Source organism: Urocitellus parryii, chromosome 12, assembly GCF_045843805.1.
Source record: "Urocitellus parryii isolate mUroPar1 chromosome 12, mUroPar1.hap1, whole genome shotgun sequence".
NCBI classification, from domain to species: Eukaryota; Metazoa; Chordata; class Mammalia; order Rodentia; family Sciuridae; genus Urocitellus; species Urocitellus parryii.
In genome coordinates, this window is record NC_135542.1 from 86,792,648 (window position 1) to 86,864,736 (window position 72,089).

Sequence of the window (72,089 nt, forward strand, 5' to 3'; positions counted from 1 at the left end):
TTGCTGGGAAAGGAGCACATTGGCCCAATTTGGGTCAGCTATCCACTGCTGGGTCATTCAGCTATGGCAAGGGACTAAAGTTGTGTTGTGAGAATATAACTGCTTTCTCAGCAACCATGAGGATGGCAGGGAAGAAAAACATTCTAGAAGATGATAGGTAAGCAGAAAATACAAATCCCTACAAATAAATTGGCAAATACTGACAAAATGCCTTTTTTTTTACTTGTTTTATTTATTTATTTATTTATTTATTTATTTATTTATTTATTTATGGGGGGGGGGTGTTACTAGAGATTGAACCCAGGGACATGCTTAACCACTGAGCCACATCCCTGGCCCTTTTTTATATTTTATTTTGAGAGAGTATCTCACTAAATTACTCAGAGACTCACAAAATTGTTGAGGCTGCCTTTGAACTTCCAATCATCCTGCCTCAGCCTCCTGAAATGCTGGGATGACAGGCATGCACCACTGTGCCTGGCAATACTGACAGAATTCTTGAGAAGCCCTGGATAAACTATGACATCTGACTCTTCTTTAGCTTTCATTATATTTGCACCCCCTCTCACCCTGCATATAAACTTTTATCTTCAAGTATCCAAGGCTTTCAAGCAATTCAAGCAGCAATCCAAAGCCCCTCACACTATAAGACCCTACCCAGGTGTACATCCCACCTAGATTTTTCTTTTCAATCTGTGCAGAACTTACTGAATCAAAGTCTATGTCTTACAAGATCATTAATAGTCTCATTGAAGTTTGAAAAGAGCTGGTTTAGAAATGCCCCTTTAAGTTTTGTAAATTCCCTCAGCAGTTTTACAAGCATGCAGCTATAGAGAGCACTGATAACTCAGTGTCTTGTCAGGTCCTCTAACCCCATTGATAATAGTTATCTATTCCACCTCTTGGAGACATTCATGTCTTTTTTATAATGGGCTCTCGAGAATCACAAAATTTGCATAAAGAAAATGAAGGACCAATGATGAAAAAAATAACTGTTTATTATGAGAAAGTTTTTTGGGGGGGAATAAAAGTGGTATGTTATTTATTCATTCATTCATTCATTCACTTATTTGCTTTGTTTTAAAATTGGAGTTTGTTTTTTTTTACATATGTGGAAACTGAGGCCAGAAGAGAAAAGATGCTGAGACTACCTCACTCAGCTGCTTAAAGCTTCAGTTGATGGCAGAACCCAGAAGTCCAGACATTGAGGGCTCCCTTCACTAGCAAAGCTGCCACAGGGCAAGTGCATGGTGTCTGCTGTGGTGTAGGGTCAGAGGGCACAGAGGGGGTACTTCTGAAAGTACATGTTGAGCCCCAGAGACAAATATTTGTCAAATTTTGGATGAGGGCCCAGAATCCAAGGGTCTGACACAGACGCAGTCTCTCTGGTAATGTGGATGCCACAAGACCTTCTAGAACTTTCTAAAAGGTTCACTTTTAAGGAAACAGCCAAGTACAAAAACATTGAAAACAACTGCCCCCAGCTGCTCCTGGGGTCGCTGTAGTCTGACTGCAGCTGTGGAGAATTGTTGTTGAATTCCATTCTCCATGTTGCTTTAAAAGCATTTCAAAGAGGTTCAGAGAGAGGCGGGTGCACTTTGGTAAATTGAAAACTATTTGTGACTAACCATCCATCACTATCTCTCAACATTCACCATCAGAAAGAGGTAGGGCCAAAGGGGCAGAAGGCCAGACCCAAACCGAGGCGGGGGGATGCTCACATTCCCAGATGCCCCTGTCTTTCTGGGCAACCCTAGAATAATATATGTCCCTTTGTGTTCTTAACAAGGAGGTTTTAGAAGAGGAAAAGAAAAATGAAGAAGCTGCAGACACTTCTGTTTGCCATATACCTGCTTGTCGGGAATTGTAAGCATCTGCGAAGTTAAAATAGGAAGGTCCTCCTATGGACATTCTTCCATAAATACTATTTCTGGCCACACAACTTTACTTTATACCCACCCATTGGTGCAACTGTCTCCAAATTGGAGACAGTTAAGAATCATTGCTATTCTCTATCTAAGGTTTATGCTCTGTATGTTATATGCTATACCTATATATGTTTTATGCTCTATATGTTACATGCTATTCTCATACGCTATATGTTTTCTCTTTTTTCTGTTTTATAACGTAAAAAATGTTACCACATCCTTTCTGAGATTTGCAAAATGTATTTCTTGGGAGATGGGGGTCCTGAAAGTGAGCCAGATTTTTATAACTCCTTTAATATAAAGTTCAAAAACAAGCAAGAGTGAACAATAAAGCTCAGAGATGACCACTAAGATTAAGAGCCAGCAGGTGATTTCCATAAAGCCTAGAATAGAGGTCAACTGTGGGATCCAGGGGATGCTGAAGAGGACAGTGATAAGAGAAATACAGCAGGGCGGGTGGTGGGGGAGCTTAGAGGAGCTAGTGATGTCCTACTTCTGGACCTGAGTGGTGGTTATACGAGTGTTCATTTTTTTTCCAAGCTTTGAACAATGCGATTTTGTTCTGCACACCTTTTCATTTGTGGGGTTATTTCACAGTAATTTTTTTAAAGGTCATGATGAAGGGATGTGTCTCCGCCACAAGGCCTTTATTTATATGAAACCCTGTTCGATTGTTTTCTCGATCAAGGAGTGGAGAACTCAAGGAAGGGCATGCTGGAGACAGAATTAAGGAGGACGTGGAGTATGGCCCTGACTCTTTCCTGTCCTGTAGGTTATTAGAGGGAAACTGATGGGACTTATTCTGCCACTCATTTACACCAGTTAATTTAATCACATGAAGTGTTTCTAAATACTTTTTTAAAGCAAGGAGAGCCTTCAATGGGACACTTATAGAAGGTAGCGCTATAAAACACACAAGTGGTACTATGCAGGTATAATAAGATTGCAGGCTAGGGCCCACCCTTCCTGGCTCTTCTTTGGGCTCCACAGTGGCCCCAAAGATATTTTAGGCTCTTTGGAATACAGTTTAAAATCCCAGATCTAATTAATAACCATATGTTACTACTAATAACCAAGAGGCCAGAAACATAGTCAGGAAACTGAGACATGGGACAGAAAAGTTGTCTTCATGTGAGAATTCAGATGGGGAATGCTTATGCATCAGGTGATGAGGGGCTTGGTGTGAGTCAGGGGGCAGCTGGAGTGCACTGGGTGCCACCCTGGGTGATGGGCAGCATCCTAAGTGGGACCAAGTCTTGAGCCTAAGTTGTGCAAATGAGCGTAAGAATGTGTCCAGTCAGCTGAAGTGAACACAGCTCCCTAAGGTCCCCGGGGAGTCCTGCTAATGGGTAGAGTGGCAGATACCAGAGAAGGCCTGTAGAGAAAATTTTGGGTCACGCAGACCTTTTTGTACCTTTCAAATAACAAGCAAACAACACCTGCCCCATGTCCCAGGAAAACTGAGAAAACAGAATAGCTATGATTTTTCAGTAGGGCATGTCACACAGAAGATGATCTGCCATTACAGGACAGGTCTCTCTTTCCCTCCACATTAATGAAATGAAACAGAGATTGGAAGGATGCAGCAAATTTGGTATCTGATGAGGACTTATTTCCTCTTCTCTCATGTGGCAGAAGGGACAAGCTAGCTCTTTGGGGTCTCTTATAAGGATACTAAGTCCATTTATGAGGGCTCCAGGCTCAAGACTTTATCACCTCCAGAAGGCCCCAATTCCTAATCCTGCCATTTCAGGGATTAGAATTTCAACATATGAATTGGAGTAGAAGGTCCCCAGGAAACACAATATTTTGAATGTAGAAAATTTACTAAATCTTGATCACTTGGCATTTGAAGATATTTAAAGCGCCATTCTAATAAGTAGTGTGCTGGTCTGTGTTTGCTGAGAAGCCAGTTAAGAGCTTCCCTACTGGTAACCCCCAGAATCAGCCTCAGCACCACCATGGAAAGCCACCTGCCCAGCATCTGACTCTGCTTTGCATCCTATGGGCATCCAGAGAGAAGAGACCCAGCAAAACAAGTGCTGAATCTGGAGGTTCCTAAGTTGCCCTCCAGTAGAGGAGCTGAGTGCTGGGTACCTATGGAAAAATCCTTTAAACCCCTCCAACCCAATTTCTCATTCCTGACAAATTAGTTGAGATTCACGTTGAGAGCACTTTCACCCCTTACTTGCAAAATTCACTCTCCCTCCTCCCAGGAGTACAGGGAAGCTGTGTCCCCCGCCACCAAAACCAATGGCTCTTGTGCAGACAGTGGTGCTGGGGTAACCCAGCAGTTCTCCATTCTTTTTACACTCTTAAAAATTAGGTCTCCAAGGGCTGGAGTTGTGGCTCAGCGGTAGAGGGCTCACCTTACACATGTGAGGTTATTAGAGGGTTTGATCCTCAACACCACATAAAAATCAATCAATAAAATAAAGGTATAAAAAAATTATCCAAAAAAATGAGGCCTCCAAGTAACTTTTACTTATGGATTTTTATCTACCTACCATCATTACCATATTAAAAATAAAGAATAAGAAATGCTTTAAATGATATTCGTTAATTAGTTTGAAAATAACAATAATAAATCCATTACATATTAATGTAAATTTTATTTTCATAAAGATAACTTTACTTACCAAAACAAATAGGTGAAAAGAGTGATGTTGCTTTAAATTTCATTTAAATATCTTTTTCTAGCTTAGTAGAAAATAAGTGGGTTCCCACATCTGCTTCTGCATTATCTGTTATGATCTGTTATTTTGATTAAAATATATGAAGAGATTCTGGCCACACAGAGAAAAATGTGAGGAGATGAAGAAGGAATATCCATTTTAAGTCATTTCAAATTATTATGGATATTGTTCTCTGACATTCCACCAAAAATAAACAATGCTGGTTTAATATTATACCAGAGCTTCTTCGCCAACACTAATGAAGAATCTGAAACTGCATTAATAAACTTTTCAGATTCTGTTACATTGAAGTCCATTAGTCTACCTGATGCTTTGAATGGAACTTTCATCCACATATAATTTTATAACATCATGCATTGTTTGTTTGGAAAATACGGGTTTATTGAGTTATGAGATCTTAACAAAGTTATAATTTAAAATGTAACAAGACATCACTAATCCAGTTGCTGGGACCAGATATGCATAGTTGGTTCTCACAAGCTGGTGGAAGCCAGCTTCAGCACACCACTGAGAACAAGATATAGACCCACCTCTGGTGCGAACAGTGTCAAAGAATGCGTGGCCATTTTGTTTTCGTTTCCATGGTCTGCCCTCAAGCAATATATCATTTACATTCCAGAAAAATGCAAAATACACACACCCTTTCCCAACCACCCAGGCTTATCTCATTACAGTATTGGACTTAAAGGGTCAAGGCCTACAGTCCAATCATCTGGACCAGATAAAGGTATGAATAAGGCTCCTCGTGTGACTGACAGGTGCAGTTCCAAGGAGCACAGTGTCTACTGACTTTGAAGACCTATGAACTAAAGAGACAAATGACCTGGTCCTAACATTCTCGATACACTACATGCCCAACCTACAGTGGTGGAATCTAGCTGAGGTAGCCACATAGCCATCTGCTCAGAAAGTGGGAAAGCAAGGCACATAGCAACCCCTGGTCCACTGCACTTCTGAAATCCAGCCTAGCACAAATCACCAGTTCTGTGATTAGAGCCCAGGACTACTTCTGGGAAATGATTCTTCCTGGGCCTCACTTAGTGGGCTCTTGATCTGTCTCTGAGTCATCATTTTTCCACAAGAAATGAGTTGTTCCTCTGAAAACCCCAACGAAGGCAATAATATTATCAATTTCTTAGTAAATCCTGTCTAAAATAATGTATTAGTAGGTAGGTAGATACATGCATACATACATATATAGGTAACATATGTACAGATAGATATATTTAAATTTTTTACCTAAATGAGGCCTGCTATATATATTAGTCTACCCCATTGCTCTTTATCCTTAATCATATACCTTGACGATTATTTCCCAAGAACATGTGTAAATCGAGTCCTCCTCCAACCCAGCTTATTTCGTGACTTGTCTCCACTTTAGTGGAACTTCACTGAGATTCACTTCACGTCTATCTCTCTGTTCTACACATCCACACTCCTGGTCATCTTTCTTTCAAAGTTCATCAAACTCAGTGAAGAACCGTTATCTAATGCCAGGCTTCATTTTGAGATTTTGTGTTAGTTCATTTAACTCACCCTAGAAGGCAGGTGCCACTAGGGTGTGTGACTTTCTAAAGGCCACAGAGCTAGAAATAACAGGGCTGGATTTAAATGTAGGCCCTCTGCTCCCCACCACTTTACTATGCCTCCCTGACCTACCACCTCCACCTAGCGAGTGCTCAATGTCTGTCTTTCTCACTAGAGTGTAGGGACCATGTTGACAGTCTCCACTGCCAAGTCACCTAGAAGGTGTTCAATAAATATTTGTGAATTGAATGCCAGTAATGATACCATGTGCTGATACTGCCTACTACCGGTCATTGTGCTAAGTATTTCACTCATATTATCTCTCTTAATCCAGTAACTGTAGGATGATTATCACGGCTTTCCATAAGAGAACTGGGGTGGTTGCTAGTGAACTGGACAGCCAAGTTTGAACTCAGGTCTGACTCCAATGCATGCACTTGACTTTTGTACCAGACTCACCACCCTCTCTGAGACCATTAACCTCCTCCCCTTCCCCAAGCCCTGAGCACTCTAAACCAGTTTTTGCTCCTTGCACCAAACTCGCTACACTTCCCACCATTCAAAAAGGAGATTTAGAAGGCGACTGGCTTATTGTTATTACTATTATCAGCAAAGAAGTGTCTGTCCACAGCCAGGGGTACATTAGCACTCAGTGAAGTTAAACTTCAATACATCAGAAAGCACTAAATACCATTTCAATTGTCATTGTGGGGAATTACACGAGACAGCCACATCCTTGAAAAGCAAAAAGGGTACAAGCTGGCCACTCAGTCTTAACACTTTTGATGTCATGAAATTGAGGAAGAGGAAGAAATCCTAGAAAGATATTCTTTGGGGTAAAGCTAACTAACATACATTTACTGCAAATCCAATAGACTAGTTTTCCCATCTAGCATAATTGATCTTGAAACATCACAGGTGGCCTATATTAAGCACAGCACTGGTCCTTGCCATCCGGCTCACAGAGCCACGGTCTCACACTGCCCTCTGCAGCTTGACTACAGTCTTCACAATGCTCCCCCAGCCTGTCCCAAGCGTCAGATCGTGGGACTTGCCACACATCACTGCAGTTCTTCAGGTCAAATCACTATCCACCTTTGCTCTGGAGATAAAAAAAAATTAAATGCCTTTAACTTGCTGCCTGTAAAGGGTGCATTCACAGCCATGATTTGTCCCTCCAGAGCCGATGCATTTGGAAAGGATATCTTTGGAGACCCATTCAGAACATTCTTTTCCAATAAGAGGACTATATTAGGAAGAAAACCACATTTTCCCCAGAATGGTCTGACTTGGTCACCCCAGCCTCCCCCAAGCCTATCTGCATTCCACAGTACAAAATGCAAACCCTGAAGAGAAGGTAGGTGCTGGCTGGGTCAAAAATACATAGAATAAAGAGAGAAATAATCCAAAGGAAGGCAAGACAGAGCTCTACAGGCTCAACTTATTATCTAAGAAGAAAAATTTTTAATGTCTGTGTATGCTGAAAGAAGACCAAATACCTGTCTTAAAACCCCAAATAAATATCTTCATGAAGATTAGGGAGAATATATTTGTTTTTCTGTATCTTTTTTCCTAGAATTTATATATGTGTAAACAAATGCATTCATACATATATGTATGTGTTATGTTGTGTATGCATAGTACATATGTGTTATGTGTGTCTAGAAAATTTCCGAAGTTGTTTGGAAAAGAGCTGTCCTTGTGTTTTGACATCCTAGGCTCCAAGACAGATACATCAATCCCCTTGACAAACTTCCCACCATCTTGCTAGATATTCTTAGAAATCTGCCTCCCTCCCTGTACCCCACCACCCACTGCTGACACATGCATACACACACACTCACACATGCACACACAAACACCTTGCACATGGGTGAGTTATAACAGGCCCTCCCCATGAGAGCACTTTCCTAGGAAAAGAGCTTGAGATCGCAGGCAAACAACTGATTCCACACCCTCTATGTCGAGTTCTTGGGTTATTTCGTAACTTGAGTATTTAATCCAAAATTCAAGTCAGTATTGTTGGACTACAAAGCTGGAAGAGAAATAGATGAGAGTCTGATGGGGGTTGGGGAGATCAGTATCAGAAGGAAGAGAGAAATTAACACTCAGGTTTAGAACTTTAAGGGAGGGAGGTCATGAGGGCCGGCAGGTCAAAGAGGAACAGGGCAAAATATTTAAAAGCTGGCACCCTGCTTGCTGCCTTCAGTTCAAGTCCAGGCTCCTTAAGGTACTCAAGGTCCTTAGTTCTATCTAAAACCAACCTCCCATTATCTTCAATCTCTCACTGCTGCAGGCCAGGGCTCCCCAGCTGGGTGACCCCACTCTACTTCTCTCCCCTTTCCTGCATCCACTTGCCCATTCCTGCAGCCCAGCCTGTCCTGCAAGACATAGTCAAAATCCTTTTTAGTGATGGTTTGGGTGACCACTCCAGTCAGATGTGCTCTTCCTAGGGACAGTACTCTTTCATCTTTTGCCACATCCATAGATAGAGGCCACACTTCTTAGGAGCTCCTCATAGGCACTTCCCTCGGCTCATTAAGGAGATGGGTGCATGTGGCTTGAGCCTGGGCTAGCTGGCTGCTGGGTTCCTGGGCTTACACTGCTGGGCGAGCTGCCTTATGACCACATCAGATCAGGAGGTCGGTGGAGGAGCAGCAGATCTGCTCTAAGTAGCAATCATCATGTTCAGCACGGTTCCAGGCATTTTCTGGGCACTCGATATGCTTTAATTAAATGAATGAACAAAACACTGGCAGGAAAAAAAATGGAGAGTGACTGCCTGAGGTCACATATGCTAGGAAATATGTCAATCCACTGATAAACTCCAGCTCGTCAGCAAACAGGAAAAGATACTGAGAGACCCATTTAAAATGATTTGATAGCTTTGCCCATTGCTTCTTATTGTACAATCCCAGTCATAAAAGGCTAGTCCAATTGTGTGTAATTTAAACACGCACACAATCACTCCACAAGCGGGGACAGATCTGTCTGGGATTTCTGAAACATCAGCACCTTGCCATGTTACCAGCATCTCCAAAGCCCTGAAAAGGGAGGCATTTGGGATGAGGAGAAAGAATGTTTTCTCAGGGTCAGTTAGCTCTTTTAGTATGACACCACCACCCCGCAGGGCAAGAGAGGACAGGATTTAGAATTTATCCCAATTAGTGAAGCTCGTGTTCTTCTTTTACCATAATGAAAAGTTTTCTCTGATTTTAAGGGGGATACTTCACTCTTGCCCTCTGATGATTTCCTTTTCACTCCCTGATTTAAAAATAAATAACTAGAAGTAAGAAAGGGAAATATAAGATCAGATCCGGGTTCCTTTGGAGAGTGTGGGTTTTAGATATAAGAATCTAATTGACATCAGCTCTCCAGCGTTCACCCTCCATCGTTGAAGGGAAAACAATCTCTAAGACAACAGGTGAGAGGGGTGAGGCCTTTGAAGGTTTTCCTGGGCTTCTATTTTAATTTTGTCAGAGAACACCAACAGCTTTTTATGCTCCTGAAAATTGTACTCTCTGCCTCCAGAGGTAACCACATTTCTTTAGGCAGAGTTGCAGGGGGAACGGTTCTGTCCAATTTGCCCTTTGGGTCAATCGATGTATATAGTCACTCAAGGCCTTGAATTAAAGTCACTGTGTAGGATCACTCAAACCACCTAGCACTTTGAACAGCTGTGATAAGCTACTTTTTTATGGTGTCAATAATTTAAAAGGGAAAAAAATATTTTTCTCCAAGACTCCATTGCTTCAGAATCATAAATGGAATTATACCATGTTTCAATCTGACAGCCCCACATGGCAGCAGAAGAGAACAGTGAAAACTTTTGCCGACATCCAGATTCATCATTTTATTATTAAGCTACATGGATTTGCACATCACCAAGGGGTTTCCATTCCCAGTTCCATTTGCTGTGGTCTGTATTAGTTAGCATATACCAAAAAGGGGGAGGGGGGGAACAGGTAGAGAGAAGAGGAAGGAGACAGACACAGGAAGGGAGGGAGAATTCTGAGAAGGAAATAGTAAAGAATATGTAGCTAGATTTGGGGATGTCTACATTACTGAAATAAGAACTAGAAAATCATTAGGAATCCAGGCAACAAATCTGCCCCCCACACACACCAATTTTCCTTTGTGGATCTGCAGCATTTTCTCTCCCTCCCTCCTCCTCCATCTCCTCATTAACCCCCTCTCTCCCTTTCTCTCCTTCTCATTAACAACACCAGGCTCAGTCTGTTTCAGGTATCCACAGCGGGTCCTAGTCCCATCAGACATGGCTGGGTGGATGTCATGTGATTAAACTTAAACGTAGTGATAACTTCCAGGTTGAGGCTGATTGTCCATCAAAATGTCTGCCTTTGGAGAGCAAGTAAATGGTACAGAAATTATATATTAGTCTAAAACTATATTTTACTGATGTCTAGGCCATAGCAAGTAAGAATTTATATATTATATATTGAAACATCCTACTCCATAATGGTGAAAAAAAGTTGCATTTGACATACTCATCTAAGATCTCTAACAGGCACCATCCCAGAATCAGCCTCATAAGGAGATAAAATCTGTAAGTGGGGGTATCTAAGGGAGCCTATACAGGTGGAGGGATTGGGATAATCAAGTAAGAAAGGCAAGAGAAATGTCAAAGTCAAGAGGAAAGAAAGCACCGTAACCAGGATGTAGCAGTTACAGTCTGAAAAATACCTGACCTTAAAATTGTTCTGGAGGGTCAGGGTTGTGGCTCAGTAGTAAAGTGCTTGCCTCACATGTGTGAGGCACCAGGTTCTATTCTCAGCAGCATATTATAAAAATAAATAAAGGTCCATCAACAACTAATAAAAATATTTTTCAAAAAATTCTTCTGGAAAAATATTTGATATAATGTGTCAAAAAGCCATAAGTACTCATAGCCTGGGGATTTGTCCCAGTTGATATTTCCCTAAGAAAGAAAAAAAGAATTGTGATATGAAGATACACATTGTAATGTTATGATAGTGAGAAATAACATCCAAGTTCTCAAGAATAAGAAGGCTGATATGCAAATTATGGTATATCCACTTGGAGGATTGTACATCCACTGAAATGATAATTATAAAAATTAGGTGGCACTTTAGAGAAAATGCACATGAAAAATGCTGTGTCAAAAAAAAAAAAAAAACTGTTAAGGGGCTGGGGTTGTAGCTCAGTGGTAGAGCACTTGCCTAGCATGTGTGAGGCTGGGGTTTGATTCTCAGCAATAAATAAAATAAAATAAAGGTCCATCAACAACTAAAAAAAAAATTTTTTTTTAAACTGTTAAAAATTATATGAGGGTTGGGGTTGTGGCTCAACAGTAGAGCACTCCTCTAGCACGCATGAGGCCCCGGGTTTGATCCTCAGCACCACATAAAAATAAATAAATAAATAAATGTATTGTGTCCAACTTCACCTAAAAAACAAATATTTTTTAAAAATTATATGACTATTTTAATTAAGCCCATATTAAAATAAGTTTATGGAATAAAACAAATTAAGGAATCCTTATCACTGAAAATATACTTGTATGACGGAGTCTATTTCAAAGCCTTTGTATGATGCTACTATAGTATTTATAATCTTTTTTTTTTTTTTTTAATTTACAAGCAGCAAGTTCGACTCATTTCTCATCGTCAGTGTTCACCCTTCACCTAGAATGTGTCTTTGGCTCAGAAATGTAACTTCCAGTAACAGGCCAAAAATCCTGCTTCCCAGGAAAACCCACTGAAACCCAAACTTCTGGGTCAGCAAGTCCCTCTCCCGCTCCTGGGGCTTCACTGTGTCTGAAAACAACTTGGGCCCTTCAGAAACCGAGATGGATTCCTGGAAGCTCCAAACCAACTCAAAAGGAAAAAAAAAAAAAAAAAGCCAGACACCCCCATCGGCAGATGGTTTAGTCTTACAGTTTTTATTTATTTTCTCTACCCACCAGGAGAGGTCAGCTGACCAAGGAGGAGGGCTGACCAATCCTTCTCTGCTTTAGAAAACGCATGTGTGGCAGTGGGGTGGTGTGGCATTCGCACAGGCTAAATGTCACATCTTTTGTCCCAACCTTCCAGGGGAAGCTCTACCAGGGGAGTTTTTATCAGTGTAATTAACACAAAGGCCCCCTTCTGTCTTCAAAAACCACAGGCCTCAGATCCATGGTAAGATGAACTAGACATTGTTCCTGCGCAGCACAGAAACGCCTTCCCTCCTCCCCACCCCCAACCCATTTATGGGTTTCATTAAGGCCCACGGGGGCCTCTAACTTATTTATTTAGGAAACACTGTTATTGTCTTAATGTAAACAGAACTCAAGATCAGTTGACAGTTGGAATGGTCCGGCAGAAAGGTTTTCAAAGGAACCTCCTTGGAAAGGGGTCTCTCCATTCAGCCCCCGGTTGGTTCCTGTATCAGCCTGCCAGCACTGTTCACAAAATAAACAAATGTTTGTTTTACAACATGGCAAAGGGGGCTCCCATTCAACGCTGGCCAGATATGAAAACAAACTTTCACATATAAGGGCTTTTGATACACATGACTTACTTGGATGACAAGGGGCTCGCTGGGGAGTGCTTAAAGCTTATTAATATTGCACAAAAGACTTTTGTTTATCATTTCGCCGGACTGCCTGGGAATCACAAGACTCAAGCCGCCACCCGGTTGGTGTCCTAGCATTTCAGCAGCCATAACGTGTGGAGATTGCGAAAGCGCTTTGCTGGTTTGGAGCCAAAAAACAAACTCTCTGCAGACCCAGGTGAAAGAACTCCCAAATGCAGGCCTCTGAGAATCAGGCTAGGAAAGGATGAGCCAAGGGACAAGAGCTCCCCCTACAGGTCCAATAAATAGATGCCTTGACCCTTTCTGTTGAACTGGAGAAAACATGGAACCCTTGGCCCGCCAAACCCGGGGACCTCCCCTTTTCTGTTCAAAAAGTCAGGGTCTCCAGCAACACTGGGGTATTTCCTCTTTTCAGCCGAGGAGCTCTGTTCCCAGGATGTCTTACAAAACATTAGCACTCTTAAACACTCACAATCAAAAATCAGCTCTTCATTCACTGGTTGGTTAAGCAAGGTAGGAAAGTGAGAAAATGAGATACAATCTGTGCCCTCTAGACTTACCCTGTCCAATACAGTCGCCATCAGCCACTGGTGGCTTCAGCCCCTTTAAAACAGCTAGCCCAAATGGATATGTGCCATAAAATAATATTAAACAACCTGCTGATTTGTCATACTGCTGATGTGCTCAAATGATAATATGTAATATTGGGATATATATATGTGTGTGTATGTATATATACATATACACAAACATACACACACATATACATAGTAGTCACATCAACATCCATATATATATTTATATACATAAAATATACTAAAATCAAATTCACCTATTTATTTTTTTAATGTAGTTACTAGATACTAGAAAATACAAAATGATATACACCACATACCCATATCATGTTTCTATTAGATAGGGCTGCTCTACACAGTTTGTATCTTATATAATAATAACTTAAAGCTTAAAAAAATATAATAAAATTTGGAACCTATAGTATCACTGATTTATGCCAGGTGTGTTGACTATTTTCCTTAAGTATATTTATTCCATTCATGTACCTGAATCTCTTGAAAAGACAGAGAATTTTCAAAAATACTATTGCAGGCTTCCCTGACATTTTCTGTTTGTTTTATATATAGTCTGAGCAAAATGAAAGGAAAGTCTTCAGTTTAACTTCAGCTCATATATATATCAAGAAAAATTTCAAAATAAGGACATATTTTCTCCTCACAAACTCTTCTTTCCTTGCCATATCCTTTGTGTATTTAACTACAAGTTATTATAATAGAAAGAAATTCCTTCTCCCAGAGCAGCCTTGTAAAATTGTTTTCAGGTCACTAGGCAGCAGATATTTGCTTATTCTCTGCCATGACTAGCAACCTCACCCACCTAACCAGTAAGCAATCCTTAAGATATGTGAGATAAATAGGATTATGTGAGAAATATGTGGCCCTAAATGTGGTTAGCCCACCAAACTCACCATAATATTAGACAAATGACTGAAAACTTACTTAACAGAGGTCAATACTGACACCATTAGTATTTCTTCTTCCATTGTCCCTCCTCCTTTGCATTAGGCAGCATATATTTTTTGTTGATTAAATAAGGAACACCTTCTGTATGCTCATATTTTATTCATTCATTTATTTATTTGTTTTGTACTAAGGATTGAACTTAGAAGTACTTTACCACTGAGCCACATCCCCAGTCCTTTTTATTTTTTATTTTAAGGCAGGGTCTCACTAAGTTGATGAGGGCCTTGCTAAATTGCTGAAGCTGGCCTTGAACTTGCAAACCTCCTCCCTCAATCTCCCTCAATCACTCCTGATTTGGATTCTTAGAGGTTATCTCATCTATTCTTCACAACACCCCATAATTTTATAGATGAAGAAATTGTGATTCAGAATGTTACTTTTCCAAAACACTTGAAACTTACGTTGTTCCAACTTCAGTGTCCATGCGATCTGCCTTTATTTCTGGGATTAGTTGGGAAATTAGTTAAACAAAAACAAACTCGATCAGAGATAACACTATATAAGCAATTGATTTGGATTGAAAAGAAAAATCTGTCCTGTGCTTCTAGGTTCTCATAACTTTACCCTTTCCTTCCTGCAACTTTTCATTGATTTTAAAAGTCAGGCAATGTTGGTTGTTGGCAAAAGATAGACAGTAATGTGATCAGGGTTGAAAACTGCCATTCTAATTTTTAAATTAGATTTAACTGGTACCAACAGCTGCCTTAGATAAAAACACGTGAAGATTTGGCCCAAGAGGAAGACCAGCAGAGAATAAGCAGCTTCTCCAGGTATCCTGCCTCAGATATGTCCTGTTAATTTGGGTCCCCAAAATGTGCCAAGTTATTATTACTGAAATATTAATTACTTCTGTGAAGAGACTTCAGGTTAGAGATTATGAGAATCTTTCTGAAATTTTTCCCTGGAATTTAGCCTTAACATATTGTCATAAGTGGGTGCAGCACTCCAAATCCATGGAAGAATGGTCAAGAGGACACTTCTATAATTCAGAGACAGAAAGCCAAGGAAATGCCCCATGTCCTCTGAGTCTCCTCCAGCACAGGGTATCAGCCAAATGTAGAAATGTAGATGAGATTAGCCAAGCCAACTGCAGCTACCATCTTTAATATTACAGATGAAACTGCTAATATAAAGAAACTCAAACAAACAAGGATTTCAGTTACCAGTTGGAACAAATATAGGCTCCTGCTGAATAGCTACATAGAGAAAAATTTGGAGTGGTATCCAAGACCCTCATCATTCTCCCTACAGACAGAAATGATGACTCTGGGAAAGAGAGGCTGCAATCCTACCACATGAACTGGAGACCTGGGCTCCAGTATTTGGAGGGCCCTGGAGTGGGACAGGATATTCACTGAAGATATTTACTGGTCTGATTTTCCATCTGACCTTATTATTCTGGCATGGCTGCCAGTACCTTATAATCCCAGCATTGTATTCACAAGCAATTCCTCTGCTCATTAGTAGAAGCTGAATCCAACTTTGCTCTTGTAGGGGCTTGTGAATCAGCACGGACCAACAGACGGTGTTTCCAGGAGCTAGCTACAAAGAAACAAGGAAGCTACTCACTGGAGGGAAGGCATCTGTATCAGTTAGAAATTTCATTTGATGGCTAGTAGCAGGGTCTGGAAATAAAACAGTGATTAAATACATTTGCTTCCTCCTTGTATGAAAGATGTCTATCCAAAAGTGTCCAGAATTATATGGCAGAGGCTTAGTATCAGGCTCCTTCTATCCTGATGCTCCATCATCTTTAGCATGTGTTTTCCATTTTCAGCATGGTTTCAGAAGGCTGGTGGCAGGGGCTCTATTAGTCACATCCACATTCAGGCATGCAGCAGGAAAAATGGGAAGAACAAAAGAGAGTGCATGTCAGTGATTGCTCCCTTCTCAAGGAGCTTTGCTGGAAATCTCATCAAACTCTTAATGTAATTTGCTAATTATTCTTCTAGCTATAAGAGACATTGATCACATTGTCATTCAAATAAAATCCCATTTCCAATACAAAAGAACAAGGGGAGAATAAAATGAATAGCATGTTAGTAACTACCTGATTCTTCAGAGGTAAGCAAAGACATCTCCAAAGGAGAGCTACTATGAAGCTTGGAATGTTTATGTCAGTCTTTATAACCTAAGTCACCATAAGCATCGGAACCACTGGGCCACAGTATAAGCTCATCACTTTTGCCTTCTGTTGGGTGCAGGGAGTCTTTGTTTCTTAAGATTGCTTGCAACTTGTGCTAGCTCTCCATAAAATTCCTCCATGTGAATGACGTTCCTGGGTCACGTCACAATCAAGGTCTACAGCAGTCCAAATTCCATCTGTGAACTTAATAGAAAAATGAAGTCCCATCATTAAGATTCAACTATCTCACACGTAATGTGGCTAAGGGGGGGGGGGCTGCTAAGCAACTTCTCATGTGCAAAACAAATGTGATGTGGGCAACAGCAATATCTAACTAAATAAAGTAAACCCAGATTTTCACAATTACCTGGATATATGAAATGAAAGTGACATTTGGTTTCAGGGTGCTGGAGACTAGGAAAATGCCGCATATAATCATCACTGATAACCATAAGGATGATATGTGTGGCAACAAAACACCTGGATGATAATAACTAAGATAGTAATGATGATGATGATGATGATGATGATGATGATAAGTGGAATGATAAACTACCTCTCCACTCGTGGGTACAGAATAGGGTCCCTTTGATTTCTACTTCTCTTCACAGTTTATAGGCAAACTGATTATCTTGTTTATATCCTAAAACTCAGAAGGAGGGACAGGTATCAATATCAGCATCTTAAAAGCAAGGGAATGGAAGCTTAGAAACACCCAGTGACCCTTTTAAGTTGTCCCAGTTGATAAAGAGGCAGAAAGTTGCAATCGAATCCCACCATGACTGAGATGGGACATTCATTTATACTTCTCTAGCAGAACTTTTGTGAACTTGAGATTATTTGGCCTCATTAAACCCAGAAGTGATTTCTTGACTGTTTTAAGGCCTTTTGATCGAAGGGTTATTATGTCTTATATATAGCTAAATTCACCTGTGTCTAGAACAGAACCTTGTCACACTTAGTAGGCCAGCCAGTGCCTAAGTACAGCGATGTTTAGTTTCAGTATAAGAGTGGGCTAGGAAGGAGTGGGGGTGATCCTGATACTTTCTACCAACACAAGGACACTGAATTTGGGTGGAAGAGGGTGATTGACATTTTGTCTTGTTATTTTGGGGTTGCCTTGTCTGTAACACCAGGAGATGAAACTGTGAAAACCTATATGACACTTGCTATGTCTGGAATGCTAATTCCAACTGTCCCTTGAAAGTTTCTTAGGTAAATGTAGAGATGGAAGCTTCTTTGGAACAACTAAGCCTCAGAACATCTGCTCTTCCTTCTCTCCATAAATTGCACACCAGCACCCACCTGGTTCTCTCACTGTAAGTGCAATTACACTGCAGGCAGAAGCCCTACAAAGACATGCCTCCCTGTGGCCTCTATTTCCACCTTTACCCATCATCCCAATCTCTGCCATCACTTGACACTGCAACAAAACTTTCAAAAGGCAGAGTCTTCGAAATCCAGCTCTCTATAAATCCTCGCCCCAGATCAGAGCAAATTTACTACTTCAAGTTAAACCCGATCTCTGTATTTCTCCACAAACAGAGGATAAGCAAAACTCAAGAATTCCCACAGCCTCAGGGTTAAAAATAGAGTCATATCTTTGAAAGATTCTGACCTCAGATTCCTAATTCCAGTTCTCAAATCCAACCCATTGAATCACCCATCATTTAAAATGTGAGAAAATCTTGACATAAATCTTCCATGCCTCAATCAGCAAGCCAACCCAGCGAAAGTCCCCACAGCATTCCATCCTCACAGTCATGTTTTGGCTGGTGTCCCGTGGGAATCCCCTTTTGAGGTGGGGGGGGGGAACTGTGGGAGCAGTCAACCTGATGAAATTGGACCACACTTCACACCACCCCTGGAGTAAGTCCCAGGTCCCCAGCATTCCCTCTTATTCTCTAGTCTTAGATAGCTGTACATTGTAGCTGGAGATGATGGTGATGATAATGATGATAATGACGACGATGATGACAATGATGGCCACATTTCTGACCATGACGATGACCTGCCTGAGTGATAACAATGAGCATTTTTTGAACATTACCAGCACTATTTTGAGTATTAGGAGTGCATTTTCTCATTTAATCTTTTTTCTTTTTTCTTTATTTTTTTTTTCTTTTTGGTACCAGAAATGGTTAACCACTGAGCCACATCCCCAAGCCTTTCTATTTTATTTTATTTATTTTGAGATAGGGTCTCACTAAGTTGCCGAGACTGGCCTCAAACTTGGCAATCCTCCTACCTCAGCCTCCAGAGTTACTGTGATTATAGGTGTGTGCCATCATACCCAGCTTTCTCATATAATCCTAAGGACCTTCTCCAGTAATATCCATCAGTCTCCTTATTTCACTGATGAGGGAACTAAGGTTTAGAGAAGTTGTCTAACTTTATCCATTGCTCTAAAGCCAAAACACAGGGTTCAAACCCAGATATGTATGATTCTAGATCCTTCTGCACATTAGATTGTCATGCTTCTTAGAGACAGAAGCAACAGCAACAGCAATACTGAGATACTTGAGAGGCTGGTTCAGAGCCAGGAAAGAGTGTGCAAGATTCTCAGCCATGAAAGCTACAGAAAGAGAATTACATCCGAAGCTATCCCCAAAAGGAGAAAATAAACAAGGGGGTGACATTTAGGCAGTTTTAAAATTTTATTTGTTTGTTTGTTTGTTTGTTTGTTTTGAGATGAAGTTTTACCAAGTTTTCTAGGCTGGTATTAAACTCCTGACTCAAGTGATCCTCCTGCCTCAGCCTTCCAAGTATTTGCAACTACAGGCACATGCCACCAAACCTAGCTTAGACAATTTTTATTAAACCAAATTGAACCCCAAAATGTCTGCTATCTTGGACACATCACTCTCGAGCTTTTTATAACCAAATTAAAGAATGCCATCATTTGGGGAATTTTCATAATCTGAGAATACTGAAATAGCAACAACAACAACTAAAAAAGTACAGGTTTCTTCTCATTCTTTTACCACCTGTGGACCTCATGGGGTAAGGGGCAGATGGCAAATTTGGGGGAAAGCTAGTCTATTTTGAATGCTTATTTACAGGGCTACGTTCATGCCATCCACCAAACACCATCTGCTGGGCTCTTTCTTCCATGAAACCAGAGTATTTTGTTCCATAGCAAATAAAAGTGCGACCAGAATTCTATCAGCATGCTGTGTTTGGGAGAGCACCAACACTTTTCAAAACCAGCTTTAATCCTTCTCCAAGTCCAATGCAAAGAAGGCTCCCCTAAGAACAGTAACCCAGTCAGCACATTCATTCATTCATTCGCAAACTCACTTTGAAAGAAAGCTGGCCCGAGTGGGCCAGCCAAATGTGGAAAGTTAATTTTACAACGTGAACTGTTTTCACCCTGGGCCAAGAGACAAGTATAGGCACCATATGACCTGGGTCTGATTTAGTAGTATCTCGGGACTCGGAAACATGAGGGTATTTCAGCAAGGCGCCCCCCCCTCCTCTGCCCCCTCCTCCCCTGTCCACTAAAGCTTCCAAAGAATGTCTTTCATGTTCTCAGCCTTCACTTCACAACATGCTCCTGTGCCTGTCCTTGAATTCCCGGCTCATTGCCCCTGAATCAAGGGAAGTCAAGTTGAATCTTTCAAAATGGGAGCCAGCAGTGAGTAAAAAACATCAGCATCAAGACAGGAAAATCTACCCCCAACTACTTTTTGGAGAACTCCAAAGACCTGTTTATTATTCTTAAGAGAGGGGAGGCATTGTCGTTGAGAGGGAAGAGCCTTGGATGTGAAATCAGGAGACCTCGATTTTATTTCCAGCTCTGCTGCTGACAAGTTTGTGTGGATTTGGATAAATTGTTTAATCTCTCTGGCCCCCAGGTTGCTCATCTATAAAATGAGGAGGTGGCACTATAATAAATGCCTCGCAATCCCATTGGGCCCCACAGTCATAAGGCTGCAAATTAAGAGACAAAACCTCCAGGGAGTGAGTGTGGTGGCTGGAGGGTGAATGACAAGAGGGTAGCCCTGAAACTAGATCACCTCCAAAAAGGTTCTGCTTCTTTGTGAATAGCATATGGACAATCAGAGTGAGCTTTATACAAGCACAGGGCCATGTTGCCTAGTTCCTAGTGGTGTGGCTACTTCGGTCAGGTGGGAAATTGGCTTAGGAAAGCAGTACTGCAATGGTTAAGAACCTAGTCTTTGGAGTCATTCTGAACCTGTCATTCTTCAATTCCTTTATGACCTTGGTCTGTTATTTACTTCATTAAGCCTCTTCTGTTGCATCTGCAAAATGGGACAATGATCGCTACCTATGGTGTTACACTCACAGAGGCTTGAAAGACACAATTGCTAAAATTTTCTAGAATTTGGCAAGGTAGGGTAAAATGGGCTGTGTGATGGATGATGGGAGTATTAATTATAGAAATGGACAAGTGCTACAAATCCAGACATCTCCCTCACTGCAGAGCTGGTTGTTAAACATTACCAGCACACCGCTGCCTACCTCTCAGCTTTGTTGTAAGGATTAAGTGAGGTGATGCGTGCAAAGTGTTTAACACAAGGTTATGCATGACGAGAAACAGGAGTTGTTGGTGATGTGGGACACCTTCTTGCTCGCTCTCTCTCTCTTCCTCATTTCTCGCTATTTTCACCATTCCTATCTCACCCTAGATCTTATGCCTTTTGCAGGAAACCCAGAGAATAAATCCCTTCTGTAAAAGCTCTGCCCCCCAACTTCTCTTGTTTGCTTGTGCCTCCTCATCCAGCAGACATGAATTGAATATTACTGTGGGCACCATCTGGCACCGGAACTGAGAATATGAACATGACCAAATCACACCTGGCTGTGGGTTTGAGATGCTCACAGACTCCTTAGTGGACAAGACAAAACTTAATCTGTGAAGGGCTTTTACCAGCAATGTGGAAATTGAAGGAGGACAAAATTGTTCCCAACATCACAAACCCTCCTGTCACCAGAGATCCCAAAGCCTTTGAAGCAGGAAACCTTCAGGGTAACTTTGGTGGCAAAGCTCCATCACCTTCTCTATGATGACATGATTATTAGGACTGGAGGGCCCTCGGTTCACTTTCTTGCTCTCCCTGCCCTGATGGCATTACCCCACGACTGGCAACACACTTCCCCACTGGCTACGATGGTTGCCTGTATGCCGCCTGGAAACCAGAAATGTGTAACATCAAGTCTGGCCCCTCGCCAAATTTCTACAGGGCATTAGTAACAAACTGGTGAAGCTCATTAAAAAAAAGAGAGAGAAACCTATAACCATTAAAAGTCCATTAAGCAGCCTGTCATTTTGTAGAGCTAAATAGCCCACAGTAATCAAAAGCATATGAACCCCAGCTGGGATACCCAGTGAATTGTTTCGATTTAGGGGAGAATTCATCAAGAAAGATTGTTCTTGGGATTGGGTTGATTTTTCTCCTTCAGTTCCTGGCCCCATGTTCCATTATAATTAAAGTGATTGATGCACCTCCCAGACGGAGGTGAGCAGTGACCACCAGAGCCAAAACATCTGCTCCTTCCAAGCAAACAGCTAATACAGAACTTGAGTCAGAAGGCACGTAACTTGAGGTTACCCCTCCACTGTCAATTAGATATGGCACAGTCAACTCTTTGCTGTCCGGCTGGATTACATCTGGGTTATCTGTGAAATTTCTCTTTCTGACCATAGAAGGACTTTTACTCCTATGCAGGTTATGTTTAAGAAACAAAAAAAAATAAGTTTGAGGCCAAGAAAGGATGATTCCTGTAACAAGAGGTAGAAGATCCATTTATCAAGGAATGAAATGTCCTCTCCTCTGTGGATAGACACTTGTTAATTCCAGAACAGATTCGATCATTCCAATTTGCCACAATCCCTCCACCCCTCTCTGTCATTTCTTCCCTGCTCCGTGTGGCCCTGCCATTCCCTGGCTCGTTAGCACCTCCATGGGTGGATGACCACACACTGGGGACAGAGGTGAAGCTCAAATGGGCACTTTAGGGGTGGCACATGAGCAGTTCTGGCTCAGTCACTAAAACAGTGGAGAAAGTTAATGATTCAACACAGGTTTAGAAGATACCTGTAGGAACTCTTTCTCCATGTTTATCTACTCCACCATGACACTAGATAAAAGCAAAACATTGATACAAAATGAAAGATCTTCCATGTTTTGTTAGGTGCAATGTAAAGTCTCCTGAGAACAAACACATGCTCCCTTTAGTTTTATCATTATTTATTTTAAATTTCCCCTCCCCCCCAAAAAAAACCAAGAGTTTTATTTTTAAACAAGCAAAAACAAGCCACTCAGCCTAATCAATACTCCCTCATCCAAATCTCCAAATTCCTCTAGTGATTCTGATCTAACTTCTTTCCATTGATTCTTTAAAAGCCTTGCACTGTTAAATTCCTGCTTGTGCTCACCTCCCATCACTGACCGTTTCTCGAAGGCAGGGATATCTTTCTCCCTGTTCCTCCCCATAGCATTTCCTTAGAATCCTTGCCACTGAGAGTCTCTCGCTAATATTGATGGAGTGATCTCTCAGTGTTGCCAGGCTCAGCACTCCAATCTCTCAGAAACTGCCTGGACTAAATTCACCATGCAGTTAATGAGCTCCCGTGCTGTCCACACAAACTAATTTGCCTTGGGAATGAAAACAAATCGATGCCCCTTTATGCACTGAATTTGCTTAAGCATACAATGCAGATGATACATATGTAAGGCTCCTGAACCTGGCAGAAGCCCTCTGGCCTCTCCTCAGCTTCCTGCCCACCCTACCAGGCCTGCCTGTCCCTCACTTCCATTAAGAAGCCTTCATCAAACACCCAGTCCAGCCCAGGGATCATTCATCTTCTCTCTCTTGCTCTATCTCTCCTTAAACTTTTTGTAAATTTTACTTGAAGCTTTATTTTTGCTAAGTTAAAGCTATTCTTTAACTCCTTAGGTACATGGAAGGTCTCCCCACCTGCCAGGTAAATTCTTGGAAGGTGCTATTGTCAACAAGCACACAATGAACGGCGTGAAAAATCTGAGCAGGAAAGTCAGTGGGTGACCTCAGGCATGAGTGGGCAGGGTGGGGCCCTGTGAGATTGACACCTGGAGGAGGAGTGAGACAATCTCTCAACCCAGGTCAGTGGAAGACTGCCCTCCCCCATCCCTACCTCTCAGGGAACACCCTCAGCTCGGGAACCTGGGGAGCTGAGACCTATCGCTGGACAAGGGGAGTCTCTGACCCTTAGGTTCTTTCTTCCTTGGATGTCCAATAGTGAAGGAAAAATAAACAATAAAAGGCCATAAATCCTCTTGCAAAAATAAAGAGCCCTTTTTAATGTCCAATAGCTAATGGCTTAAGTTGAATTCCAGACCCTTACAAAAAATTTGCAAGACCCCTTCCACTCCTTTGCAGCCTTGGACCCTCGTCCCTGCCAGAGTCAGGAGAGTTGATGGCTTTTTGTTGTTGTTGTTGATGAACTTCTATAAGGGATGCGTATGCTAGTAGTAATGGCAGGAAAGCAAACACACACACCTGCAAATTATTTTGGAAACTGTCCTGGGACTCAGGACCCAGTTTTTCCTCCCCAAAGCATTTTCTCTCAGTGTCTTCCAATATCTCTGCAGAAAGATGTTTTCTCACATGACTCCTTTGTTGTGCCTGCCTCACTCATGTGCCTTGTGGCACTCAGAAGACCTGTCCAAAGGGAGACTAAGACTCTTCACTGTCTGTCACTGGCGCCAGGGATCCTCAGCATCCCCCTTTGTCCATGGTCCTCACTTTCATGTGATTTTCTCTCTGAAGAGACCTCGCTGTTTGGGACAGTAAGGAAAGTACTATAACAGAGTCACCAAATGCCCTGCTCCTGGTTTCAGCTCTGTTCCTTGACGGCTAGGTGACTCCACCTTTCTGGACCTTTGGGGGATCCGTAAAATGAAGGAATTGCACTACATCTTCTAAGTCCTTCCCAGCCCTGGCTTTACCACCTTGATACTCATTTTGTTATTCTCCACCTTTAATGTTCTTGCTCTGCTCCCATCTCTATGGCAAAGCACATACCATGTCTCATCCCCTGTCACCCTCATCTCCTACCAACACCTTGGGGTTACCCTTACCCCATCTTCAGTCTCTCCCTCTCATTGACTCCATCCCCTCCAACCCTCCACATGCTCGAGTTTCTTCTAGCCTTAAAATCAAACAAAAAATTTTATCTGATCATATTATTCAGCCGGTCTCTTGAACTTCTCACCATCAATCTTGTCCACTGAATACTCTCAGCATCTCTAGTCCATTTCCTACTGTCCACTCACTCTTCAAACCTTTGCAGCCTGATATCTGCTTCCCCTATTTGAATCTCTCAAGATTGACCAGTGGGTCCTTCATCCTCAAGATGGATTTTGCAAGATCACACTATCATCAACCCAATTCCCCAGAACTCAACTTCACGATAAAGATGTGCAGGCAAGTGATCTACTAAGACAGTCCCCCAGGGAAGCAGAACAGCGCAGGGGGAGACACCAAGCAAGGTCCCATCGGGGAGCTCTAGAGTATATATTGCATCTCGGTGATGTTCTGACCTGAGGCAAGGGAGCTGGGCTTTCATGCTAACTGACTGGTAGTCACAGGCTAAGGGCGCAGATGGTGGGTAGGGAAGGTAAAGTCTCTCCAGTATCCTGAAGGCAGTGTTCATGAAAAGAGTCACAAGTATAGAAGTTGGAGCCAAAAGCACAAACAGAGGCTAGTCAAGGGACACCCAGAAATATTCAAGGAGATCCAAGAGAACCAAGTGTTGATAACAACAAGTGTCCATCTTCCTGCAAGATTTGGACAGTGTGGAACATGCACCCATTTGAAAACTTCTCACCTGGTTTTGAGAAAGGGGGTCATCCTTGTTTGCTATTCTTCTATTAACTCTTTTACGAGTCCTCTGGCCCCTCACAGCTGCTCCATATACCCCTCCAGTCCTGGGGATTAAGCCTCTTGGTGCTCTATCACTGAGCTACATTCCCCAGCCCTTTTTATTTTTTTATCATGAGACAGCATCTCATTGTTTCCCAGGCTGGCCTCCTACTCATGATCCTCCTGCCTCAGCCTCCCAAGTAGCTGGGATTACAAGGGTGCCCCCCAAAGCCAGGCTTATCTCTTCTTTATTTCTGTCATTCACCTTTGCAACTCCAAGGATCACATCTAAAATCACTCAACTACCATTTGCAATTCTGGCAGAAGTTTCTGCATGGATATTCACCTAAAGCTCCAAAAACCAATATCCGCCCCCAAATTGAATTATGTTTCTGTTCTTTGACTTCTCCTTTCTTTCTGACTTCCCAGAACACATTCCTGAGCTATAATCCAAGGAACAACTTTCACTCCAGTCTTTTCCTTGTCATCACGCCCAACTTGACCTGAATCCCTTCTCATCTTTCATTTCCTCTCTACTTCCATCACCACCACCTTGTTCAGGCCTTTATTGATTCCTGAGTAAATTTTCACAGCAACTTTTGAATTGGTCTCCCTGTCTCCCCCTGCTTCAGGTCATCTTTAAAAATCTTCCAAAAGCAATGTTCTGACCATGTTACTTCTCTGCCACCCCCTCCTCAACCTTCCCTGGCTCCATTCTACCTACAGACAACATGGCAAAGACTTCTAGCACTCACCTATTCTGATATTCTTCTCCAGCCCCACCCCACACCCCACACCCCACACACACCCCCGCCGTTGCGTAGGAACCACTGAAATGAGCTCTGGCCGTCAGACTGAGAATGAAAGAGAAGGGGCATCATCACTTCTGTACCAAGGCACCTGGAACCAAGAGTGATTTAGCAAGCGTGCGTTCTCTGCCCTCTCTTTTCCCTGCCACAGTGCCCCTGAAAGCCAAGAGTGGATATGGCAGGGTCACAAGAAGAAGCCCCTGAATCACTGAGTCACCATGTCCTGCTATCATCCTGGAGAACAGCCTCACCCACATCACAGGTCTTATGTTTTAGAAATAAGTCATGATTCTGAAAAGAATGAGAATAGAGTTTGTTGTTGTTGTTGTTGTGCTATTTGTTTTTGCTGCCATATAGCCAGATCTCTCCTGAGCAAAACAGTACTTTCTCCTCCCAGTAGCTTCAGGATAAAGTACAGATGACTCAGTTTAGCATCCAAGTTTCTTTAGAACTCACCCACAATTTTCTATGTTCTTCCCTCCTTAATTTTCCTAGAGATGCCTCCTACCTCACCCTTACTTAGTCATTGATCATTCGTGATTGCTCTTAACACTTCTTTGCCTCTGCCCCCCACATGCCTCCATACCCATGCACACACACACACACACACACACACACACACACACACACACAGATACGCTCCCACATTGAACATCTTTCCTCCTTGCAAGGTCTATAACAGGGGTTGACAAGCTATGGCCCATAGGCAAAATCTGGCCCAGCACCTGTTTTTGTAAATAAAAATTTTATTGGAACACAGCCACACTACAATCACAGAGTTGAGTAGCTGCAATTGAGACCATCTGGCCCACAAAGCCTAAAATCTTTTGTATATGGCCCTTTATAGAAAAAATTTTCCAACCTCTGTCTAGAATATCATTTCTCCTCCCCAGCCCTGCACCTTCTCTGCAGGCCACTGCTCAGAAGTGATTCTGTCTTCATCTGCATTCCCCCGGTGTCTATCTGTGCCTCTCTGGAATGTCAGGCAGTCTGTGTCCCCATCTCATCTTTCCCTACTACACTGCAAACACCAGAAATAGCAGGGAACATTTCTGATTTCTTCTTGGATTCTCAGTGTCTAGCACCTCGTCTCACAATAATAACTGTTTCATGGATGTTAGTTGAAATGACAGACTGAACTCTCGAGACCTTCAATAAATTAATGAGAAGAGAATGGGCAAGGAAAACTCTATTACAGTGCTACAGTTAAAACACAGGGACTTCTTAGTTCAAATTCGACGAAGTCTCTTATATAAGTTAAAGTTGATATTTACATGATTACTGCTGGCCACTAAGTTGTCACAAAAATACATGTTCACCTTTAACTTGTATAGTTTTGTATTTCAATGTGATTTGAAAAATATGTAAATGACCTCTTAAAGAACGGTACTAAAGTGCCAGAATCCACTCACAATTTTAAATAGTTTCTTTTAATTTCAGATCCTGGGTCAAACTAAAAATAGCCATCAGCTAGGAGGTGAATGGTACCCTATAGCTTACTAATATAATTAAGCCTCATAGTATCAGAAAAGAAACTTCAATGTGATTTTAAATGCCATTTTACAGATTGTTCCCATCATCCCTACAAGCTACATTATTAAGTTTTAAAATTCTAACGTTTATAAAGTACACAGAGCCTTATAAATGTTCCATTTTATGAATCACTTCCATATGTAAGAGGACCCAGCTCACTTTTACCTTTTTTCCCCCCAAAAGCCATGCCCTTGCCAGGCAAGGTGACTTCATCTCTGTGCCCTGGCTTTGATTAATCAAGACAAGGGCTCTGGCCACCCTGGGAATGACACCCAGGAGGGAAGATTGTTTTGATAACTAAGCTACTCCCTTCATGTGAGTTAAACATGTAGAAGCTTGGGCTAAAAATATTGGACCTTGAGACAAAAATGTCCATTGTCCAAAAACCCATCTAGAGATTGCCTACCACTTACCTATTAGAGACATCACCAGGAAACGTGCATTATAAGGAACAGCCTAGCCACAGCTTCCTCCCATAAACCCTCCCAGCTGTAAAAAGGTAAGACCCAAGTTCATGGGAGCCCATCAGTCCCAAAGTGTGGACTGATATAACTTTTGCACATACTATTAGATGCTAGGAGAAGATAAGTGAAGAAAGTGAGAGCATTTAGAAACATGAATAGCATTTTGACATTACCAGAACATCCAAGAATATCATTTTTAATTTTATGAATTATCAATCTGCAGTGGGTTGGAATATTTTTTCCATGCTCCTTTACCACAAATAGCTGGGAAAGCACTATACTGGAGGGAAGAGTGTATAATGTATTACACCCTCCATACACACAAGGTAGTAAAGACGGTTCCCACTGGGTCAAGTTGGGACTTGTTGTTTTCTGACCTTCCTTCTGTCTACAGAAAGATCATACAGTGAAACAAGGTATGAATAGGACTAAAGGCTCAAACCCACTCCCCACCCCATCATCCAATTTCATTGCCCCAAGGGGAAGTTAAGAGAAGAAAGTATGACCTTTCTACTGGCTTTTGCAAAAGCAAGGTTGGGGGAAAAAATGGGAAACTATGAGATTTCCCAGGAAGGCCCCATCCACACAGGCACATATTGGATGTAGGGTAGGTCCATCACGTGCTCTTCAAATAGAAATGTCTGGTCCTTTCTAGCACATGTCATGTCCCCTCAGTGGACATAAATGCTGCCTCAAACCTATGATAATTTCAACCTATTTACATCTTTTCTCCAGAGTAAAGGCTTTCATGACTCAAAGAGGATTTTTCTCCAGGACTTTTTTCACCTAATTCATTGCAAGACCAAACTATTCCAGAATACCTTCATCTTTCAGAGTGAAAACAAAAATGGTCTTAAAAATATGTATTCATCTACAGACTACATAAAAAAATAATCCTGGGAAAGAGGAGCCATTAGCGAAGAGGTATCTAACTGATTAATAAGTCTTTCCTATCATGAGAAAAATGAAAAAAAAAGGCATGAATTTTCATAAGCCCTCATCCCAAAGATAGAATAGATTGTTTAAACCAGAAAGTAGAAGTTAGCACCTGTTAATGACTCATTTGTTGGCTCACAAGCTGTTAACACTCAAACAAACTGGTCGTTAAATGTGGTCATTACTTATTTCAATGCAAAATTTATTAGAGCCCCCATTTGAAGATTTAATGGAAGGGCAACCCTCGCCCTGCACACCTGGTATACCCCAAGGAGACTGGGGGGCGGGCTTCAAGCTGCCGGGTCTGGATTTTTTTTTAAGTAATAATAATAATAATGGTCATTCTGTCGCATCAATTACCTATTTCCTTCAGCAATCAGAATGTTAGATGAGTTCTGATTCACAGCTTGATACTTAATAAGGACCACTTGAGTCTTCATTACTTTGTAGGACCATTATGGTTAAGTGGGTCTGATCTGCCTTCTTTACAAGCCTGCTGCAGACTCATTACTATTAGATAGACTTTTGATTAGACTCAGAACATTTTTTCATCTTTTCAGCCTTTTGCAGATCATAAAAATAAGAGGAGAGAAAGCTGAGGATTCACAGTGACACCAACTTAGGGAAATTGGAGTTGGTGAGCAGTGAAGAGGAGATGTGGGTGGCTTTATTTGTTTCAGGTTATCCCCACCCAGTATGATAGGGGAAAAGGTAGCCACCTAGAACCTGAAAAGCCAGAAATTCCCAAAGAATCTTTTTCATTGCACCTACATCTACTTTCATTGGTGAATTATGCACAAATAATGTCAGTGGTGGGGAAAATTAAATCTCAGGAGAATTAGCTAACTCATTAGTAATTTATGTTTTATATTGAGGGAAAAGTTAGACAGAAGAATACTATGAACATCTCAGAGGGTGAGAGAAACCAGGTGCCTGAAGGTGTTTGCCTCTTTACCTCACATGCCTAAATCATTATGGAACTGGGGTTGCCAGATCCAGCAAATCAAAATACAGAACATCCAATTAAATTTCAGATAAATGATGAATACATTTTAGCATAAGTATATCTCAAATATCACATAGAATATACTTAAGCTAAAGAGGTATTCATCAGTCATCTGGAATTCAAATATAACTGGACATCCAGTATTTTATCAAGCAATCTCACGTGGGACACATGGCTATTGGAGAAAAGGAAATACTCTGGGGTCTATAGCTCCCCAAACTGGTGAATCACATAAATCACTCACAGAGAGTAAAGATGACCAAATTTCCCTGAAGATTGCAACCATGGAATTTGTTAAAGGTGGAAGTCTGAAGTCTTTGAAGATGATCACAAAGATGATGCTAACAATGAATTTTTGTGACTCCTAAAATTAAAGAGAAAATGGGAAGTAAATTGGTAGACTAAGAGCTGACAAAAGTTGGCCTCACCAGTCTCAACAATCTTTAATTTGAAATAGATCCCAATCTCCCACCATGAGCAGGAATGTGTTGGACCCCTGCCCTTGAGAAGTCAAAATCCAGTAGAGGGATAAAAACAGAGGTTAGAGGAGGACAGACATTATAGGGTGTCTTCTGTGTGCCTGGCACCTCACCAAAATTCCCCATCCACTCTCTCATTTAGTCCTTGCTACAGTCTGTCTATGTAGGTGCTACCATCTCACTTCTGCTGATGAGGACACTGAGGTTACAGAAGCCCAATGTGACCAAGATGGCAGCGTTGGCCAGTGCCAGAGAACACATTCACACCCAGGTTGGTCTGGCTCCAAACACTTGTTATTTGTACTAAAAGCCCATTTCCAAAACTCACCATGTAAGTGGAACAAATTAAGTGTGGGAGACTTGTAATTGGGTTCAAGTGTCACTCTGGCACTTCCTAGCTCTGGAACCTTCAGGAAATTACTTACCTCTGTGTTTCCAAAGGTGCTGCTGTTCTACAACTACTACAATTGCCACTTACAGATAATCAAGAAAAATATACATGTTAGGATAAAAAAGAAGAAAGGAGGAGAAGGAGGAGGAGGAGGAGGAGGAGAAGAAGTTCACATAATTAAAATATCACAGAGGTCAAAACAAAAGGCAGTCAACAGAGGAAACCTTTCCTCCCAAACCTGAATCAAGGATCCAGTTCCATTTTATACTTGAACTCCTCTCCTATGTGAGAATGAATAGCAGAGTCTCCAATTACTCCTCCCCTCCTGAAGGTATCTCCTCAGGGACAGCTATGTGTGGACATTCAGGGATGGTCCCAGAGGCTCTCCTATAACTTAGGGGAGGAAGAGTGAAAGTTTCTAGGAATTAGACCCATAGTGTTTTATGAGGCAAAGCACATCTGACTTAAGGTTTATGGACACCAGATAAGCACTTTCTAAAGTTAAACTAGCCCTCATGTCCAATATTTGTAGGCTAGCAATCATTTTCCACATCTGTAAAATCCTCAAGAGTTTCTCAGAATTAAATGAGATAATGTATTTAAAAATGCATTTGGCAATGTCTGGCTTAGAGTTAGAGCTTAATAAATGTTATCTACTACTATTATTATTATGAGTTCTCTCCTACCAGTTGTGAGCCCCTTTAGAGTGGGAATGATATTGCTCTCTGTAGGACCACCATTTGCATAGTGCCTTGCTAAGAATGAGCATCAGGTGGGTGTGTATATGTAGATGGATGCATGGAGGGAGGAAGGGAAGTAGGGAGAAGTGGTTGGCTGGATACATGGGTAGATGAATAGATAAAGGGATAGGTGAATTCAGGGATGAATCTTCTAGCAATGAGGACTGAAAGAATCTTCGGAAAGAAGAATTAAGCTAAAAGGTTAACGAAGAAACCATGTGACAATTTCCTGGCTTCCTACTTGCATAATAGTTTCATTCTTCTTCTCCTTATTTCTATAGATGACTTATAGGACACCAGCCTTTTTGGAAACTATACCATTTGCAAGGTGTAACTGATCAGTGCAATGCAAGGTATACAGTAGATACCTAATACTAATTCATCCAAAAATATTCAAAATTAATGAATTTTTCTCATTGAAAAAAATGTTGATGTGATGTAAACCACATTTAAACCCATAATATCCATTGAGATAAAATCATTTTAAAACAAGTGGCAAGAAGGCAACAGGAAAGCTGAGAGTTTTTATGTGTCTTTGGTTTGCCTGGATTTTAGAGATTAGTGTGATTTTTGGTGTGGCATCATTTAAAATAGAAAAGTCAGGCTGGTAAAATTTGAAAAGTCTATTTTCCTTTTCCCCGGTCTGGGCAAGCTCAAAGAAGAGAGATAGAAAGAGCACATGATAGGAAGAGAAACGAAGAACCTGAGTGAGAGAAAGACCAACAGACAGACAACATGAAAAAGAGCCTGGCAGAATTAGAATGATCAGGAACTAAGAGGAAAAACTAAAGAGTTCAGGAAAGTAAAGAGGATTTCAATAATAATCATTTCCAAAGGCAGTAGAAGGTGGACAACCTTTCAAGGGAAGGAACACAGAGGGATTAAAAATAAAGTGAACAGCTGCACATTCCTCTCTCAAACCCCAGCAGTGACAACCTGCCAGCTCTTGACCTTGCCCATGGAAAGGGCTACCAAAGGCACAAGCAGAGGGCTGGCTAGCCCTCAGAGGAGGGAGCTGGGCCCAGGGAACTTGAAAGATGAGCTAGCTCACTTGGGTCACGGGGATCACCAACATTCTGGGGCCACCTTATAACCTATATTCAGTGGTTTTGAAGATCAAAAACTGCACTCAGAAGAAAGGAGTTCCTAACCTGTTGCCTGATGCCTGCAATTCAGCAAATACAGATGTACTTATTTCATTCAGTTCCTGGTTCTCCGTTAAAATGAAGATCCCCTTGGCAAATAAACCTGAAATATTACCAGTTATCCATTGGCATTGTGAATAAGTATTGCGAAACATTTTCCAAAGATACTTTGCTAATAAGACAGGTTAAGAGATTTTTGAGTTCATGTTGAGGGCCACAGCCTAGTCGGGATGACGCACGGCATTTTTGCCAGAAGTAGTGGTTGAGAGGTGATGCCAATGAGCCATTAAGATGATGACTTTTGAGTTCTTGCGGAGTTCCTGCTGAGTTCTGGTTGAGCTCTCTTGGGGATTCCTAAAGAGTTCGGGTTGGTTAAAAAAAGTTCCGGTGGTGGGAGTTCCGGTTGGTGTGTGGTGTTCCTGGAGGAGCCTTGTGGGTAGCGTGGCGTTCGGGAGAGTTCCCAGGGAGCGTGTGTGGAGTGTGCTGGTGGAGTTCAGAAATAAAGTTTGTTCCTGCTTGAGTGGCTCGTGATTTGTGCCCAGCCAGACTGCGGCAAGTTCAGGAGGCCTAAAGAAGGATCCAGCCTGGCATGATGGCATATACCTATAATCTAGTGGCTTAGAAGACTGAGGCAGGAGGATCAGTGACTTCAAAACCAGTCTCAGCAAAAGCAAGGCACTAAGCAACTCAGTGAGACCGTGTCTCCCAATGAAATACAAAATAGATCTGGGATATGCCTCAATGGTAGAGTGCCCTTGAGTTCAATCCACACCCCCCCCCAAAAAAAAGGTCCAACAGGTCAAGAAAAGGGTTTATGGCACCAAAACCTGCCAGGATCTTTTGCCATTCTGCCTGGTCTCCATCTGATGCTGAGCTCTCACCTATAATAGGTTGACAAAGGCCAACCCCAGCAGGTTTTGTTGATTGTTCCCATGATTGTGCCAAATTCTCATTCCTGAAAAAGGAAAACATAACCATAATATCTTTACTGTGTATATCTGGTGGCTAAAATTCCCCTGAGCTCATCTTCCAAAAATAATTATGTATCAAGAATGACAAACGAGTGATAATTATTAGAACTTGGTAATGAATAATTAGTACCTTGAGGATCATAATATTCTCTCCATTTTTGTATACGCTTTTAAATCTCCCAATAGAGAGTGAAATAAGAGTCATTTATAACGGGGTATGTTTCCACTGAATTAATTCCACTGTTAAAATGAATGATTAAAGAATAAACAATCCAATCTCGTAGATGCTTTACCCATACCTACCCCAGCACAGAATGCATGGCTGCTTAGAAAGATTGAGTTACTTCTACTTGTGGGGCAAGTTAGCCTTCTGCCATTAGACTCAACTTTAATTTCCACTTGCAAGTGTTGGCAGCAGGTGGACACTGCATAAATTTCCACCCCTGCTCAACTGGGCTCTCCTCTTCCCCGCAAACCTTTCATGGACTGCCATTCCCATCCCTTAGATCTTCCCTTTTAGCCTGGTTCTTTATGTTTCCTTCACTGTCTGTATAGCTTTTGCCATTAGCTACTCTCCTAATCTTTCTTTTGCCTCACAGATTCCCTAATTCTGAGAAAATAAGGATGCTTCTTTTTTTCCCTCCTCACCAGTCAATGTGTTCATCCTGTGTAATTAATTAATACACTCAGTTGCTGGATCTTTGTCACATGATAGCTGGCAATAGTTAACCCTGTGCTGTCTTTGCCTTGTTAGAAGCAAAAGAAAAAAAAAAGACAGCAATCCTGATGCTTCCTGTTAGGAGAGAGAGGGAGAACTTCAAAGACATGATATATAATCAAACAGGATTCCTAAATTGGCACTCATTACTCTTTGGAGCATGTAAGGTAATATAAACATATAAGGGCATATAAACATATTTATGAAACAACTCAGAGACAACTAAAAAAAACCCTTTTATTGGGAAATCTTTATTTCTGTATTTCACTTGGAAACTTGTAGAAATAATGACTGATTTGGATTAAATATGAAATTTAAAAAATAGTAAAGACCAACAAATCTCAGTGTGTGATCAGGCAGGAAGACTGGATAGCCTTTAATAAGCAGGTGCTGGTCATAAAGGCCTGACCCAAAGAGCCAGGGTCAAGTCTGACGCATCTTAAATTTCTGCAGTGTTAACACTTGGGTTCACTCAGTGGGTCACGGAGCAAGAGAAACTACAAACCAAATGAAAGAAACCAATTCAATACTCTATCATCAGTGTTCAAAAACAAACAAACAAACAAATAAAAACTACATTGAAAGAAGCTAGCAGGTTTGCTAGACATGCTCTATAAGGGAAGATCAAAATCCCAAATGTCTCTTAAATGCAGGAAATAAAATCAATCCTCTCTAATTTTACTATCTCTATGAATTCTTTTTTCAAATCTTCCACTCATCATTATGTCTATGAGATTAATCCACATTGTTTCATGCCTATTATTTCACTTTTAATTGCTATGTCCTTTTATAATTGTATGAATAACACTACAGTGTACCATCTATTCTATTGCTGATGTACCTTTGGTTATTATAACTAAAGCTACCATGAATATTCTTCTCTCTGTGGACCACACGCTAAGGAGGGGACCCTGTCACCTGCAGTAGGTAGACACTGCTTTGAACAATATAACAATTTAGTAGACCCTTTGATTTACTATCCTGCATAATTCCTCCTCTCCTGGCTTGGACCACCTTTATTGTCCTATGGATTCCTCTTCTTCCAAGATTTTTACCTTGATTTCTTCCTTTCTTCCCCTTCCTGTGCCTTTCAGTGACCTCACACATTCTTGCATATTTAACTCTCTTTGTATTTGTTTAGCCACATCCTGACTTTATCAGCAAGCATCACATTCACATCTGGATGTTCTGTAAGTGGTGGAAACATGCTGAACCAAACCCATCTTCCTCTCCTCTCATCCTCCTCATTTCTCCCTCAGGTCCTCCTGGTCATTCAGGTAACTCCGCCATGCAGGTAACCTTGGAAGCCCAACCCCTAAAGAAGAGTGAAATCCTACCAATGGCATTGTCACAGCAGATCCCAAAGGGGGCTATAGTTCTCCTACAAAACAGTCCCAGCTGTTAGTTTTTGTATCTTCCATATTTGAAATGGCTACCAACTGAGAAATAGCAGAAAATGATTTTTATGTTTCCCATCTCTCAAATCAAAACACTCTACTACATGGCCCAGTACCTAACCACTGTCTTCAAATTCCATTTCTAAAAGGAGCATTTTTTTTTCTTTTAAGAAGGGGTGTTTGAAAAGGGAAAGGACAATTTATAGAGCATTTAAGAGCACAGCCTTGATCAAATAGACCTAAGGTTCAAGTCCTTCTCCTGCCATCTCGTAACTGTGTGACTTCAGGTAACTTGCTTTCCCCACTAAGCCTTGGTTTCTCCATCTATAACATAAGGATAACCACTACCACCTTGCCAGTGTGTTGTGAAAATTAAATGAGCTCAAGAGAGTTCATACAGCACCCAGCACGTCTCCACTCATTAACGTGGTTGGTATGGCTGTTGTTGCCAATTCTCTAAGTGGAAAAACTAGATAAATTGCAACTCTTCATTGTCCCAGAGAGGTTGCCACTGGACAAACAGCAATTTCAAAGTTCTAATTTCTTTTACTTTGCTCTCTGAATAGCTCAAAAGGGATGGCTAAGCTGTGAAAAATGTTCTCAGCCTGGTCAATTTGAGGTATTTCATTTCACGAATCTGTCTGGAAACTGCCAGCTCATTTCATTGATCAATGGCCATCCCAGTGATGGAATTTAAGTTATTACCATCCTAAACTAAAGCTGAATGAGATCCTGAGGAACAAGAAGCTCCAAAAGGCACTCTGACTCCTTCAGAGATACTGCTGCTCTAGAATCATGCTTCCATTCATCGCATGTGCAATTTGCATTTGTAGACAGACTTCTTTCTCTCACTGGAATTTTCTCCACCAGCTCGCAGATAGGTTTTTGCAGCAGCCTCAAATGATACTGTCTGTGCATGCATTTGCAGCTATTCGGTCTCACCTTCAAAGCACCCTGGTTTTTAAACCATAAGCTGGCCTAAGCAGGAACTGTGTCAATCAACTGATCAACGAAACATACATCAAATCCCTGTTTGATGTACAGTGCCAGGAATTTTAACACAGGAAAATATAAAAAAGAAAACACATTCTGTAGTCTCAAAGATTTTAAGTAACAAATTAGTGGGTGCTAATGAGGTGGCTCAAATGATTATCAAGAAATAAATAATAAAAAGGAGAACTCGCTTTTAGTTTCATGATCCCCAAAACAATGTTCACCAATTTCCTTCCTTCCCTCATCCCTTTGACAGACTTGAGGGCAGAACTGCACAAGGTGGGTGTCTCATAAATGCTGATAGATAAATGCTAAGACATGTATTATTAACATTTGTGAGTTGCCATTATATATTTCAAAAAATTTCATTGCAAGCACAAGTTTAGATGCTGATTCTTCACAAACAAGTGTGATTTAGCATCAAACACAGTGGAAAGGTTATAGGTTTGGAGGGGTGGGGTTTCTCAGATGGGGGTCAGACTCCCAGCTCAACCACCTACAGGTCATAAATCCTGAGTAACGTAGTTTACCTCTCTGAGTCTTGATGACCTCGGCTGAAAAACTCAAGTAAGTCCATCTCTTTTACAAGATTATTGTCAGAGTTAGACATATTGTAAATAAAATATACAGTGGTACATAAGAGAGCTAAATAAATTACATAGATTACCATGTCTCTGTTGAATAAATAAGGACTACTCACCCTCCTCCTCTGTTCCCTCCCATGGTGGATGGAGTTAGGATGCTGAGCTCAGAAGACATCCCCAGTTGTAAATAAAGCTCCAAATTCTCCTTTCCTCTATCTCATCTTGCCTTAACAGTAAAAAGATAAAACACAGTAATAGGAATTAAGAAACTATGGGAGGACTGGGATTGTGGCTCAGTGGTAGAGCGCTCACTTAGCACGGGCAGGACCCGGGTTTGATTCTCAGCACCACATAAAAATAAAGACATTGTGTTGTGTCCATCTACAAAAAAGATATTCTCTCTCTCTCTCTCTCTCTCTCTCTCTCTCTCTCTCTCTCATCTCTCTCTCTCTTTAAAAAAGAAACTATGGGAAACTACTCAACTTCAACCTAGGACTATCCATACAACCTTTCTGAAAGTGATTCTAAAAAGAACATAAATTAATATTGAGGAATTATACTGTCCCACTGATAATTGTTCACCAAGACCATTTACACCAGGAATCAGTGGAATCCATAGATTCTATCATCAGGAGAAACCACATCTCTTCCATTCATTCGTTCATTCATTCATGTCACTCATACCAAGATGGTACATCTCCATGTTTTTTTCAGTTCCAACAGATGTTGTGCAGATTAAAGCAAAGCAACAGGAAAAGTATATCCCACCAAGAAGTCACACTGTTGCTATGGGTAGGGATAAGCATGAGGACACACACAGAAATAAGCATTTTCTTCTCATCTGTGCATTGAACCGGCTCTCTGGGTGGCTGTTTAAGGACTGGGCAAACATCAGGTTCAGTGAGAGACAGAGCCTCCCTTTCTGGAAATGGAACTTGGACAAAGTTTTGGGAATCTGGGAGGCCCAGGGAAAGCAAGGCTTATCGGCACAGCGAGACCAAGGTTCTGATGAACCATAAAGGAGAGGAAACGGCACGTTCCTCTGATTCATGCAAAAACCATTTACTCTCGGTCCTTCTAACCATTAACAGTCTAAAAACCTGGCGCAACTGGCCTCCAGAGCCACCCAGCTCCCGCAACACATCCAGCGGTCCCGTGCCCAGCTGATGTGGAAACCAGATCAAAAGAGAACCTGAGGTAGCGGCACTCTCCCCTAACTGTTGACAGATGGAGAAGGGAAGCCACATAAATGCTCTCTCTTGTGTCAGCACTATAAAAATGTCGGGCTGACCCATGAAAGATGGAGATGGAAGCCCAAGCAGCCATTAGGAGCCAAGCCTCACTCGGAGCCATAACTCACTCCTGTGGTATTATGAAAATGGTTTTATTGCAGTGGATTACTTCCCCCCTCCCTGCAAAAATTACTGCTTATCAGTGTCACAGAAATCAAGCTAAAAAACTCCCCACCTCTTCTAATACAATCCCTCCCTCTGGCCAGAAACTTAATAAAATGGAACATTTCATTATTCCGGTTTGCATACCTCTTTTGAAGCTGAAACTGTCATCTCCAGTGAGCCCTCTAAAAAAGGCCAGTGTTAAGGTAATTTGATTGCCTCTAGTGTTTGCTCAGACACATCTGAATGCTTGAGGAGCCACTCAACATCCAGGTCTCTTGCTGGACCAGATTTGGGAGTTGCAAAGGGGAAGGAAATCATTCAAAAACAGCATTTTCCAATTCCTTCAAAGTACAGTTTGGATACGGCTTTTTCATGAGCTATTAACTGCCTGTCAGATTCCTTAAGAGGGGAAAACAAAACCAGGTGTATTCAGAATTCATATATTCTACAAATAGCCCGGCCTGTAAGACCTCTTTGTTTCCTAAGGCCCACGGGTGATTCTCATCGGTAGGTCTGGGCAGATAGAGATTGTTGTCTTCTACAATGGAGGTTTTCAAAACCTTCCATCACATTCAGACTGAGCCTGTTGTAGATTAACACACACAGTTATACTTCACAGTGTCCCCACCCTCATGTGGAGTATAAAATTTTCACAGGTATCTAGAATCTCAGACCCCCAGCTTACTGAATCCAAATCTGCATTTCTACCAGGTCTCCAGATACCTATGAGAGTAACAAAGATTGAGAAGCAGTGGCTTATATCACAGCAGGAATATTTTTGACTCACCTGACCGCCCAGATTATCCAGCTAGTCACCAGTTAGCATTCTCTAGGTAAGTCTTCACATTACACACAGCCACAGACGTGACTGCCAGTTAGATATGATCCCTACCTTCTGAGAGTTTAACATCTGGAAGGATGACAATAAGAATTTTTAGTGTCTACAAAGCATTGGGCAACCTCAGAAAGGGCCCTCACAAACCTAAAGCTTTCAAGTAGCAAGCATCAGATGTCTTGGACCCTTTATTTGCACTGTGTGTCATTGTCCCCTACTAGGACAAGCGGACCTTCTGCCTGAGACCTCTTTGAAGAGTACCCACAATTCTGTCTGCTTTAACGCAGCAGTCAGAGCACATCTAGTTCTAACTCCAACTCTTCCAAATTTGTGAAGGCCTGGCCCACTACCCTTTCAAGCAGTCCAGCCCTCTGCAAGTTTCCCTAGAACATCTGCACCACACAAATAATGGTAGTTAACAAAATACGATTTTTTTTTTAAAGAGAGAGTGAGAGAGGAGAGAGAGAGAGAGAGAGAGAGAGAGAGAGAGAGAGAGAGAGAATTTTTAATATTTATTTTTTAGTTCTCGGCTGACACAACATCTTTGTTGGTATGTGGTGCTGAGGATCGAACCCAGGCCGCACGCATGCCAGGCAAGCGCGCTACCACTTGAGCCACATCCCCAGCCCCACAAAATACAATTTTTAAAATATCATTTATCCCATTCATGTGGTGGCAGAGACATTTACCACTATTGCCTCTATGTTCTCTGCATTTCTCAACTCAGTTGCAGTTGAGAAGGGCACTGTGACTAGTTTGGGCCAATAAATTGTAAATTGCCCCTTCTGGATTGAAGTATTTAAGAGCCAGGATGCAATGTTCGTCCCATGGTTCAGTGAACAAAGGGGAAGATCTGTGTTCCGGTGGTACATACCTATAATCACAGCTACTCAGAAGCTGAGGCAGGGGGATCACAAGTTTAAGCCATGCTCAGCAACTTTGTGAGACTCTAAACTACTTAACAAGAATCTGCCTCAAAATTAAAAAAAAAAAAAAGAGTTGGGGATGTAGCTCAATGGTAAAGAGCCCCTAGGTTCAATCCCCAATGCAAAAAAAAGAAAAGAGAATCTAATCTACAAAGTAGAAGAAGAAGAGGAAGAAATGTGATAAATGTGATCCTGATGGCATAGCAACAAGACCCAAGCAACCTAAATCTTTTAGAAAGGAGCTTCCTGGAGAACTAAAAGCAACAGTAGAAGAATTTGTATAAGGAACAAATAAACCTTTATATATTTAACCACTGAGAGTTTGGGATTATTTAACAGAGCATAACCTAGCCTATCCTGACTTGTACACCTTCAAACCTCTTCAATTTATTTTATTTTGTTGCATTAAGTTTTATATTAGTCATCCAAATTTATTGTTGGATAAACTGTGGAGAAATGATTCAACATCCCAATGATTTTCCCTCCGGCTTTCTCAGGTAAAGTGCACTCATTTCATTTTTCTTAAAATAATGGTTAAAAAGCAGAATGAGACTTGCCCTTATTATGTGGTGTTTTGTGTTATTGTTGATTTCCATTTAATTACCTCCTTGTCCTAGCCTCAAAGTTGGAAAAATTATTGTCTATTGGAAATGTTAAACAAAGGTAGTTCCCAAGGTAGGCAGGGATTATATCTGAAGTAGCGGATGAAAGCAATGATCTGAGCAGGTCAGTCACCACATGTTAGGAGACAACAGCTTTGGACCCCAGGTTTCCTCTTCAGGCTGCCTGAGCTGGGGGAGAAAATGCCCTGGTTGGTTAATCCTCCTCTCATCAAATGCATAGGTCCTGTGCCTAATGGTAGGCTTCTCTCTTCTTGGCAATAACAATTCACCCAAAGTTTTCTTTCTTCTGATTAAATTTACCTAATCTCGACAAGAATAGCAAATCAAAGAGCTGTCTAATGTTTCATCAATATGCACAAGCCCAGCTTCTGCCTTTAAATAACATGTAAATAATAGTTAAACTGACTATTCCAGAATCTTCTGCCTACCTGCCAAAATGCTCTATTGAAGGAATGAGTTTTTCATTTCTCCCTTTTCACTAGCCTTTAAAATGAAGAAAAAAAAATGGTTCATGCCTACAAAAAATACTCTAATAAAATAACTGGGTATTAGCCATCTGGTTTAAAATGCTAAGAACTCAGGGTAATCCTGATTTAGGGTTGAAATTCTGCTCTGCACTGAGCCTATTGGGTATGGTTATGGGGAAAGCCCATATTGCCTGGCAGGTCAGAACGCCCCCTGTTATGAAGACCTGTCAGATAATGGACCATTAGACCTCTACTACCTGGGCCAGGTTGTGCAGAATGAGGGTGGGGAAGGTCCTGCTTAACCCACCGGTGACTGTGCAGGAGTGAGGCTTTGGTGAGAAACCTTTGTTATTGTCTCTCTTTGAAATCCATAATCAGATGATTTTGAACAAGTGATAAGGCTATCAAAGTAGAAGATAAAAGGCAGCCATACCTAGTTCTAGAAAGTACGAGTGAAGACAAATATTATGGTATAGAAATACAAGGCAAACAGAAGAAACAGAGAGGAAAAATGGGGGGAAAAAAAAAAGGGAAAAGACCGAGGAAAGAAAAATTCAGAGAGATATTGAAGGATGACAGCTTCGATGGACCCCAGAACTATGCTGCCATGTGATCAGGGACTGCGGCTTCTGCTTTGTGCCTTCTCCACTTCCCCAAAGTCCAGCAGAGAGCTGAAGGTGCAGCTGGCCCGTGACTGACAGACAACATAAATTAATGATACCCTAAACCAGTCTAGTTGGGGCTAGGAAATTTGGGATTGAATCTCGAGTTTCACAGCCGATTGCTGAACAAAGATTCCCAGAGAGTCATGGTGACAAAAGAAACCTACCAGCCAGTTACACAGAGCAAAGCATTTCCCCCCGGAGTCCTTGGCAGCTATAAGACCTGTATGATGCAAAAAGGGAGAAGGAAAAGAAGAACTCCTTCCGTGGTCTTCCTGACAGCTGGCCCTGAGAATCCCAATGCAAACAGACCAAACTGAACACCAGTGGGAGGAAAGCCATGGCTCAGTTCTAACCAGGGATGACAGGAGTCACGACTTGCCTTCTCGGCTGGTAGTTCATTGCGACTTCAAAAGATGACTGTGTCATGTTGCCTTATAAAATCTGGTTTAAATGCCTTAGACCAGCATTACGTGTCCTGTTAAAGTCCATTTGGATGCCCAGAGGCTAACCAGCTTATGGGCACCTCTGCTCAAGTGCTCCTGTTCAGACTACAGTCTCTCAGGCGTGGGACTCAGCTCCTTTCCCTAGACATGCGTACCTATGTACACAGCACAGACCCCCGCTCACTGGTGAAGTCCCTGTGAGCCACTTTATACTGATGATCCCATGAAGACAGGTGGTGCTAAACAAGGAAGCACAGATAAATTTGTCATCAGTACAATCTACATGATGGATCCTATTTTTGAGAATTCTGCCAGGCTCTTTCTAGTTCTTTCTCTTCTTTTCCTCCTTCCCTTTCTTCTTATACCCCAAACAGCAAAAAAATAACACATTCTCCTCTTTCCTTAAAATCCCTCCTTTTTTTTTCTTCCCTCGCCTTCCAGAAACTTTCCTGAGATCTAATTTTTACTCTCAATGACCTACCACATTACTTCACAAAACAAAGTCAGTCCTTTCCTAAAGAGATAAATTTCGGTGCCAATTGTTAATACGTCCTCTTGTTCTAACCTATATTATATAAAGAACATTGGACAAAACTCCTTGAACAAAATTATCTCCCTCATTCAAGGCCTTCGCTTCATTAGCATTGTCCTTTCTAACAAGACATCTTTAGGAGTCAAATGCTCATGAAGTCCCCTGTACGTCGGCTGCTTATATCTCTGACCATGTCTATCTCTATAACTGCATCTGTATCTAAATCTATAATTATATCTATGTCCTTAGCTTGCCTACCAGCAAAGCCCAAGCTACAAGGAAAACACTGTGTACTTAAAGGTTCAGGAAAGGCAGAAGGGGTGGGGTGGAAGGGGAGAAGGAATCACCAGCATCAAAAAAAGAAAGAAAAGGACACCAAAAATCAATTTGCCAGTCCTGCAATCTGGCGAAAGCCAGCCCTGAGTATTCCCTACTGAATCCATCTGGAAGTCCCTTGGCCTGATCCTTAGCAACACTCCCTGTCACCTCCTTCCCTGCAAACCAGGTGAATCAGGCCCTGCGTAGGCCTCCTCTAAGCCCAGCCTTCCCCACCATCTTCCCCCTACTTGTCTGGAGACTCAGGCAGAGGACCAACTGCTGGAGGAGAGGGAAACAATTAGGCAGAGGACGCCCCTCCTTCTTGGCCTGCGGCTACCCAGCCAACATGATTAGCATAATTACAATATGTTCATCCAGCACCAGGATGAAAACTTGGGCAAGGGGGGAGTGTTAACACACACAAGCCAGCCACACAACAGTCGGGCTTTGTAATTAGCTGAACAGTTCCTCTTTTAGAGCTTTCCTGGGATACTCCCAGGAAGCCACAGGCTCCAGACAGAACCTCAGGGACCAAAGGCAGCAGCAACTCTGAAAGCAGGAATGCAGAATTCCTGCCTCAAAGCAGGGAGCTGAGTGTCCCCAGTCTTGGAGGTAGCATTTGCCATCATGAAGTGGAAAATGACATCTCTAGACCTTTCCCAATGGACATCAAGGAAGCACCTCTTCACGCTTGACTATCCCTTCTTAACTAGCCTGAAGTAAGTCCTGACGTTTCTGGGCCCCAATTCTTTATAGCCAAAAAAAAAAAAAGAAAAATAACCCATGCCTAATAGATTACACAAGGTTATTGAAAGAAAGATTCAGATAACAACTAGCAAACCTTTAAATAGCAAGAATGCCAGTAAATACCAAGTAGCAATGAGGATCTAGAAAGCACACTGTGTGGATTTGACTATCAAAGTCATCCCAGGTCTAAAGGCCTGTTCCTGCCCTCTCAGCCTCAGGGGAGGGATTTTTAGCAGATTCATCCTGGCAACTCCCTTCCACATCCCATCACCACTGTACAGTAAAAACGGACTCGGCTTGTTTTGCAGCCTTTCTCCTATCACAACAAACACAGAAAATTATATTTGTTATAAGTCCCAGGGTAAATGGTTGTTGATGACAACCCAAGCCCCACCCTGCCCCCTGCAAACGCTGATGGGATCAATAACTCCACATCTACCTACACTCTCCTGAGGCAACACGGACTTAGATGCTTCACTTGGGCCTGTACATGTCCAATGGGCAACTAAAAGCAGGATAAAAAACTTGGCATCTCTGCCTCCATTTTATATCTGCTCCTTTGGTGACACCTTAGATTTCAGGAACAATAATTCTGATCAATAAACATCTTATGATGAGTTGAAACTTCCCTGGCTGGCAACAGCAACTTTCCCATAGTGGTCAAAGTCCTGCCTGACCAATCCTGAGATGATCAACCAGACCACAGTCCAACACTGCTTGACTATACATGTTTCTGGTCCCCCTTTTCTATAAAATATGGAAACTCATGTCTCTACTCCCCAAATAGAGCTTAATTTCACTTTTCTTCCCAATGTCGTATATTGATTAAATTTCCTTTCCTGTTTTCACTATCACTTTATCTGCTTGGTTTTGGGGGCAAGTGGCTGGACCAGATTGGTTGGGATTCCCCAGAGTCTGGTCTGTAGCCTAGAACTCCGAAGACACTACTAAGTCCCTCTGCATTGTTGGGGGGCTCTGCTCTATATCAACATTTTGTTCTAACGGTTGTGTGGTTGGCTGGTTTTTTTCATTATGTTTTTTAACAGACATAGCACCCTGTGATTCTGGAACAATTTTTTTCAAAGCAAGTTTTTCAAAGCAATTGTTCTCAACCTTGGCTATATATTAGAATCACTGGAAAACTTAATAAACCTAATGTCTGTGCAACACCCCAAGAAATTCTAATTTAACAGGTCTGGGGTGGGGCCAGGGCATTAGGTGAGTTTGACATGCAGTCACAGTTGAGAAGCTTTGCTCTAAAGAAGCACTTCTCACGCCTTAAAGTACAATCAAATCACCTGGGATCTTGTAAAATGCAGATTCTGATTAGTAGATTTGAGAGCTGGGCCTGAGTTCCTTTATCTCTAGTGTCTCCCTGGAGATACTCACAGAGAACACTTTGAGTAGCACAGGTCTAAAGAAGTATTGGATTCACATTTGAGCATGCCTTCTAATCTCAGGGAAGACCTTTCTATAACAGAATGCCAGGCTCTGCTCCAGTTTTGGATTCTGCAGGTCTATTGAGGGGTCAGATAAGTTGCATTTCCCACCTGCTTCCAGGTAATACTCATGCTGCTGGTCCAGGAACCACATTTTTGCACGCTACTGGTATAAAACATGAGTATGGAAAATCCTAGTTTTCAAGAATAAATGGGTGATATTTTGCAAACTAGAGAAATTCTCATGGTGCAAACATTGAAACTACCCCCCACAAAAGAAAGCCCAGAATAAAGCCAACTCCAAATGGAGAGGAATACAAATCACCTTTTGAGGTGTTCCAACTTGAAAGTTTCTGGAAAGAATGGTATGGACCCCTCCTTTAGAAGAGGAGGCTTCTTATCTCCCTGTGTCACAGATTCAGGGAAAGGAAAGGAGGTTCTCCAAGGATGGGCCCAGAGGTACTCTACAGACACTAGGTTTCCCATCATACTCTGACCTCTTACATGATTCCATTCACTGGCTCTCAACCAAATCAAGCATCCTATTCCTGAAAGCTTAAGAGGTTCACCCTACCTTTCCTTCTGAGCATAGCCCATCCCCATACCATACCAGCACTCAAGAATCACTACACTGTCCACCAGAAGCCCCTGGGTTCCTCATCCTTTCAGATTCTCATGAGTTTCAACAGGAAAGAATGAAGCTAGCACAAGTTGAGAGAAGAGAGGCTTTGAAACAATGAACCTAAAGTGCCTTGGAAATGGCGCTCAGCAGCTCCTGCGTTTGCCAACCTTCATTTGCAAGGCTGCTGGTAATTGAGCATAACGACTACACCCTAGCCAGTTTTTATCATTTGATCTGGACAGCTCCCAGGTAACAAGCTCCAACTGGGAGGGCTTGATCGTTATCAAGCCAGAGCGAAGGAGGCCTTCAGCAAGGCTGGCAGCAGTGCGCGTGTGTGATGCATGTAGAGAGATTTCCAGCTCCAGGATGTCCCAGAGGAAAAACCTGTTAACTCTGCAGCCAGAAAGCCAGGATGGGCCAGGAAGCTCCGGAGCCTCATCACATGATAATCATTTGATAGGATGTCCTGCCCAGCCCCAGGGCAAGCTCACCAGGATTAGCACTGCTGTGTGTTCATGGGCAGCCTTGACATGCATCATGGCACCCCTGAGAGCAGGAATTTGGTTGTGTGAATAGCTACAGAGCAATTAACCAGGGTCAAGCCAGGGTCTGGTTTCAGAGAAGCCTGCCAAGGGACCCGTATCACATTCCAGACCCCCAGGAGTTGGGTACAGTTACCTTATTCCTCTTGGTCATAGCAGTCAGATGATCTGCTGAATAGTGTACCATTTGGCTGTGGATACCAGGCTACCATTTGGCCTTCACATTTCCCTTCAATCAGACCATTGAATCTATAATCACAAAGAAAAAGATCCCCAATAGTGAACAAGAAGGATGAAGCCTGACATGTTGGGTAAACCTAGGACCTCAGCCAGGAGATCTGTATTCAGATATTGGCTCCAGTACTTAACTAGTTTCTAATACACAGGAAAATCACTGAATCTTTATGGATCTCAGTTTTGTCATCTGTGAAATGGTAAAAAAACACCTACTGATGGTGTATGAATTAAAGAAAAATTTCTTTAAATTGCCTGAAACACGTTAGATACCTTACATTACTGTTGTTATTACTGTGATTTTTTAACTTTCAGCTAATTTTATAAACAGTGTTACTATTCCTGGTTCCAACCTCTCTTACTTCTGCCAGGGTTCTATAATACTCTCCAATACAGCAGCCAAAGGAGATTATTCTGTTGAATAAGACAGATAGATACAAATGGTTAAGTTCCAAAGAGAAATGACACTAGATTTCAACTAAGAAATCTAGAATTTAGTGACTAAAGCAGTAAAGTTTGGTTCTTTCACCAGCATTTACAGGGTCCCTCCGTTCTTAAATGTCTATAGGAGCTTCAATCAGCATCTACCAACCAAACTCCTTCACCTGGAGTTTAAAATCAAACACCTCTGCTTTCTGCCCCCCGCAACTAGAGTAACAGAAGATACACAACCATAAGACAGAGCAGGACTCATTCTAGTCTCTCTGAGCCCTTCCAACAGAAGAATCTTAGGCTTAAAATAGATTTCCCTCTTCACAAATTAGGCCAATTCTGATAGGACTCACTGCAACTAACCGAGCAATAGAGGTTCTAGAGTGAGGAGCTGTGAAAGGAAATCAAAGGCCGGCTCTCAGGAGTTCAAGGAGCAAGACTCACAGATGTGGCTGAGCTAGGGAAAATTACACAGCCGAAAAGCTCAGGCCATGTGTGAATGTGGTTGAAGTTCTACCTGTGGGCAGGCGTGATTGGCAGCACATGGCCACAGGACATGATGAAATAGGGTTTGGGGAGCATTTTTCAGATGATTGTATTCAAGTTAGATTAGGTGGTATGACTCTAGGGGAGTGTTGAAAGGGAAAACCAAGCAGGGATACCAGTAGAGGGGCCCAACAAGAAGAAAATACCCCCTAAGCTATGGCACTAAGCAGGCAAACATTTCGAATTAATGCTGTTAACAATGGAAACTCCCTCTCCAGCAGTGGGATGGAGAAGGCAGATGGATGTGAAAAGCACAGTACAAAGAGTGGAGAGGAATGGAAATCCGGTGCCTGTCTAGGAGATCTAGTGCAAATTCCTAAGAAGAATAATTTCCAAAAGCTCTTTACTCCACAGGATTAGTCTCAGATGCTGGGCATTGCCCGTGTGTTTGCCACATTATAGGGACATCTCTATCCTAGAAAGACCAGATAGCCTCGTGCGGTGGCACACGCCCGTAATCCTAGCAGCTGGAGAGGCTGACACTGGAAGATTGCAAGTTCAAAGCCGGCCTCAGCAATTTAGTGAGCCCTAAACAACTCAGTGAGACCCTGTCTCAAAATAAAATATTTTAAAAATGGCTGAGGATGTGGCTCAGTGGGGAAGCACCCCTGGATTCAATCCCTGGTACTAAAAAAAGAAAAAAGGAAGACAGACTAGAATAGTGAATCTGGGCATGGGGGTACACACCTGTGATCTCAGCCACTTCAGAGGCTAAGGCAGAAGGATCACATACATTTTCGAGGCCACCCTAGGAAACTTAGTAAGACCCTGTCTCAAAATAAAAAAATAAAAAGGGTTTAGGATATAGCTCAATGGTGAAGCTCCCCTGGGTTCATTTCCCAGCAATTGAAAAAAAGACTAGTGTTGCCAGAATTAGAAGATAAAGATATGAATGATGCTTACTCACTGATAATGGGAAATCCAAATTTGACTCAAGTGTCCTTCTTTTGTCTGGCAACCTGAGAAATGCTCCTCTAGAATTTGAGAGCCAAAGTCATTGTTTCAAAAAGCCTTTCCACCAAACATAGGTCAATCCTATCCTTATTTTCCAGTCTAAATTTACTATGGATGGACCATCAGCCTCCATATCAAAGTTCCTTATTGAAAGTGAAACAATTCAGGGCCCATAGCTGGAGAAGTCAGATTTCTTGGCAATTCATTGTCTTGCCCTCAAGGTCTAGTTACTGGGAAAGATATTTTTAAAAATGAAATGATATTTATAAATCTTTATCCTAGTCACAGCAAACAAGAGTACCCATGTTGCTCAAGCAAGAGGCTAGACTAGCAGAAAGGAACAGGGAGAAAGCTACGCCATGGGCCACTCCTGCAGCTCTTCTTCCTGCTCTCTGCTGTTGCCAAAAGAACCTTCATGGCTGGCAGCAAGGCTGCTAAGCCTGGGCAGGAAAAGGAAGGCTAGACTTCAGCCAAGTCAGGGATTTATGGCCATTTGGGGAACTCTGGTGCCATTTAAGCAAATTTTCACTTGAAACAAGTTTTGGGGGAAAAAAAATGTCTTGCTATTTATTCCTCAGCTGCTCTCACTTCCCAGGAAAAGTAAATCTATGTCCTTGTTTCCCTCACTCCATAGCATCAGAGAGCTAACTTCTCATTTGCCTCACACGCCAACTTAGGGTTCAAAGCATATTCACTGTAAATGAAACCATCAATTATGAGCTCCCAATGAGCTTTACAAATTCTGAAATGGGGATCTGTGCTCCTTATCTAGCTACACACACACGCATTTGCACGTGTGTGTGCGCACACACACAAATGCATCCAGGCTTCTGGATTTCTCTGTTTCATGCGAAGTCTCCTCTGACTACAGCAGCAATAAATAGTGCACAAAAAGCAAGGAGGAATTGCAAGACCTTCTTTCCTTCATGACCCCTAACCACTCACATCTTTACTGCATCACTCTCTCAATCAGCTTCTAATACAGGCTCTATGCCCTTCCACTTGACCTTGACTTCCTTTGACAGTGTCAACATCCTCCTCCATGAAACAAATCCTCCCCTGGCTTTTCATGGCACTCCAATTCTTTCCCCCATATCTTTCCACCTTTTCTGCATGCCCCATATCATAGTTCTTCCAAAACATACAGAAATCAATAGTTTCCCTTTAGGCAAACCAGATGTAAAACAGGATGGAAAAAAATTTCCCTGTCCAATAGCAAAAAGAAGTGCAAAATATCTAACAATGAACTTAAAGAAATGTGCAAAGCCAATGTAAAGAAAACTTAAAGACTTTACTGAAAACCCAAAAAATCGAATAAATTTTAAGAAAGCTTATTCTTAAACAAGAAGATTAATTTTTATAAGGATGTTATAAAAATTTATTTACCTAATAATTCAACTCTAACTAAAAAAGTCTAGCAAGATATTTTGACTTGATAAATTAATAATAGTCAATCTGAAAAAATGTGAGAAAATTCTAAACACAAAGAGTAATTGAGGATGACTTAATCATACCAGATATTGAAATATATTACAAAACTATTTATTAAAACTATATAACATTTGAATAGGCAAGCAAATGAACAGAATAGAGTCTAGAAGCAAACCTAAGTATGTGAACATTTAGAATATGATAAAGAGGACATTCCAAATTACAAAAAAAAAAAAAAAGAAAGAAAAACAACCAAAAAACAAATAGAAACAAAAGCCATGAATAGGCAGTTTGAACAAAAAGGTCACAAATAAATACATGAAAAGTGATCATCTTCTCTCATATTAAATAAATGCAGATTAAAACAGGGAGATATCATTTTCATCTTTAAAAATAGAGTTTAAAACTTTGAAAATACACAGCTTTCCTAAGGCAATAAGAAAAAAGCACACTCATGGTTTTTGGAGCTGAGCATATAATTAACACAATTTTGGAGAATAATTTAGTGACATCTACCAAAATTTCCTATGCATTTAACCTTGGCTGTATCAATTCTATGAGACAGGATTGGAGCCATCAATAAGCAGTACTTGTAACCCTTGCACAGATATGCATATAAGAAAATTCATTGGAATGTATTATAACACCAGCAAACTTCTGATACAGCCTGAACATCTGTCATAGATGAGTGAAATTACAGTGTTATGCCATGGAATACCCATTATACAACTGACAATAAAAACAAGAGAGTTCTAAATATACACACATTAAAAGATGTCAAAATATACTGTAATGTAAAAAACCCAAATCACACAACTATTTGTATTATATCATCCCATTTATGTGTGCCATTACATGTGCATAAATATACATTTGTATATGTGCTTATATATGTGCAGAAAAGACACTAACCCTCTGGGAAATGGAACACAAGATACTTGAAAAGACAACTCTTGCTTTATTCTCTCCTATACAGCTTTAATTTTTGCTTTTTACCATAAGTTTGTAGTAATTATTTGATTAAAAGGGAAAACAACATCATTCTGATTTAAAAAGATATGCCCCAAGGTTCTGACCATGGATATTCCAAGTACAACTCAACTCAGTAATATCAAATTAATTAGATGAATGTAGATTTTTGCAATTCTTGAACTAAAAGGATCTTAGATACTATCTTAGTTCATTGGGTTTGTAGTACCAAAATACTTGAGACTGTAAAATTTATGAACAGTGGAAAGTGATTGCTAATGGTTCTGGGGGCTGAGAAGTCCAACATCAAAGCACCCGCAGATTTGGTGTCTGGTACAGGTGTGTTCTTCACAGACAGCACCTGCTATGTATCTTCACATGCAACAGGGCAGACAAACTTCCTTGGCCTTGGGCCTCTTTTCTAATATAGATGGTCCCCAACTTACAATGCTTCAACTTAATTTTTTTTTTTTTTACTTTATGACAGTGTGAAAGCAATGGGCACTCACTAGGAACCATATTTTGAGTTTGGATCATTTATCAGGCTACCAATATGTGGTATGATATTCTCATGATGCTGAACATCTGCAGTGAGCCACAGGTGCTTGTGAGTCACAAAATCATGAGGGTAAACAATGAATATTTTATAGTACATTGTGTTACTAATCTATAATGTTCAGTACATTAGGTGTATTGAGTACGTTTTTGACTTGTGAAATTTTCAACTTATTACACTGGATTTATCTGGATATAACCCACTTGTATATCAGGGAGCATGTTTAATCCCATCCACCTCCCAAAGCCTCTACTAGATTATGTTGCACTGGGAATTAGGTTTCAACACATGAATTTGGGGGGACATAAACATTCAGACCATAACAAATGCCATCTAGTTCAATGTTTCACTTTACATATAAGGAAACTTGAGGTCACTGGCAAATTCAAGGCATAGCTGGGACTAGAATATTCACTCAAATTCTCCGTCTTTAATTGGTATCCATAATGGTACCCACTTCCCAAATTGCTCCATGTAGAAAAAAAAAAGAGTATGATCAGAACTTCTAAGACATGATTCTTCATGGTGGCCAGCAGCTCCAGCCAGCCAGCTTCCCTTCCCAACTTCCTCCATATCACAGCTACAGTTTTCAAGTACTACATTCCTTTATCCGAGAATTTTCCAGGTCACCTAAACACCTCCTTTCCAGGACTCCTATAATTTCTCCTACCGCAGACAGTCTATTTTCACTTCAGAATCAGCTGGGGAGAGTTAAAATTTCCCTGGGACCAGATCACACACAGAGACATGTTAAATCAGAAACTCTGGGTGCAGAAGGCAAGCTCCCAAGCTTTTAAGGTTACCCAGGTGATTCCATTGTGCATCCAACATTAGAGCACCTTCCTCCAACCTTCTTCCTGGCCTCCTAATGTCTTTTGGTTCTTGAAGACCTCTCTGGAATTCCTTCCCTGAACTGATTTTGACTCTATCCGCCTCACGCCTATCTCTATCCTTGGCCTCCCCTATGGTTGAGAATAATTTGTATGTGTCTGTAACCTCCAGAGGGACAACAGTAATACCAGACTTCTCTTTGAACTGCTGGTGTTCATCACAGGATGTGACTCACAGTTGATATTCAATACATATTTGTGGCGCTCTCCTTCTCAGCCTGCATGAAATCAGTTCATCTTCATGCAGTCTCTCAGATGGGCCTCCTCCTTAAATCCACTGCCCCTGTAAAGTTGAAGTCTTTGTCATCTGCATCTGAACTATGACCATAACCTTCCAATAAGGCTTTCTCCCTCTATTCTCTCTCCTCCTCGTCTATCCCACCACCTTCCTAAATCCTGTGACAGATCGTAGCACATCAGCTAAAGCTTATACAGAATCAAGTCCAGCTCCATTATGAGGTCCTCCAAATCCAACTGGAATATTTTTCTCTCAACCAAATCATCCAAACCATGGTAATTAGGAAAAAGATTACTGCATAGCTTTTCAAAGCCATCCTAGAGCATTGATATAAAATCCTACTATGGGATTACCTCATTCTCCAGAGAATTGTAACTTGTTTGACTTACTAGTTACCACTGGTTCAGGCCCAGAATCTATAAAATTGAATGTTAACTTATATAAAATTGACAAGTGACAAATGATTTTTCTGTCCACTAGAATTGCAAATGAATTCGGCCTGGTAGGAAAGAGCTCCACAGGTTATGGCTTTATTGCTCTAGAACATTCACCCGATTCACATCTAACTATGTAGTGTTCTTTCACAATCTTTTTTTTTTTTTTTTTTTTTTTGGTTGGCGATGTATGCTTTGGATCCTCAAATTCTTTTTTTGAACCAGTTTACTACTCTGCTGTTTCCTTAATTAATGAGTTTTTTTTTTTCAAATAATCTCTGACTATGGGCTCAGTATACATTAGTATGAGAATTTACTCTTAAACTTTTTAAAAAAGTAAATTTTGATGAGCCCATGGCATAGCTTAGTGGAAGAGTGTCTGCTTAGAGATTCAGGGTTTGACCCCCAGTACCACACACACACCAAAAAAAAAAAAATAAATAAAAGAAAGAAAGAAAGAAAGAGATAGAAAGAGAGGGAGGGAGGGAGGGAAAGAGGAAAAAGAAAAGAATAAAGAAAAAACGACATTTTTACATTTAATGCTTTTACATTTCAGCCACATGGTATATTTGCCAATATAACTTCTTTAATTGAAGTCTGCTCATATCATTCACTACAGCCAGCTAAAACTTCCCATCTTGACCCAGTATCCTTCCAAATCTTACTCCAAGACTCCTCTCTGTGGAGGCTCTCCTACCTTCTCGTCTAACATATTTATTCTTCTGTGTTTTCACTGCAGTTGGCTTGTCTGTATTCCCACTGTGTCAGCTCCTGCTCTGTATTCTACCAACTCAATTACATGTCTTTCTCCTACCACAGCATTCAGCTCAACGCCTGACCAATAAATGTCCACTGACTATTTGTTTAATTAGGAATAATCAGTCTTAAGCAACCCACTATTTCAACACTTGGCCTCAGCCAAACTCTAAGCAATCTAATAGATGATGGCTGGGGTGGTTCCAATTTAAAAAAAAAAAAAAAAAAAACCACAAAAGATGATTGAAATTGAACAGGCATTTATTGAGCACCTTCTAGGTGCCAAAAGCCAGAATGAATAAGGCATGGAATGAGGGTATCCTCTCAGGAGTAACTAAACTTGCTTTCCAAGCCTTCTGTGCTCCATTTACAAAGAAACATTAAATCCTAAATGAGTTACTGAGAACTGTACAAGCTAAGTTTACCAAGTGTTTTCCTTGGCCTGCAGTGTCTTCCTGAGGTGGAGACACTGGTGGCCACAGGGTTCTCAGCCAGCTGTGGCCCCCAGCCTCCCTGGGGTGGTTTGGCTCACAGTTTGGAAGGTAGCAGCAGCCCAGCGGGGGGCCCCCATCAGGACCCTGGAGACAGGATATGGGCTAAACCCAATCTCAGCCTGGGGGATCCTTCTGTGGGATTCTTTAGTAGCCATGTTTTCCCAGTGCTCTCTTTATACCACAATCCCACAAGCCCAACTCCAAGTTTGCCTCAACTGTGCCGAAAGGTACAACTCTAGAGTAGACGCATCATCCAAATACATCAAAGGGATGAGTTGGAGACCACCCAATGTCCCACCAACATTGCAAAACAGCTCTCCACTTGCTGCTTTGGGCTTCAAAGGGATATTATGTTTTAATGAGCTGCTGTATAATTAATCAGCCTTTGCCCCTCCCAGCTGAAATTACTGACGGAAATAAGCAAACACCCAAAATTTGCTATTTCCCTTTCCGAATGCCAATAGTGAGGAAATGTTCCCATGTAAATCAAGACTGGGTGTGGATGGGTTCTGGGCTCCAACAAGTCTGCTCTCTAAACTCATAACTCAGACTCACTGCAGAGATCTTGGCTTCTCCAGGGCATGTCAGAGGTCATGAACTTTGCCCTCCCCCAAGCACATCTACCACACAGAGGGCATGGCTCTTGATGCCATCAGCCTAGACAGGCTGAGGCCATTTGGTCCATCAGAAGACCCAGCCACGCTACCAACAGGGACTAGGGAAAGTGCGGCTTTCACACTCAGCTCTGTCTATGGTTGTGTTGCCTTGGGCAAGTTGTTCACCCATCTGGAACTCATTTTCTTTATCTATGATAATAATAACAACCACAATAAATTCATAATTGAGTGGCAGATTTAGTGTCATAATTAAGAGTGAGTTCTCTGGAGTTAAGCAGCCTCAGTAGTAGCTTGATTCCATCATTTTCTGGCCCGGTGACATGATCAAATGCCTCAACACCTATAAGCCTCAGGTACCTTTTTTGTGAAATGGGGATGATAATAATAGCACCTAAATTACAGTGTTACTGTGAGCATTAAATGAAATAATACAAGTAAAGCAACTTCATTGTTTGACATGTTTGCCAAGCCTTCTCAATGTTAGGTGTTGTTCATATTATCATTACTCTTATTATTTTTTTTACTATGCATCAGACAGTGTGCCTTAAGGATGTTATCTTTTTGATTCTTATAATAATATTGTGAGGTAGTGTCGATTTTTATCTCTTTATTTTATAGATGAGGAGACAGGGACTCAGGTAATGCAGCTCAGTCAACTTAATAGTAACTGGTAATGGTAGGTCTAGGATATTAACACTCCACCCATGTGCAGAACTTCCATAAGGATTTGAGAAGGCTTATGTATAGTACTGAGCCCAGCACAACAAATTCTCAATAAATGTAATTATAATTATTGGAAATGTAAAGCAGACACTAAGAAATCGGGAAAAATACATTTCTCAGTCCTAATTCCAATTCATCTGTACAGCTCGGACCCAACAAGAGGAAGGACATTCTCCCTCCATAAGGAGGAAGGGCCCCACATTTAATGAGCAGAAGATGCTGGTAGCAGAATGTAGACAGAAGACTTCTCCTTTTGAGATTGTGGAAGAATCTGAGCATCTTATCCTTCAAACTTCTGGGGTCTCCTTTCCTCTTAATATCAAAAAAGTGAAAATACTTACACCCCATTCATCTCATATCCATAGACACAATTTGGGATAAGGCCCATTGTCATCCTGGTTTCCAATTCTGGCTCTAGATTCCTCTGCTGGGCTAGACTCTGAGCCCTACTCACCACCAAGATGCCCATGGCTGCAACCCTTCTCTTGGCTCTTCCCCAAAGGATGGACATAGACCTTCTTTCTGTCCCTAAATACCACTAACATGCAGATACCATGTGTGAGACTTTAAAGATTCAAGAATTACTACCCCACGAAGGAAACAGGTGGAAACTACCAGTCATTGTCCCCAGTGCACAGAAGTTCTTACTACTGCTCTTCTCGTTACACTTTGGCCAGCTGTCATTTTTCCTGGGCCCTTCCTCTCTCTTTGTATCAAAACAGGCCTTTGGTCCTCTGTCCTTCTTCTCTGAGTTTTGCATCCGTTGGCCATTCCATGTGCCAAAAACTCAGATGAGCCAGAATAGCTGTCATCGTATTATGGAAATCAGGTTAACTCTCTTTTTGTTTGAAATTTTTCCCGCTACAACCATGTTTCTTAAGTGGGGTCCTCAGAGCAGTGCCAGTCCATAAACTTCAGTTCCCAGCGCACAGAGAGATAAATATAGATGTTAAGGTTTTACAGCAACTTGACAGTAATTTTATGTCTGCTGAATCTAATAATAAAATAAAAATGGGACTTGTACTTTGTATGTCTTTTTTATTTCATGTTTTTCATAATATATTTTATTGTATTTTACAAAAGTACCAGTCTAGGAAGGATTGGAATTTTAAAGCTGAGTTTTCATCATGAATCCTTTGAAAGGCTGATGGAGACTGGCCCAGGAGATCTGGCTTACAGAATACAAATATCCCTTTACTGTATATTCCCAAAGGAAAGAGAAGTTTTTCTACCCTGAGGAATTCTGCTACTCTCCTAAGTCAACTGGTTTGACTCAGAAAAATTTTTTTTTCCTCCCCATCAGCCACAAAAAAAATCAACACTTGATTTGTCAGTCATTGCAGCTCATGGGGCAGGAAAAGGCTGTAATGATAAAAAAAAAAAAAAAAATGTTTATTTATCCCATCCTTCTGCATTTATAAATCACATTCATATGCACCATTTCATTCAATTTCCATGACATTTCAATCAAGCAACATCAGTGTGTGCCTTACTTTATGGTTGAGAATACCAAGGCTTAATGAAAACGTCTGGCCCAAGATGACCCACTTATAATGTTAGAGCACCACTCACATCCAGTACTTTGGTTCCAGACCCCATGCCCTATCCCATGTCACAATGGGATAAAACCACCAGAATTTCAGTGACAGTCCAAGGGGTGTGAATGGATAGATACCCAATTACATCTTATCTTTATCTGGAACTGAAATCAGCCTCTGGGTCTCTACCTAGTTAATAAAAGTAGCTGGGTTTTATTCTCTTTGTGTGTTTTGACAACTACAGGTAGGTACATGCACACACCCTCACCTTTGCTCCACACCAGGTCTGCTTTACAGTATTACCTACCTACTACCTTCTTGACTCAGAAGAAAATAGGTCAGGAGCTGCCAGGGATCAATTTTAAGAACAAAAAGCAAATCTCAGAAGGGAGTATTAAGCTTTCCCAATGGTGTCCCTGCCCTGAACTCAACCGTCTAATATGTGCTGTTTTCTAATAAGGCAAACACTCTGGATTGACATTAAATGCCTTCATGGGGCACAGCCACATATTGACAAAAGAGATGACCCAAACAAGTGTGAGGCAAGAGTTGAAAAACAATTATGGTTTTAATCTGATTAAACGGTTGCCCAAAAGAAAACCAGAGGGGGTTTTTTAGAACCCTGTTTCTGTAATTCTAATTTCTTCCATTTTTATAGCATATAAATAATTAAAATTATGCCCACAATACATTTGGCTTCAGTCGACAGGCATATTGAAGAATATTACATTTAGTAATTTACATACACCGGAAACATAATACATTAGATTATCCAGAAAGCCGAGAGCAGCGAGCAACGTGGACAGATCTCTTATGTAATGTCTGCAAGAGCCGATTGCAGGCACATAAAGAGAGCTTGGATTTTCCTAGGAACCATTTTCTTGCAAATGAAACATTTAATTATGGAGCAGAGTCCATAAATAGACCCTTAACACTGGGACGGGGGATGGATGCAGCTCTATTGCTGGATTCGCAGGGGAATATCGTACAAGAAATTCATCAATGCCATAGATAATTAATTACAGCTCACCTTCTCCCCACATAGCCATGCCTTTATCAGCCGGTGTTGGGATGCAGCAGATGGCCGACCAAATACAGAATGCAATTTTCTGTCAACTCATTACTTACAGAATCACAGATTAGGTACAAGACCCCTGGAAGGTCACCTAGGCCATTCCCCTGTGTCCAGAACTGTCTGCACCAGAACCGTCCCAGTCACAGGAGTATCTGTCTTGTCCTTATTCAGAAAACGTCCCCAGAAAAAAGTTATTTCACTCTCTATAGAAGCTGGGGACTCCAGGGACTTTAAGTACTTCCACTGGGAAAGGTCCCTGAAGACTATATTCTTTAGGACATTTTCCTTATCAGCTTTTGAACCTGTGTCTTCAGAGGATGTTGAAACTCCAAAATCTGCTTGGGGATGCTTGGGCTGTGGACATTCTCAGGGTCCTCTATCCTCCTCTTGCTCTAGACCAGCTTGACAGCACAAGTCTTCTTTTTCCCAGGGTATTTAAAAAGATTTAAAAGACCCCTGAAATGTTTCAGAAGCAGTCATGACTATTTTAAGGTTGTTTATTTAAGATGAAAGCATTTCCTGACTTTATTTTTACCCATACATATCGGGGTTGCCCTGCTGCTCACACCACAGTTGGTTATGTAGGGAAAAAGAAATTTCTTTAACCCCTCCCCCTCCCCCAAAGGCTCTGCTCTCCCCTGCCTGGCTGGGTAGCTGGGAAAACTTAAGACTTGTGAAATAATAGTGTTTTAGTCCTGTCTCATGGAAAATATCCCCTCAGCAATTCAGTCTTTTCAAAATTGAATTTCCTATCAAATATCCTTTTTTCAAATGAGTTCATGCATTTGGAAGAATTTTGGTCTCCTGAATTTCATCTCCCCTCTCTTCTTCTAAAATGCCATCCTGATATATTGAAGGGATTGTTTTATCCTCTTGCCATCAGGAGAGATGGTTGACTGGATACTCCCTGGTCCCAATGGTGTATTGCCTAGAATAGATTTGCTTTTCAGAGTATTGATGGTGGAGGTGATAATGACTGCTATAGTGTGGATAAGTACCCAAAGATCCCTAGGGGCACTTATGTTAAAGGCTTGGTCCCTAGCCCATGTTACTAAAGGAAGGACAAGGAACCTTTAAGAGATGGGAGGAAATTAAGCCACTGAGGGCATGCTTGTGAGGACGTTATTGGGACATAATGTTTTGTTTCTTGGCCACCATGAGGTAAATAGGCCTCTTCTTCCATGTGCTCCTACCATGATATACATGGCTGTCTGGTGGATGGACCCTGGTTTGTAGTGTTTGTTTCCAGAGATGAAGAATTATTTCCTCCTTTACTCTAGCATGTTTCTCCTAGCCTAAGTTTGCAACCTCATGGCTTAACCATAATGCAGAAGGGGCATTCTCTTTACATTTGGAGTTACCTCAATCACATTAATTCTCCAAATGCTGTGGCCCTCCAAATATAAGTTCACTTGCAATCAGGGACAATTAAGTACAAAACCAGTTGATCTGTTGTCTCACAATTCTTATTCCATTTAGTTTTCCCCTGCAGTCCTTATACCTCCTAGCCATCTACCCATATAGTCAAACCCAGTCATACACACATGAAACATGCCTACTATCCTTGTCATTTCAGACAAGAGAAAATGGCAGTACCAAGATTCAGACTGACAGATTGTCCTGTTTCACTAATAGACAAGGAACAGGCATGAATCCTTAAATCCTTTCCCAGCAAATCTATCATCATGATAACATCATAAAAAAGTATGGAGATGGTTAAGTCATTCCATTATCATTTATGTTGAATCTTGAGGACTATAATATTCCATAATATATCAAAGAGTTTGTCCAGTACCTTTACACAATGGTACCATTAAGCTCCAAAATACAAGAATACATACATGTGTAAACAAGATCTCAAATGAATGTCTTCAAATTCCAATACCTAGTCAATTATATGTATGAACTTCCAGTTAAACCTATGCAGAGTCTTGGTTGTGCCCCAGTTATACCCCACAGATTGAGATGCACATAGTAGGCTCTTAAAACATGTGTGATGAATGAAATTGAACCCCCAAATCAATGCCATGGGTGGCACCAACACCAGTGATCCATGTAACCCCTTCCTGTAGTTTCTATGAGAACAAACCTCTTAATCATCAGGTATTTTGTGAGGATTTTTTTTCCTTAGCCATTTATTTGCCAGCTCATTCATCATCATTACGTGTGGAATATACGGCATTGTGGAAAGATTTATGTGACAGATTTTAATCTCAGCTCCAGGGCATGCATCAATGCTTATCTCTAAATGGAGGTGTGTTTTATGTGGTCATTGTTTCATGTGATCACAGGACTGGGCCAGCCAAGTGACCACATACCTGAAACCCAGGAGAGAGAGCAATCTCAGAGGAAGAAGAGGAAGAGGAAGGGTTGCAACAGAGGGGAAAGAACCTGCCAGAAAGAGCTTCATTATGGATGCTTAAACCATAGCCCATCACCCCCAAATAATCTCAGACACAATTGGTAAAGAGGAGGAATTTGGGCCTGAGACAGGAAAATCTCATTGGTGTAGTGGAGCCCCCAAATCATCTTGCTTCCTTTCCTAAGTAATTGTGAGCTCATCTAAATCATGTCCGTGCAGAAGCCAGATTCTTTCCAGGAAACTTGACCCTCCAACCCCCTTCCTCTACATTCCAAGTTAAGAGAAGAGTTTCAGGCACAGAACTGAAGGGATCCACAAGATGTGGTTTACAGTTGCCACCGGTATCTCGGTGACCTCTCCCTGCCCTCTGAGGCCCAGCAAGCTGGCTTTCTCATCAGGGCCTGGGGAGGAGCTGCATAAGCTTCCACTGGCAGCAGCTCCTATTACAGGGCCAAGGAAGGTCTCACTTAATGTCCCCTTGGGGACTTTGACACTTGATCCTCCGTCACTGTCTTCCACTGACCTAATGGGCCAGAACATGTCTTTCAGACTGGAAAAATATTTTTGAACTTGAGAGTTCATGCATTTTCTTCCAGAGAAGGCCCGTTCCAATCTGCCAAAGTAGCTCTTGACTATGTTCATTCCTTCATTCATTCGCTATTTACTAAGGGCCTGGTCTACTGGGTAAGGTGTATGAAATTAATTAAAGATCAGAACTCTCTAAGGGTTTGTGTCTATTTTTTTTTTACCCAAGCTTTCTTCAAAGGGTTAGAAAATGATATAAAGGAGACAACTGCCCAAACACAGCTTTCAAAGAAAACTAGGCCAGGGTCACTCCACTCCTCACCCACCTAGGTTTGGGTGTGAAGAGCATGACTAAGTGGAAAAGCAACACAGCCATCACAGACCACTGCCCCCAAGGACCTGAGACCATAAATCCAGAAACAGGTCACCGCCTGAGGATGTTCAAGGAGGTCATGAGGGAGGTGCTAGAACCAGGTGGCCAGCTCTTGTCCGGCTCACCTCTCCTCCTAATCCTGTTCCGCATGTATACACATGTAGTGAGTTAAATAGTGAAGAATAACCTCATATGCAAATCCATCCAGAACCTCAGAAGATGAACTTATTTGGAAATAAGGGTCTTTGCAGATATAACTCAGGATCTCAAGATGAAATCATCCCAAACTCTGAATGCAATGACTAGCATCCTTAGAAGAAGAGAGAACAGAGAGAAAAGGTGATGTGAAGGTGAAGAGAGTTTGGATTGATTTGTTTTCAAGCAAAGGAATGCCAGGGATTTCTAGCAATTAGTAGAAGTTCAGAGAAAAGCACAGGATTTCTCCCTTAGAGATTCCGGAAGAAATCAAACATGCTAAGACCTTGAATTCATGCTTCTGGACTCCAGAACTGTGAGAAAATAAATTTTTGTTATTCTAAGCCACCCTTTTTTGTGATAAGCTGTTTCCATGACCCTAGGAAATTAATACAATGCATAAATCATCAATATTCCTCACTACTAGGTCTGTTTCCCTCCTACCGTTGCCTTACTCTGAACTGTTCCTGCCATCTAAACTCCAAACAGGCAGATAGGGGACAGAAGCAGGCAAGCATCCTAAATTTCCTACTCAGTGATGTGGAGAAGCCAGGTATGACTGGCTTGCAGGAACAAATCGCGCACATCTCCTCCCAAGTCTATGTTCAGGGGCCTCATGTTGGTACTTTGGGATCAGTATTTACACTATTATTAAACACTTAGCACGACACTACTGTCCTTTATGTTCAGCTACCTTCCCAACTCTCTTCATAGCTTCTACCAGTGGCTCAAGGGGTCAGAAAAGTGACACTTAGGTTTCCACAAGCAAATCCCCCACTTTCTCCTTCCTACGAAGGCAGCTCCATCATTGCGGTGTATTCTTGTATATGAAGTCAGCCCCCCGTGGGTATTTGATTATTTATAACTTCAGAAAATTTCTTTTGCACAGCTATTTGCCAGTCTTTCATCTACAAGAGGCAGCATTTGATAGAAATATGGAAAATGGCCTGAACCTTAAATGACAAACAGATGAGGAGGTCCGATGAAAATCACACATTTGAAGACCATGTGTTTTCACATGAAATATATGTATGGGATTTTTAATTGATGTTGACTTCAGCTCATGGTAACATTTTTAGCTATCTTAATTAGTGGGTTACAAGAAACAGTAAAGAAAGGAATGTGGTCAAGGTGAACCCTAGAGAAAATCTGGCTGTAAATGGTGTTCCCTTACCCCCATGCCCTCCCCTCAACCTGGTCTCCATTATCTTGTTGGAAAGGAAGCATTCTCTTCTCTCTACACTGTCCACAGTACAGTGCACACAGTCCTGCTTTATGTAAGATCCAGCAGTGTAGGATCCTAAAGAGACACTGTAGCATTCATGTTTTAGGTGGTCATTAATGTTGTTCTCCAAAAATTTCCAGGTTTTTTGTCATTGGAGTACATGGTAGTAATGGCCCTGGGAGGAGTTCTGGATGATGAGTTAGGAGAGACTATAACCTTTAGTCATTTTCTGAGTCAAAGCATTTCATTTCTAGTTTAGTACCTTTCAGAACTTTCCTTTCTAAGACATTAGAGATGGTAGCTACCTGCCTCAGCCTGGGCTCTGGAGGACAACTAAGTGTCCCCTTCCAAAAAAAAAAAAAAAGTGTCCTGAATGGTCATGTAAGCAGAAGTGTCACCTGTGTTGTTGAAGGCACTGAGATGGGAAGCTTGTTTGCCACCACAGGGAAAGCAGACTATTATAAGTTCATCCCTCCTGTAAGAAACCAGGCTACAAAGAGCTCAGGAAATGAGTCCTGGATCGCAGGCCCAGCCCACTTGAAAAATCACAGTGAGACCTGAAATGGATGTTGCAAATTATCCAGGCCAATTACTTTATTAAGCCTTGAGGAATCTGAGGGCCTAGAGGAGGGACTTTTTTTTTTTTTTCCTTAATTCATCCAACTAGATAATGGTGCTTTTCATTATCCCACCTCTTCCATTAAAGAAACAGATCTGCCTACAATTTCTCCGGGTTGTTTAGGACCCTCTGAATACAATCTCACCTAAAAGGTTTTATTTTGAGAGGATAGGATCTGGAGTCAGACCCACTAGGCTTGACTTGGAATTGCCCGTTGTGGGCCCAGCCCAAGTTCTTTAAAGATCTATCTGTGGTCCTCACATCCAATATCTGCCAAGTGGGGATGGTTAACAGGGTTCTTATGAAGACATCTGAATGAGACCTTTTCAAAACACTTAATGTAGTGTTCAGAACATGCAACAGCCAAATGAACAGTTGCTGTTTTTACATTGTTGGGGTTCCTTCTGAGTGCCGCTCCCAAAGAAAAAACTGTGACAGTAATGAAAGCTGATTTAGTCTGTTCAAAAGACAGGTGTTCCTCTACCTGCAATGAGGTCATGCCCCCAATACCCCTGAAAAACTAAGTTGAAAATATCAGAAGTTGAAAATGAGCTTAATACAACCAACCTGCAGAACATCTTGGCTTAGCCATACAGGACACTGTAGAAGATGGTTTATTTGTCCTCCGTCATCTCACAGTTGACTGGGAGCTGATGGGCATTGCAATAAAGGAAAACATCAAAGTTCAAAATTCCAAGTACATATATGTATAATATGTCAAAATACATTCTACTGTCATGCATAATTAATAAAAACAAAAAAAATTAAAAATCCTTTTTTTTTAAACTTAAAAAAATTCCAAGTACAGCTTCTACTCAATGTGTGTCATAAGTCAATCATAAATAGGGGACTGTACGTAGCCTCAAAAGAAAGGGAGCTTACCTGTCCTGGAAACTAAAAAGGGCTACGCGGAGTCTACCTGCCATTCTATATTTAGACAACTCCACACCTCTCAACTGATGGAGATAATTGCTTATTTTGCTCAAATTATTCAATTACCTTGGCTCTTTCTTGCTTTAGGCATAAAGCCCAGGGCAAAAACAACTGGTTTCTTAGACTTTGTCGTCTACAGAGACCAAAAGTTGTATTTCAGCATCAAAAAAGAAGACATCCCTCAGTAAGATTCCAAAGGCCTAAGAAAGAAAGAAATTCTTTCTCTGAATGCTGTTTGATTCTAAAATGTCAATTCAAGGATTGTTAGATAACTACAAGGTTGTGTGTGCTACCTGACTATCGGCAGGGGGAGTCCAAATTACAAGATATACTATACATTTGTAACACAATTTTATTTTATTTTATTTTCCTCCTGAGACAGGGTCCTGCTGAGTAATGAAGACAGGACTTGAATTTGTCATCCTCCTGACTCAGCCTCCCATGTAGTTGGGATTACACCACCACCTAAAAGGTTTTATTTTGAGAGGATAGGATCTGGAGTCAGACCCACTAGGCTTGACTTGGAATTGCCCGTTGTGGGCCCTGCCCAAGTTTTTTAAAGATCTATCTGTGGTCTTCACATCCAATATCTGCCAAGTGGGGATGGTTAACAGGGTTCTTATGAAGACATCTGAATGAGACCTTTTCAAGACACTTAATGTGGTGTTCAGAACATGCAACAGCCAAATGAACAGTTACTGGGGCACAAAACAATTTTCTTATTAACTTTCTTTCCAAGTTCCCAGTGAGCTAAAAATCCATTTCTTGAAAGTTTTTAGCAAATGAAAGGTGCTAGCCCTGGGCTCTAACCATGGGACTGCCTCCACAGGGTACCACTTCAAGATTACTGAAAAACACCTACCAATCCCTCTTGAAGGGAGTTCTCTCTTGTAGAGAAAATTGTTTTCAAACGAGGAAGAGATTTCTTTTCCTAATTGGAAATAAGATTTGAGTGTAAGAAACACTGAAAGAGGTGAATCTAATTGTTCCAGGAATGTAAGCAAATTCTTTCCTGAAATGAGACTGATGGAGCTATATGTACCCTGGTCATAGAGAGGGATAGCCTAGGTGTAGAATGGTAGGTGATTTTTACCCTTTTCCTAATTTCCCTTGCCTCCACCTTTATTGACTCGCTCAAAGGATTCCCTTTGGTAGAGACTTCAGGATGTAGTTATCTACTTCAGCTACCTGGCTTTCTGGGACTTTTCACTAACCCAAGGGTGGAAGTAACCCCTAACCCCTGGGCATGGTGGGACATAAAGCAGGTCCAGGGACCAGAGGGGATAGCCTGTGCCTAGCAAGGGCTGCCTGGCATTCTGTTTTCCCTGACTTCTACCTGACTTCTACCCATGACTTCCTGCTTTCCTGGTTCTAGGTCATTTTTCCAGACAACTGGATTTCAAGGACAAGCAAGTATTCTTAGACCTCAAGCAGTAGAGAGAGAGAACTGGGTAGCACACAAGAAAGCAGGGGGTGTAAATCTTCCACACTGATGTGTCCAGATTGGATGCCATCGCAGTTTGCTTTCCTCAGGGGCAGTGCGTAATGATGATTCCGCTGGGTCAGGCTTCACTGATCTTGGATGGATTCAACAGGTGAGACTGCTGGGGTCTGGCAGGTCAGAAACAGCCTCAGCTGGGAAAAGATGGCTGTCTCCCTCTCTCGGGTGTCCAGAAAGTGAGCTCAGGGATGCTCTCCTGTGAGCGGCAGGGGTCCAAGAGAAAAAGAGGAAATACGCAAACATTTTCTTCTTTGAGTCTGCGTGTGGAGTGGATGACTGTCCCATTAGCCAAATGCAAGCCTCATGGGCAAGCCCAGAAGCAAAGCCAGAGGAGTCTGCAGAGTTACAGAGCAAAAGTCACAGAGGTAGGGAAGACATTAAATTGGACGATTAGTGGAATCCATCTACTGCAGCACCCACCTTCCACGCTGGAGGACCCTCTCAAAGTCTCTGGATCCTTGTCTGTTTATTCCTCTTCAAGAATGAGGCAGTGAGATGCTGATTAGAAGCTCTGTGAGGGAGGACAGTGATTGTGGACAGCTGGAGGCCACTGTAGGAGAGTCAGAGGGATCTGATCTTTTCTTTAGAGGCCTCCAGTTGTTAGCATAGGGGTCTTTTCTTGAGACTTCTTAGTTAAAAAAAAAAAAGAAAAAGAAACACTCTACCTTTCCTCCTAGGGTAGGATACTGCTTCTGGTAATTCTGAGCATAAATCACAGAGAGGGGCTGGTGGGACAGAGTTCAATAAACAGATACTCTCAGAAAAATCTAGTTTTCAGCTCTAAGCCTCACTTTTGCCCTCTGCTATGTCCAATGTCCCAGAGTCCAGGGGCCTCAGGATTTTTCTTCTCAGAAATTATTCCTCTGGACTCCTCTGTAGGCCAACTAAAGGACAGGGTAGTGTGAGAATGAGGAAAAAGAGGTACAGGGGTTGGGGGGATCTGCCTGACCATGCTGGATTGGTGGTGGGGCCTTGGCATGGTCCATGGTCCATGTGTTCAGCTGCTTCATGCTCAGACTTTCTCCTCACCTCTCCATGGTACGGGATGGAGTCTGGTGCCTCCAACAGGGGACCTCCTGGGCTTATGTCTATGGTCCCCTTTCTTTACAAGCACTTGTGTCCCAACTGGAATGTGACTACTTCTGGGGAACCTGGATGGGCCTGGGGAGGGAAGATGCACATGACTCATATTTTCAATGCAATCTTATTTTAAAGGACATGCCAATTTACTTCTATGCTACCTATTTAATCTGAAAAGAAAACCAGACACGAAGGGAAGAAGAACTTTGAGTATTATTATTTTATTTTCACATACAAAAAGAGAAAGCTTGAAATAGTTCTAGATTTGGAGGAAGAAGAATTTTGACATTTCTGCTTGGGGTCAGAATGCCAGTGTCTCCCACCAGGTTAGGCCAATTCATTTGGAAGCTGCATCCTGAACCATAATCAGCCTAGTCCTCTCTCTGTGTCTATTTACTACTTTGAGGGGAAAAAAATATGTGGCATTTTCCAACCTATTCACATCATGGCTCACATAGAAAATGATATTTGCATAGCACACTGGCTAGTCATGGCAGAAGCAAGGAGGTCTCAGGGGTGTGGCTCAAACTGCCGAAGGCCCTTCCCTATACCACAAGGGCACAAGGGCCAAGGGGCACAATGACTAAGCATACCTGGAATTCACACATGGCAGGCTAGTCAGGAAGCTCTGCCTCATTACCTATCTGTGGTAATGAACCTGGGTTTTTTGTTTTCCTTTATTTCTAATCCACTGCAAATTAAGACATGGTCCTGCTGTGAGTGACTCATGCACAGCTCATATCGCATGCAACTTTCTTCCCACAAGTTCAACAGTACCCAGACTGGTATACGCCCTATTCAATGAGACAACCCACTAATCATACACTTGAATGTCACAGTGGTGCCAACTATTTTCAAATGCTTCTAAACACTTCTAAGTTTCTATATTTGCCTTCTCGTGGGCCAGTAATAAAAGTTCATCGTCACGCACCGATGACTAGCCCCACACTTCATATTCTAATACTGCTTTCTGCCCAAGGAAAATTGAGGACCTAAAAGTTACTTTAAATCTAGGACAGCAACAGTCTTTCTTTGGTAGTTGGGGCAGTGGTGGGTTTTTAAAATCTGGTTTTATTTGTTTTATTCCAGTCCACTTCATGGGTAAATAGCCACACCTATATGACTTTTTGGAGACAATTTTCTGCATGGAGAATTAATTCAAATTCTTCATTTTGCACGTAAAGATACTGATAGCCAAAAAGGTGAAGTGGCTTTCTGAAAGTCCCACGGTTTGGTTTATAGCAGATTTGTGAATCCAGCTTGATGTCTTTGTCCATGAATCCCATGTGACCTGAGACAGAAATATGCATTCCTGTTATGAAGTCAGTGTCATGAATATCTAACATGATTTCTGGTAAAGCTAACTGTCCTAACTTTCAACTATTATCCAAAATTAGAAAGGAGCTACCAAACATCCTTTGGCCTGTTCAGGAGTGTGAACTTCTTCAAGGGGCCCAAGTTCCTGACTGACAGGCAGAAGTACTTCTTCAGGAAAGGGCTGTACCAAAGCCAAATTCATAAGGCCAGAACTCCAGTGGCACAGAAGATATGGACTCTCAACAGCAAAGAGAGAACCACCACTATCTATCAGAGCCACTATTCTGGCCACTAAATCCTGCTATGGCAATGGTTCTTACAAGAGGGAACACATTTGTAGGGGGTCTGCTGTTCTGAAACCACATCACTTGAAAAATACGGTAAGGGATTTTTATGGTTCAGATGTAAAGCTCACATGTGAGACCATGCAAGAAGGTTCAGAGGAGAAGATTGGGTTGTGAGAGTCTTGACCCAATCAGTGAATTAATCCCCTGATAGGGATTAACTGAGTGATAACTGAAGTGGTAAGGTGTGGCTGGAGGAGGTGGGCATTGGGGGCCCTGGCTTGGGGGTATGTATTGGTATCTCGAAAGCAGAGACCTCTCTCTCTGCTTCCTGATTGACATGTGAGCTGCTTCCCCTGGCCATACTCTTCTGCCGTGAGCCCCAAGGAATGGACTCTGCTGTCTATGGATTGAAACCGTGAGCCCCCAAATAAACTTTTCCTCCCCTATAGTTGTTCTGGTCAGTCCTTTAGTCAGAGCAGCAAAAAAAAAAAAAAAAAAAAAAAAAAAAAAAAAAAAAAAAAAAAGGCTGACTAAATCAGGGATGCTAAGGCTGAAGAAGAGAAAATTTAAGCACAAAGTTGTTAACAAACACTTGAAAAGTCATCCTATGACCAATCGACTAGACATATTACAAGGGGTCCCAGCAATTTGCACTAGGGAATGTCACTTTGACATGTAGATGAGTTTTCTTAGTAATTAAAGGTGTCTAATGATGGAATGATTGATTGTTTCAAAAGGTAGTGAGTTTCCTGTCACCAAAAGGATACAAACAGTGATGTTTGGAAAGGTATCAAGCTTTTCCAAACAAAATACAGGCTGCCTAGTTAAATTTGAACTTCAAATAAACCACAAATGCTTTTTTAGAATAAGTATATCCCAAATACTACATAATACATACTAAATACTTGACAAAGTATTTACTATTTATCTGAGATTTAAACTAAACTGGATACATTCTACTTTTATTTACTAACTCTAGCCACCTTGATCTTGGAAGGACTGCCTGGGCTATGATTTTCCCACTCTTTTTAAGATTATAGGAAAGTATGCCGAGACAGCTAAGCTGTTGTTGGTCTAAATGAAAAACATAATTTTTCTAAAGAAAAACTGCCCCCTGGAGTCTCTTAGAGCTAATACAAACTACCCAGCTGTTCCAGCCTGGGCTGTCATTACCAAGCTCAATAAAATGGATCCTCTTCAGCTCTGGGGGATTGAGAGCTGCAGGGCTTCCTCACGCAACAATGAGAACTTGTCGGTTTTGTTTAGTAAACATAATGTCTGACACCAGGCGCTCCCCTCATTTGTTCATATTTGGCTACTCTGTGGGTCAGGGGCAAGGCCGTGGTCAGGGATCTTGTTAGAAAGTAAGCAAAGACCATAGGTGTCCCCTGGAGAAAAGACGGGCGATCCAATCAGCAGAGAACTCAAGCCAAACATCCCCGCTTCTACCTGAAACCCAAACCCTGCCTGTGCCACCTCGGTGGGGGGAAAAGGCCCCCATCCACTGTGGGGTCTCTCCCCACATCCCCAATCCTGAGCACTTTGCCCTTAACTCAAAACTCAAGTCTGCTTCTTGGCCTGGCAGGTCCTCTGTCAGCTGCTCTGTCACATTACCAGGTTCCAGAATCCTAAACTGAAGCAGAAATTGTTGGAAGGCAATTCTGAACTTCCTGCCTTTCATCGGTTTCAGCCAGATGCTCGCCTCTCACCAGCTCAGCCCACTGAGGGAGGCAGACCGTCCACCCTCGGCCAAATCATTACTGTTGTAAAAGCTTCCCAGGGATCATGGTCTTAAAAAGGGAAATAGAAAGTGAAGCAAGCCTGGAAATGCCTAGCCTGTTTCCCTTGGCTCTGCCCACCCCTAGGGTCCCTGTTTATAGCTGGCCTGCTGCACCTGAGTGTCATTCTTCAAAGGACTGATGATAGAAGCTGGGCATCACATCTGGTGCCAGGGTAAACTGACACCAGCCAGCTGCTTGGCCTGCTGACTGGGTGGGCATTCCAGCTCTGACCCTGTCCACAACATCCCAAAGAACAAAGAGGATGGCAGAAGAGGAAGCGCCCAGCTTTGGCAGAGGAGAGGGAGGGTGTCAGTCCAACCTGCAAATAGCCAAATCCACTCGTTAAACAGACAGAATGGGACACAGAGGAGGCTGGGGAGGCTGGCTTCTAAGGGACATGTGATCCAGAATCCACAGTTGCCTGCTCCAAAGCAAATTGATGCCAAGCAACCAGAGTTTAAACCCATTGACCTCATGGTGCAGACCAAGTTGAAGAGCAGAGGGAGCGGGATGTGCTTGCAAATTAGCAGAGCTAAAAATAGACTGAATTCATCTTCTACCTATTCAAGCAGCTAGCTTGGTTCAGCTATGACAGGATGGCTCTGGGTAGCCATCCCACAGAAAATAGCTATTTATCAGCTGCTCCACAGAGGCCAGGGAGCCAGAATCCAACTTTGTTCCATTAACCACCTGGAAACAGAAAATCAATCAGATATAAGTTTGAAGTGTGTATGTTTCTGGGCATTGGAAGTAACTGCCCTGAACAGATGACCTGCAATCTCAATAGCAAGCCATTTGGGCTGGATTTCCCAGAGGATAAATCAAAGAAGCATGTCTTTAAAAGCCTTAAAGGCTCTGACAGTTCCCATGGGCTTTATTCAGCCAAAGCCTTCCAGGTGACACATGAGAAAATTCTAGCTTCTGATGGAGAGATCCAGGAAACCAGGGCTTCTATACCCTGTCTGCTTCTCCAGCAAAGCTCCAGCTCCCCAGGAAGTTTTTCATCCTTAGGCATCCTGATCCTATAACCCCTTCTCCT